This window comes from Mus caroli, unplaced genomic scaffold (assembly GCF_978045245.1).
Source record: "Mus caroli unplaced genomic scaffold, Mus_caroli_1 scaffold_5, whole genome shotgun sequence".
Taxonomy (NCBI): domain Eukaryota; kingdom Metazoa; phylum Chordata; class Mammalia; order Rodentia; family Muridae; genus Mus; species Mus caroli.
The window spans coordinates 96,761,295-96,833,383 of record NW_028227260.1 but is presented as its reverse complement, the minus strand read 5'-3'; the positions used below and the strand labels follow the sequence as shown (position 1 = coordinate 96,833,383).

General features: G+C 42.1%; 1 protein-coding gene across 1 annotated transcript; it reads left to right on the top strand.

The window, feature by feature from the left end:
* The first annotated feature begins 20,805 nt into the window (after window positions 1-20,805).
* On the top strand, window positions 20,806-38,248 carry Cnga2 (cyclic nucleotide gated channel subunit alpha 2). The gene is made up of 7 exons (XM_021153913.2): window positions 20,806-21,154; window positions 31,901-32,036; window positions 32,605-32,700; window positions 33,539-33,709; window positions 34,775-34,882; window positions 36,397-36,503; window positions 36,781-38,248. Exons 2-7 carry the CDS (start codon window positions 31,924-31,926, stop codon window positions 38,178-38,180), a joined length of 1,995 nt encoding a protein of 664 aa, XP_021009572.1. The 5' UTR covers window positions 20,806-21,154; window positions 31,901-31,923; the 3' UTR covers window positions 38,181-38,248.
* The last annotated feature ends 33,841 nt before the right edge of the window (window positions 38,249-72,089 follow it).

The following is a 72,089-nucleotide window of genomic DNA, read 5'->3' as shown; positions in this document are numbered from 1 at the left end:
CTCTCCAGATCCCAGACAGAGTTGACAGATCTTTTGACAAGCAAATGGCATCCCATGAGAAAACCAAGAAAAAAATCCAATATTGCCACTAGATTGTCTTTTAATAGTGGGAGGAAGATGGCAGAGAGAGGCTGAGTTGCCAGGACAGTGTCTTTGGAACAGAGTGTGTGCTCTGACTGTGTGTCTGCTCAGTCAATCCTGAGCTGCTGGGTCGGGCTGCTTTTCAGCCTGACAATGCTGAAGCTCCATTCATGGGCGTCACCGATCTTCCCCACTGAAATCTCCTAATACTAATCAGTATAATTAGCTAATTTTAGACTGCTGCAATGAAATTGCTTCCAAGTACAGTAAAAGCCCATTAATTTGAGCACACTAATTCAGAACTTAGAGGAAATCCAAATCGAGATAATTCACAGTAACTGTTATTCTTGCTATATAAAAATATTTGAAAGCGTCTTCCCTTCATTCAGTCTTCATCTGTATAAAAGGAATTCTGTTTAAAATGGGTACCCTTTTCAAAGGAAATGCTCAAGGTACCAAGGATCCCTTCATTGTGCCTTCAGCTTGGAGTTTAGCAGTTCTTTCTGTGCAGGGTGATCCCTTGTTCTCTCTCCATTGTGGGGATGTTAGATATTGCAGCCTTTCACTCCATGTCTGTATTTATCCTGTGATTAAATTAGTTTGTGATCTTGACTGCAATTTAAATACAAGTATGTGTCTTTGTAAGTGTTCTGTAAAGCAGACGTTGCACTAACAGACCGCCTGCTCTCATTTACCCTCAAGTCTTCAAACTTTAGAGTGTCTCCTTTCCCAGGCTGTGGAAGGAGAATCTCTCTCTAGCAAGAATTTCTGTGACAAAGATCTCCAAATAGCACACGCCCTCAGCTCCATGCCTCAACCGTTGTTTCACTGTACTGCTATCTGACTGCTGAGCGTGCCTGCCCTTCTCCAGCCCCCAGCGATCATAAAGACTGATATCTAGGATTGGGACCAACCCTCCAGCTGCTTTTTGCCACCCAACCTGTCTTGCCTTTCTGATGCCATTTTCCCAGACCTGAATCCACCTGCTGTTTTACTCTGTCATTGTGAATTTGTGACAATGGCAACCCCGAGCTTCTAGAAATGATTACTGTGAAATGGATTAATTTTGGTACCATTTGAAATTGTGCTCATATTCATGTCTTGACTGATGTCAGCTGGAGCGTCTGTACATTTAGTCATATGTTGGGATTTCAAATGGGGCCTAGGGGCAACAAATCAACTTGCTTCTGATCTTTCTCACGCACGCTTTCTGGCTCCCTTTTTACAATTGTTGAGTTTAGCTGTTAACTTTTGTCTCTTTCTGTATAAGAAAATAATGATTAAAAATAAAGATCATATGGCATCCACTTGTACCTTGTCCTGGTTGATCATAGATCCTAGAAGACTACCCATATTTTGCAGAGTGTGGAAGTCTGGTGGTCAAACTTGTGGCATCAAAAGTCAGATTGAATAGATAAGGAAACAGCCCAAACCAGTTTAGGAGCCAGTTGGAAGCAGAGATAGTGTGGATCCTGAAGTTTGTGCTTACAGTGTGTAATATGACCTTCTGACCCAGTCTCCTGTGGGATGAGGTTAATAAGATCTGTCACATATCTTGATTAGCAACTTCCTAGTCATCAGATCCCTGTTAAGTGAGCACTGGGCTCACAGTTTGAAGCTCTAGGTACTTTCTCTAAAGACAAGTACCTTAGGGCTGCAGGCTAGCACCTGCAAGCTAACTAATACACCAAGAGGCCCTGGACTTCTCAAGTGTCCATAGTGAGGAGGATGCATCGGCTGTTTCTAAACTATCACAGCCAGAAATGATTGAATACCTAATTTGTGATACGCCCTGTACCTGTGTGAACTGAACTAGTCCTCCCAAGACATGGGCTTTATAATCGATTCTAATTTCATCCCCAAAGAAAGCATAGCCTGATTGGGCATGTCATTTGACCAAGAGCTTATGGGAAGTAGGTGCTAGGCTCATCTCATGATTGTAGATTCTTCCTCAATTATCTTATCTCATGCTATTCCAATGGCACTGTAGGGCCTCCCTCAGAGAAAGGACTGAGTTTGGCTTTCATGTTGATTGTCCATTCCTTCTCCTGCCTTTCCTGTTCTACTATTAACCTCAGAAGTGCAGTAACCATGCAAAACATCTTTTCCATTTCTTCCCTAGAGCACAGCATGGTACTTGGCTTACAGTAAGCATTCAATTAAAAGCAAATGTGTTAACTAGTTATGCTCTTTAATTAAAGTCTCAGTGCCATGCCTTAGTTTTCTACGGCTAGAGTCTGGTGGTTTATACAAGAACTTATTTCCTCTCAGTTCTGGAGATTAGAAGGCAAGATGATCATCCCTGCAAAGTTTGATTCTTCTAAGGCCTATCTCCTTGAGTTATATATAGCTCCCTTCTCCCTGTGTCTCCGCATGGTCTTTTTTTCTGTGCTTATCTGTATTCTAATCTCTTTAGTAAGACCAGTCACGCAGGCTCAGGAGCACCTAAAAGAGTTAATTTTATCAAATTTATCACTTGCAAGATCTTAACTTCTAATATTGTAACCCAACATATGAATTGCGGGTACTGTTCAGTTCAGAACACCCCACCCATGACAAAGGGAGTCTTTGTGCTTCCCCCTCCCCCAAACTTGAGCATACCACACACACTGCAAAAAGCAGTAGGGCGAATATCACGGCTTCTCTTTGATATTATCAAAGATGTGTCTACCTGGCTACTTTCAAATCAGACTCTGGGACTATTGCTTTCCTGATACTGGTGGACACACTCAGGACAACTATCAAAGGCTAGTAATGCTGGAAAAGGAAGAGAGCTTCAGAATGATTTATTTCCCTTGGGCCCCTCCTGGGATGTAATGTGAGAGCCTAACACCTAAAGAAAAGAAAAAAGGGCCCCCTATGAGTTTTCTAGATGACAAATACTTTTCAAGAAATCGTAAGTGTAGGAATTCCAATAATAAGAGTGACTTCCTGCAATCTTCCCAAAGACTTCAATCTATGGGATTATTCAGTGCAACTATTATGTGTGTTGATATTAAAAACAAGATACCATGGGAGTAGAGAGATGGTTCAGAAGTTAAGAACACTGGTTGCTCTTCCAAAGCATCCTGGTCCAGGTCCCAGCACCCACATGGTGGCTCACAACCATCTGTACCTCCAGTTCCAGAGGATCTGACGCTCTCATCCTTTTCTGGCTTCTGCTGGTACTGTACACATGTGGCACATATACACGCATGCAGGCAAAACATTCATACGTATGAAATAAAGTAAAATAAAGCAAGAAACAGGAGAGTGCGTTCTACTACGTGAGTGGTACTGTATCCCAGGAACACAATGGGCATGGCAATCAGTGATGATACTTTCAAGCTGAGATCACATAAACGTTAGGTGCTGGTAGAACATCAAAAAGCTAGGCTCCAAATTTCCAGAAGGTGTATAGTGCAGCATGCCAGATCCCAGCCACCATCCTCACTGAATACTGCTGGAAGTGGGACATAAAAATCCACAATTAGAATATACATTGAACTTGGAATGTAGAGAAGACCATCAGGGCTGGCTATGGAGGCTCTATGAGAAAGTCTTCTTGAGGACATCATGACCAGCTCAAGTAATTATTAGACATCACTGAGACAGAGAACATGGGAGTGAAGTCAATGGCAAAAGGATAACATATGAAAAAAATCCAGGGTTTATCAAGCCCATACTGTTGTTAAAGAAATGGGATGCCAGGGTTGCATGAGGGAAAGTCCTGTACAAGATGAGGTGCAAAGCCATTTAGGCCATGTTCAGAATGGTTCTGCCGTAGTAATTATGGGAGGGTGTAGAGAGGTGCTTTAAAGAGCAAGAAGACCTGTCCAGGTGTACTCTTATCTGCTATATGAAGAATGGGCTGGAGAAGATTTAAACAAACAAACAAACAAACAAACAAAACCCCAAATGGCCATCCTGACAAGAGACAGCAGTTAGAGGGGACAGAGAGAAATATAGTAATGATAAGGTTTTGTTATGGCCACATAGCATTTAAAATGAACACTGGGAAGGTTTTGAAACCTCAGGAGGGTTTTAGGACCATGAGTTTGTTACCCAAATGAGCCCAATTGATTCTTTGTTAGAATCTTTGATTCATCCTGGAAGAAATGTATCATACTATAATTATGAGGCAGAATCCTGAAAGGGAACTGACAATTGGAAGGGGGAGAATGCATTCAGATTTAGAGGTTGTGGCCATTCACTGTGAACAGGTTTACTGGATGACCAACAGATTGGAAGAAACACAGATTAGAGATTCATTCTGGCATAAGTCATGGGTATGATGTGGAAGATTTGGAGCTGAGGAAGGCATCCTGGCTTGGGACAGGAGAGATCAGTGTTGCTCAAGTTACCAGAAAGATAGGCAGAGAAGGCTTGAGGAGAGAAGCTATAGAAGTGAGGGAGTACTGAAGTTTGGTGTTTTAGAAACCAAAACAGGAGACTGTTTCTAGAAGGAAAGATTGGAGAATGATGTGAAATGCTTCCAAGAAGTGAGGAAAGGTAATGCCTACAGATTCAATGGAGGTATCAGAATGACTCTAGCAAGGGTTGCTTTCAGATGTATGGCAAAGCAAGCAGGATTACAATGAGCAGTGTGGTGACTTGGAGATGAAAGAATAGAGATAGTGTGCATGGTGGAGACTTCACATTTGGAGGCCAAGAAAGCAATGGAATGAAAGTCATTCTTACAACATAGGCAACAGGTCATCCTTTGAAAGCACTAGGAAGGTCTCATGCACTATGTAAAACTTATTAGTAATTCACACGTCTTAAGTGTTAGGAAAACTATTGGTTCAGGACCCCCCACATCAAGACCAACTCCTCTGCAAAAAGGAGATTTATTTGCCTCAGAGGGACAGAGGGCAGGGAATGAGAGATAAAAACAGAAGGTAGAGGATGAGAGAGAAGGGAAAGGTAGAGGAGTATTTGTCCCAAGTGGACAAAGGAGTGCCCCTGGACATAGAGCAGACAGACTTGGCCCATAGGCAAATGGCAGTACATGAAGGTAAAATGGGAAACCCCATGTTAGGATAAGGTGTTTAATTTTGATTGGGCATGTTATTTAGGTGAGCCAAAGGGGGCTTTAAAAATTATGATTCTTTATTTTTACATCTTGTGAAAGCCCCACTTTTTAAACTTATCTTTTTATTCACTTTACACCCCATTCACTGCCCCCTCCAAGTCACCTCCTCCCACAACCCTTCTTCCACTTCCCCTCTGTAATGTTCATTTTTTTTCTAACCCTATTTTTAATGATGGTTCTTATACACTTTTTTCTCCCTTGGAGCTCACCACCCACCAGAGGTGGACCTGTTTAAAAAGGTTCTTTAGAGCAACTCCCATCTGTCTTGTCTGGAAATTGGCAGTTCAGTTTACAGGTCAACAGGCGGCAGCAGCCTGATCTCACAAACACCTTCCCGATACACCTGTACACTTCAGTAGAGTCTAGCACACTTCAGTAGAGTCTAGCAACAGCTGTGGCATGACCTAGCAGAGACAGCCAGACATTAGCCTTGGCTCGAGTCAGCAGGAGGGAACAGGAAGAACACCAGGAGAAATTCTCAGCTGTACCTCTCTCAGGGAAGTGAAGATCAATGAAGATGTGGGACCCACAAGTATTACACAACTAGCTTTATAAGCAAGCCTAGCTTAGCCTCCATCACTGTCCATCAGGTCTTATTTATACCCTCCAAACATCACGATTCCTCCTCAGGTTTTGCCTCAGCACAGGTCTTGCTTCAGCATGTGCATCCAGTCAGCCTGAGTCTATGGAGTCCCACCAAATGGAGCTCAACTATGCAATGTAAGGCAGACCAATACATGTGTGTTGTAAGCAAAGAATCCTTCACCATGTGTCCTTTCATGTGCTTGCTTTAGCAGAACATCCTCTCACCTGTGTCTGCTTCAGTAAAATGTTTTGTCTTAGTATTTCACCTGTGTCCAATTCAGGAAAACACACTTCATGTGCTTGCCCTAAAAAAAAAAAAAACCATCCAACACAACTGATTCTACAAAAAACCCTTAAAGTTTCCCCTATGTCCCTTCCCCTTCTCCTCTGAGTGGGTGGGGACCTCTGGGTATCCCCCCACCCTGACACTTAAAGTCTCTGAGAGGCTAGGCACTTCCTCTCCCACTAAGGTCAGACAAGGCAGCTCAGGTAGAAGAATATATCTCCCATACAGGCAACAGCTTTTGGGATAGCTCCTGCTCCAGTTGTTGCACATGAAGACCAAGCTGCACATCTGATACATATGTGCAGGGAGACCTAGTTCCTGCCACTGTATGCTTTTTGGTTGCTGGTTCAGTCTCTGAGAGCCCCAAGGGTCCAGGTTGACTCTCTTGGTCTTCCTATGGAGTTCCTATTCCCTTCAGGGCCTGCAATCCTTCCTCCTATTCTTGCATAAGAGTCTCCAGGCTCCACCCACTGTTTGGCTGTGGGTGTCTGTATCTGAGTCAGCTGCTGGGTGGAGCTTCTCAGAGGACATGTTCCTGTCTGCATGCATAACAGAGTATCATTAATAGTGTTAGGGATTGGTGCTTGACCAAGGGATAGGCCTCAAGTTGAGTCAGTTATTGGTTGTCCATTAGTTCAGGGTCTGCTCCATCCCCCCCCCCCCCCATGCCTGCATTTCTTGTAGGCAGGATAAATTTTGGGCTGAAAGTTTTGTGGGTGGGTTGGTGTCTCTATGGCTCCACTAAGGTACCTGCCTGGCTACAGGAGGTGGCCTCTTTAGGTTCCATATCCCCAATGCTGTGACTCACAGCTAATGACACCTTCATTGATTCGTGGGTGCCTTCCTTATCCCAGGTCTTGTCCTAGAGATGCCCCCACCTCCTCACCCCCATCTGGTGAAGATTTCAATTCATTTTCAGGGCTTTGTAGCCTTCTCTCTGTCCTTTCCCATACTTGAAAGATCCCGAATCCCTCATTCCACTCCCCATTCCCCTCCCTCCCAGATCCCTCACCCTATCTGCCTCTTACGACTATTTTATTTCCCCCTCTAAGTGAGATTCAGGCTTCCCATCCCGGGCCTTCTTTCTTGTTTAGCTTCTTTGGGTCTGTGGAGTGTAGTGTGGTTCCTGTATTTTATGGCTAATATCCACTTATAAGTGAGAACATACCATGCATGTCTTTGGGGACTAGATTAACCCCACTCAGGATGATATTCTGAAGTGTCATTCATTTGCCTGCAAAATTCATGATGCTTTTGTTTTTAATAGCTGAATAGTGTTCCATTGTGTAGATTGACATTTTCTTTATTCACTCTTCAGTTGAGGGGCATCTAGATTGTTTCCAGTTTCTGGCTATTATTAATAAAGCTGATATGAACATAGTTGAGCAAGTGTCTTTGTGGGAATGTTGGAGCATCTTTTGGGAATATGCCCAGAAGTGGGATAGCTGGGTTGTGAGGTAGAACTATTCTCATTTTTTTCCCTAGAAACTGTCAAATTAATTTCCAAAGTGGTTGTTCAAGTTTGCATTCCCACCAGCAATGGAGAAATGTTCTCCTTGCTCCACAAGCTTGCTTCAAGCTGTCACCTGAGTTTTTGATCTTAGCTATTCTGATGTGTGTAAGGTGGAATCCCAGAGTTGTTTTGATTTGCATTTCCTTGATGACTAAGGATGTTGAACATCTCTTTAAGTGCTTCTTGGGCATTCAAGATTCCTCTGTTGAGAATAGATACAGAAAATAGGTACATTTACAAAATGGAGTAATACTCAGCTATTAAAAACAATGAATTCATGAAATTCACAGGCAAATGGATGGAACTAGAAAATACCATCCTGAGTGAGGTAACCCAGTCACAAAAGAACACATATAGTATGTACTCACTGATAAGTGACTATTAGGGGAAAAGCTCTGAATACCCACAATATAACTCACAGACCATATGACGCTCAAGAAGGAGGAAGACCAAAGTGTGGATGATTCAGTCATACTTAGAAGGGGGAACAAAATGATCATGGGAGGTAGAGAGGGAGGGAGGGACCTGGGATGGAGGGAATAGAGGGAGGGGGAAAGGGGGCAGGATCAGGTGTGAGAGGAGACTAGGGAGATGTACAGAGGATCAGGAAATTGAACAGAGGTGTGTAGCAATGGGAGATGGGGAACTGAGGTTAGCCACCAGAAAGTCCCAGATGCCAGGAAAGCAAGAGGCTCCCAGGACCAAACAGGAATGTCATTAGCTGAAATATCCAACAAAGGGGAGGGAGAACCTGTCAAGACTATATCCAGAAGTTAGGCATGGCCCCAGGTTGAGGGATGGGGCCATCCACTCATCTCAAAAATATTAACCCAGAATTACTCCTATCTAGAGGAAATGTAGGGACAAAGAGTGGAACAGAGACTGAAGGAAAGGCCATCCAGAGACCAATCCACCTGGGGATCCATCCCACATGCAGACACCAAACCCAGACACTATGACTGTTGTCAAGAAGTACTTGCTGACAGGAGCCTGGTATGGCTGTCCTTTAAGAGGCTCTGGCAGAACCTGACCAATACAGATGCAGATGCTCACAGCCAACCACAAGACTGAGCATGAGGACCCCAATGAAGGAGTTAAAAAAAGGACTGAAGGGGCTTAGGGGGTTTGCAACCCCATAGGAAAAACAACAATATCAACCAACCAGACTCTCCAGAGCTCCCAGGGACTAAACTACCAACCAAAGAGGGACCCATGGCTCCATATGCATATGTAGCAGAGGATGGCCTTATCTGGCATCAGTGAAAGGGGAGCCTCTTGGGTCTGTGGAGACTCCTTGACCCAGTGTAGAGGAATGCTAGGGTGGTAAGGTAGGAGGGAGTGGGTGGATGGGAGCACCATCATAGAAGCAGGGAGATGGGGAGGGGATGGGGATTTGTGGAGGTGAAACTGGGAAGGGGAAAACATTTGAAATGTAAATAAATAAAATAACCAATAAAAATTAATCACACAAAAAAACCAAGATTTCTCTGTTGAGAAGTCTATTTAGCTCTGTGCCTTGTTTTTAATTGGGTTATTTGGGTTGCTGGTATCTAACTTCTTGAGTTTGTTGTAAATTTTGGATATTATCCCTCTGTCAGATGTAGGGTTGGTAACGATCCTTCCCCAATCTGTAGGCTGCCAATTTGTCCCTTTGACAGTATCCAAAAGGAGCTGTTGATTGCTGGACTTCAATACTTTGACGGCTGGACTTTGGTAATCAGTAGCAAGAGGAGGAAGTGGCCAAATAAGGAAATAGACCTTCGAGGCTAGCTTCAGGAATGTAACCTAAGGGTTTTTCAGCAAGGCAGAGGGAAAAGGGAAGAAGGACAAGGCCTGCCAGAGTCATACTTGGCATGCTCAGGACAGCTAGAGTCCCTTCACTAAACATGACTTCTGTGCTAGGAACAGAATGTGTTATGTTACATGGCTCTTTATCTATTGTTTGAGAGCTGCACTCAGCAGATAGGCTAAAACAGTTATAGTTTGAAGCTGCTAGGGTTGGGAAAACTGGGAGAAGGGAGTGTTTAAGCACAGTGTTGGGGGACTGAGGGAGGAACAGTTGGGAGAAACATTTGAAGGAGTCTGGGATGGAAACTGGGAGGAGGGCTTGCAGGGAGGAGGGCTGGCAGGGAGTAAAGAGAACTGGTTATAGTTTGTAAGGAAAGGAGATTTTAAAAGTGAAAAAATCCACATGTTAATGTGTGTGTGTTTCACATATGAGAGAGAAAACTTCATTTTTGTTTTCCAAGTCTGATGTATTTCTTTCAGCAGAGTAACACGTTGTGAAACCAGCTCACAAATATCAGTAGCTTTTTTTTTTTATAACTCAGTAACAAATACACTGAGAAATAATAGATTGCCATTCCTAGTAGCCTCAAAATTACTGTACAGGTAATTTGACAAGAGAGGCAGAAGCACCTTTATCATAAAAATTTAAAATCCTGGAGAGACTGACACTACAAGTCGAAAGACCTCTTATGCTCGTAGATCAATAGAATCATTATTATGAAAAGGACTGTGACAGGTTTTATTTCCCTCCCTCTGCTCCCAAGGACCTTTCTTCTCTAGGCCAACTTCAGTTCTTTGCAGCTTGACCCTGAGTTCTTTTGTTTGTACATCCTGTCTCTTGTAAGGCTTCCCTGGGCCCCCTCTCCTTCCTGTCTAGTGGCGGTAGCAAACTGGGCCTTGAAGTATGACATCAGTACCAGCTGAAGAATTGTTTACTGGTCTATAAACTGCATTAGCTTCCAGGATGGTATGATCTGCTAGATTCCTTTGCTTAAGCTTGGTGATGTAGCTGTCTAAGATGGGCTGAGGGTAGGCCTTGGAGGCAGGATGTTATTTCATTACATGGCATTTGGGATTTCTCTCAAGACCTTTGTCTGAATTCTTACATGGTATGATGGTTAATATTGTCAGCTTGAAATAGTCTAGAATCACCTGGGAAGATGGTCTCAGTGAAGGACTGTTTGCATTGGGTTGGCCTGTGTGGATGGTGTCTGTGGTTAATCGTCTAAATTAAAGTAGTTAATGTAAGAATGCAATAATTGAGCTGAGCATGCAAGTATGCATGCATGCATTTCTCTCTGCCTTTGGCTATTGATATGATGCAATTAGCTGTTTGAAGTTCCTGCGTTTAATTCCCCCCAATAATGGATTCTAATTGTGAGCCAAATAACCATCCCTTTCTGCCATAAGCTGCCTTTTTGTCAGGTTATTTTATTTCATGGACAGAAATGAAACGAGAACACATAGAAACTCCAAAGAAGAAAGTGTTAAGATCACAGTGCTCCTCTAACCAGAACCCCGGAGCTCTTGTCTCTAGCTGCATATGTATCGAAAGATGGCCTAGTCGGCCATCAATGGAAAGAGAGGCCCATTGGACTTGCAAACTTTATATGCCCCAATATAGGGGAATGCCAGGGCCAAAAGAATGGGAATGGGTGGGTAGGGAAGTGGGGGGCGCTATGGGGGACTTTTGGGATAGCATTGGAAATGTAATTGAGGAAAATATGTAATAAAAATATTAAAAATCAAAAAAAAAAGATCACAGTGCTCTGTGAGGAGAGAGAGTAAGGTCTGCTATGAAGCCCTGTTTTCTTCCAGTGTACATCTGTGAAACTACAACACACAGTTTGAAATTCTGGTTTGGCTCAATCTTCCACATGAAGATGGGAAGCTGAGATTTAGAGGATAAAAAGAAGCAGCTTATCCAACATGCCCCATTAAAAGGCTAAGAGTCACTTTCTGGTAACTGACTCCAGGCCTGGGTTTCTGGGTTTCTGCCATCTCTCACCACTGCTGCCAAAGCAGGTGGAAACAGGAATCTGAGTAGAGAACTCAGCTTGTTTAACAGCTGGAAGAGGCGAATGACTAAGAGGCATTGTTGGAAGCAGGTGATGTGACAGCCAACACAGGCAGACAGATAGACACACACACACACACACACACACACACACACACACACACACACACAGAGAGAGAGAGAGAGAGAGAGAGAGAGAGAGAGAGAGAGAGAGAGAGAGAAGAAGCTTGTGTGGTTAGATACCTTCTCTCTGTAGGGGCTGAATACCTTTCAGGGTTCAGCCTGAAACTTGCATGTAATTAACTGGATGTGTTTGATCCCAGCAGAGTAACACCTTAAGGAAAAAGATGATATGTTTCCTGTGAAGAAGCTTGGCTTGAAGGGAGAGCGTTTTCACCCCATGAGTCCCTTTGTGGTAATAACATAGCTTGTATTTTAATAAAGATTCAATCCCTCAAGCAGACAGTTCATAGGGAAGAAATGCAGATCAATAAACAAATGAAAATGGCTCAGGTTTATTCATAATTAAAGCATTATAAATTAAAGGAACAATGAGATAGATATAATTTTCACCCATTATAATGATGCTTGTTTAAAAAGTCCCATAATATCTTTTTTTCATTCTGGTGTAAAATTTAAAAAAAGGCCTTTTATTTCCCTTGGTGGGTCCCACTTTGTGCAGCCTCCTTGGATGCACACTGAAAGTATTGGCATACAAGTCAAAGTCATTAACACACATGCCCTTGAACCCCACAGTGTCACTTCCTGTTGTATCACTGCATGACTGTGAAGAAGAATGCCCAGAAACACCCAGGCTCGCTGCTTTGTAGAAGCATACAGCTCTGGACACTCATAGTGTTCACAGGTGAGGAGAAAAAGGTAGTGGGCTGAGTTGGAAAGAAATTTGATACTTTTGTTCTGACACTTGCTGGGGAGCTCAGAGCATACTGTTCTCTTACAAACTAAGTTGGCTAATAGCACACTTCTCAGATAAATGATTTCATTTGAGTGAAGTCTTTGTAACACTGCTAACTTCACCACTAAGCAAGAAGTGCTGCAGTCTCTTCCTTCCCATTCCCAGGGACATCTGTCTAACTTCCATGTGAGAACTCCTTAGCTTCTTCTCTGGGAGCCTACCATTGAAGCACTGGATTTCTGCAGTCCACTTTGCACAGTGGCCATGGCCAGCTTTCCAGACCTGGGTATGATGGAAGACTTGGAAGAACTATAGACCTTTGACATTTCAATATTAACACAATAGATCATGGAAGACTTTCACAGTATTTGAATTACAAATTTAGGGACATTTCAGATGGAAATTATGATATAGCTAAAGTTACATAAAGGTGTTAGACATGTTCTATGTAACAAATTTAAGGTCATGCAGAGGACTGTGTCTTATCTCCCAGCCATTTTGGTATCCAATGCAAGAGAAGAAGGTACTGAAGAAGGTAGAGTGTTTGTGTTTGTGGGTGACCTTGGGGGCCCAGGAATGGCAAAGGAAGTCTCTCCACTTTTGCTTTGATTCAAGTATTGGGTTGCTATGCCACCAGGGGGCAGTGACTCCAAATTCAAGCAGACCATTGTCTCTGTTCCCAGGAAGCCCGGAGTTGGCAGCCAGAGGTATGGAGCCAGGGCAAGGAGCCTTAGCTCAACGCCATGAGGCAAGTCAGTGCAGCTGACTTCTGAGCTCTTCTTTCAATCTATCCACCATGTAGGGAGAGAATCTGTTAACCCCATTGTCTATCACACAGACTGGGAACAAACAATAGCCTGGTTCAACCAATACTGAGATCTTGAGGAGGAAGGGCAGGACATGGTTGTCAAATAAAATACAGGATATCAATTTGCACTTGGATCATGAATTAACATGAGTAATTTTAGTGTAAGTAGATTTCAAATGTTGGATGGAGCACAATACTAGTATTAATAATGACTTTTTCTTATCTAAAGTTCAAATTTATTGGTTAGTGTAGTTTTATTTGCTCAGTCTGGCAACTGTGGTTGCACAAAAAATCTAGGGTCAGCTTCTAGAGTTCCTGGGTTCTACTGAAGAAAATCAAGACCCACTTATATTAGTTTTGAGCTGAGCAAGTAAGCTAGTGGGGGTAGGGGTTGCCAAGCCACAGTCTCTCTATTAGTCTTATTTCCTCCTCTTCCTTCCTCCTTTCTCCCCCCACATCCCCCTGCCTTTGTCTTCTCTCTTCCTCTTTCTAGCTGGGCTCAGCTGTGATTGATTCCTTTGACACATAACCTCTTCTTCCTTCAGTGGCTCTGGGATTTAAAAGCCAGGGTTTAACCATTAATAATGATATCAGCCTAAGGCGCTACAGAGGAACATAGCAGACAGGATGTACGTGCAGATTTGTAAGTATATAGGAATTCATTTAAACAATTGGCTCCTGGAACTTAAGGAAAGGTGGCTTAAGGGAAGGCAAACATTGTTGCTGCAATCCTGGAGCTGAGGTTTGTCTTCCTCCTGGAAGCCTTAATGTTTGCACTGGATTCTTTCAGCAGATTGGTTATTAGTACCTGAGTGGCACTCCCTTCATTTAAAGTCCACTAGGGATAATAATCACAATTACAATATACCTTTACAGACATATTGAGAGCTGAGTGTCTGGTGGACTCACTGGGGATCAGGACCTGACTAAATCACACATTCAGCTGGTCTAATTAGTAGGAAAACTGAGGCAGGGCTGACATTTACATCAGTGTACACAAGTCCACCATGTCTCTCTTACCCTTCCTGGCGGCATCCTGCCCAGGATTAAGATCAGAGAAGGTCATTTGTTTTGCCTGGTGACTCTGCATTGGAAGAGGCAGTATGTTCTGTACAGAGAATCTCCTCTGATAGAGTGTTGTACCTTAGATTATTAGGCAGTGCTGGGCTTGTGGGAACCATGATAAGCCTGAGACCTGACACTGATTTGGGCACTTATGGATGCTTGGGCCCTATTCCAGCCCTTGTCTCTTCCTAGACCATGATGGAGGATGGGACCAACCTACCCACGAGTAGCAAAATCAAGGGGTGGTGAATCATGACAGTTCCCACAGGCATTAAGTTCCCACAGTAGCTCTATCTCTTCTCCTAAGTTGCTTATATAGCAGCAGAAAAGAAGGCCACAAGCTCCACCAACAAGATACAGTGGGATCACAAGGTGCCAATCCAAGGCCTGAGCAAAGAGCGGGAGACCTCTTTGAGACTCTTCTGACAGTATAAGTCCTTTGCATTTCTATCCCTGGAAGAGGAGCATTTCCTAGTGTCTTCTCTGTGCCTTCCACCCTGAGCACAGTTATAAATGAATACCTGGTGGTGATGGGGTGGGTAGGGGAGCAGGGTGGGGGGAGGGTACAGGGGATTTTCGGGATAGCATTTGAAATGTAAATAAAGAAAATATCTAATGAAAAAAATTAAAAAAAGAAGTTCCTCCTTTGTCAAAGAAGAGTTAGAAATGTCCACTTCTGGAGATCTAGGGACTAGAAATATTGAACAAAGCCAAGAACAGCTGGTGATGCCAGGTGAGAATCCCCTAAAAGGCTCCTTGGCTATAGTTAATCATGTGGATCTACTTGTGCTTCTTCTACAACATCCCACAGCTGTTGTGTATGCTGTTTGCTTAGTCTGGAAGGCTGTTTGTCTTTTTTAGGATGTTCAGTGTTGATTCCTGCTTTTCACCTGCCATGTTAGCCTATTTGCATTTTTAATCATCCATGGATCATTTGCTTATCTGAATCCACCCTGATAAATTCTTTTCTTATTTGTATTGCCTATTCTCCCTTATACAGAGATGGTTGATGGTCGAGATTTCATCTGTTGATCAGTGGTCACTCTATAGAGTCCTAGGCCCAGTGTCAGATCTTCAGGAAATACATACTGAATTGTTAAACAGATGGATAGGCTGGAGTAAGAAGTGAGTGGGTACTGAATGATTTCTAGACCTTTGGGGTATTCTTCCTGCAGTCTGCAGTATTTAGGAAGTCCAGGTACAATGTTTAACAGTATTCACAGAAGTCTTTGTTCTTCTTCCTAGAAGTGACAAGACTGTGGACCCCAGTCTTTGAGGGGGAATCCAAAGATGTCCAAGAGTGGATTGGGGATCAGGGGGATGGGAGAGGGGATATGGGATATTTGGAGGGGAAATTAGGAAAGGGGATAACATTTGAAATGTAAATAAAGAAAATATCTAATAAAAAATTCAAAAAATAAACTTTCTGGATCTGGTTCAGGCCAGTCATTTTGGAATTTCACTTGACCTTGTCCAAAGAAAGGAGTATTGACATATGGTAGCTAGGATAGGGTGGGGAGTACTTATTTATTTATTTATTTATTTATTTTTGATTCCTGTCTGCCCATGGTAGATATAGCTAGAGGTTGACTATTGGGAAGATGAAGCTTCTGCATGCTAAGAAAGCAAATGAGAGGAGAATAGTCCATTGAAAGGTCAGGGCTGTCCTGTGTAATGCCAGGGCTTCAATGCTGGAAATCTGTATACCAACAAACATGTTTACTGGAGAATACATCTATAGTTGGCTCTCTGCATTCATAGGTCTTGCATCCATTGAGTTAACCAACCATCGGTGGACACTATCTTGGGGTAAGGGTGGGCAATCACATCTGTAGAGAACATGTACAGGTTTTTTTTTCTTGCCATGGTTCTCTGCAAAATATAGTACAAGATAGCATTTACATTTCATTAGACATTATAACTAATGTAAAATTATTTCAATTATATAAGAAGGTATGCTTGTGCTATGATATGACATTTTTCATAAGGGACCTGAGAATCTGCTGATTTGGATAACTATAGGGCCGGGGTCTAAAAACAGTCCTCATGAATACCAACAGATGACTGTACAATTCTTTATAAGTCTCCACGGTGAGAAATGCATTTTCCTTTAAAATCCCTCAAATAAGTTGCAGGTTTACATTCTTCTTCGGTAGGTAGCTTGGCCTTTCAAAGGATGTCTGTCTGTAAAAGTTCTACCAGATGACAGAAAAGTCAATCACTGTGCTACCCTTGCCTCAGCATGCAAGGCTAGAAGCTACCAATAGGCATAGTGTGAATGGGTAGGAAGATGATGTGACATCTTGGGACTCCTATGGGGTGCACTGTTGATTAAGGGACAATTTTGGGACTGAGCAGGTGACTTGGAATGTTTCTTTCTTTCTCTTTCTTTCTTTCTTTCTTTCTTTCTTTCTTTCTTTCTTTCTTTCTTTCTTTCTTTCTTTCTTTCTCTGTAGGGACATCAGGTGCAGATGCCCTGGGTGCCAAGAGAGCAGAGCCATGATGATGCCCATATCCAGGAGTTTTCTCAAAACTTCCCAGCGGGGAGAATCCCTTATGAGTGGTAATGGATGAATTGCCTACCTGGGGAGGAACAAGCAGGGGGCAGGGTCATAGGGACTGGTGAGCATCCAGGTCAAGAAGCAGTTGTATATACCTGAAGGGGCACTGTTGTCTCTTGGCCATTTGGGATCTTCCTATGCTCTGGCAGACCCTCACACTTCTTTACCACCCAAGGGAAAGACTGGAGTATTTATCCAAAAAGCTATCAGGCTTACCTGATTGCTCTGTAACTTGCCTATGACCACCAGTACCTCTGACCCTTGTATTATTTTCTTTCACCAGTCTGGAGGCAGATATAATGGCAAAGTTTGGCCTGGAAGAGCTCAATGATCTGGAGATGGAAGTCATGAGAAAGAAGGCAGGTAAGCATCTGCTGTACAGGTGAAGGAAACTTCATAGTGCATTGGCAGCTGTGAACAAAGCCAACCCCTGAATTTTCATAGCCTTTTTTCATAATTATATCCTGTAACAAATGAGGTCAGGTCAGACTCTTTTCTCTTCTCAGGCCTCATGGCTTGAACCCTTATTGAACCCTTATTGACGTCGTTATTGAACCCAGTCTTTTCTGGACTTGCTGGATGGGAACTGGGGAAGAGGAAAGGAGATGGAAGGGGGAACAAAGGTAACACATTTTATTTTGTTTTATAGTCATATTCCTCCCCTACCCTTATGCATTACTTTTCCCATAAGAGTGATTTCTGTTCACTAGCCCTGTGTTTGGTCCCTCCACAGATGCAAATGACTTCTGGGCAGCTGCATATCCTTGAGGACCAGGATGCCATCTGGTGCCATAAGGAGGCTGTACAATTTACTCTGTTGGTATCAGTCTGCATAGCCAACCTGTGGCTTTGGGTGCACTGGTGAAGTTTCACAGGCATCAAAACCCTGATGGAGCTATCCCCTCCTCCCTCTTTCCTTTGCTTCCAGGGATATCCTTGCCTACCCCTTTCTATCTCCCAGCAGCCCTCAGGTAGCAGTTGATTTATTTTACACCTCTGCTTAGGCCTCCTGTCTGGAGATGAGCCATGCAGTTGTGAGATTTTTAGCTGCTGGAAGGCTAGGTAATCACTGGGTAGTATCACACAGGTGTGTCTGGATTGGGACGTTACTCCTCTGAATGAATAGGAGGATGGTACCAGCCATGACAGAAACACCAGCATTAGGTATTACTACCTGCCTCTGTCACTCAGAATTTCTTCTCTTCCATCTTCTGTGAGCAGGGTTTAGCTTTGTATCCCTCCCTTGATTGTTTCCATACCACTCAAGCCTTTTCTCGAAGAACATGCTCAATAAATGTTTCATGACTGCAGCAAAACCTGGCACCAGGAGTTCTTCATATAAAACTTGATTTTGGCAGTGTTAGGAAGGTATAGGATGGGCTAGCCCTCTGGTCCCAACCTGAGACTGGGATGCTGCTATTGCCACAAGGTTCCTGGTGTTCACCACTGCCTACCTTTCCCCACACTCACTGTCTCTACCCCAAGCAAGGTTTCACACAATCCTTCCAATTGATGCCCTGTCAATGAAGGATTGTAGGAGATATCAGAGAAAAATACTAAGAAAAGGACCAGAAATCTTTCCATTTTCCTAGGAAAAAATAAGTTCCTGAGAGGACAAACATGTCTCTGGGGTTTTCTAGCAAGACAGAGAAAGTTGTGTGTCTAGTCAAGGTTCTCTTGAGTCCTAGGCTGCAGAGTGCCCTGCTTCCTATTGAGTGTTTGAGGAATGAGGTCTTGAAAGAGTTCTAGATGTTACAGCCCTGTCCTTTGCATCTATAGCCCTAGAAATCACCTCTCAGATAGTCTAGCCACTGGACAGGCTTGCCTGTCTGCCACTCTTTTACTGGGAGCAAGTGGTTGGCAAACATTTGAGAGCTTTAAGGTTCATTGTCAACTGGCTTGGAGTTAGCAGGTACACTATCAGAGTCCAGTTCTGTGTGCCTGTGTGTTGTTTCCAGGATGCTTAGCTCATGAAGGTTCTGATATAATGAATGTGAGAGGAGCTCAGTGACTCAAAGGTAACCAAGACAAATCTTTCTGGGTGTGGGAACCTAGAGCTTTTACATCACCTTTGCAACTAAGTGGAATTTCCACATACAGCCATATCTATCAATACTTCTCTATCTAAAGGAGAATTATGTTACCAAATATGGAGAGAACTGAGTATAGGAGCTAGGATGCACAATGCAGAGAGAGGATGCTTAAGGAAAATAGGTAGCTGGAGAGATCTATCTGTTCACACAAGCGCAGCACATGGCACTCCCTGCCATCACCACAATGCCCCCATTACCTTTGGTGGTTCAGAAGGCCATCCCAGGGGAGAGATGGGCTAATGAACTAGATACCTAGAGGTCTTCCCACACATGCCTATTCTAAAGGTCCCTTTTTTTTATTCTATCCCATCTGGGCTCCATAGGGAAACTCCAAGGAAGGGAGGGGTGCAACCAGGCCGGGCAAAGTCTGCCCTTTGGGACCTGGGTGCTCCTGTGCCTGCGCAGACAAGACAAGTTTGCAGAAAAAGTCTGGTTGAAAATATGTTGTGAAACAAAGACTCCCTCCTGGGAGCAATTTAGCTGAGTTGAAAACAAACAGCCTGGTGACCCCTGGAGGAACACCTCCTGAGCTAGGTGAGCTCAGGTGGAGTTCTTGCATGTGCTCTGACTGCCTTTCTGTCTGCCCTGCAGAATGGCTGCTTGGTTGCTTCTGACAGGACTAGGAGCAGATTTCTTCTAACTGCCTGCCCCACCTAGAGTCTCCTAGATCAGATCTCGACTGCAGCCAAAGTTTTTCTGGTTGGCCTCTGTGACAGGCTGAGAGCTCAGCACTGAACCACTCTGTAGGTTTCTTTAAGAACCACAGGGACAGGATCCCTTTTGACATGCTCTGCTTGTACCTTAGGCTAATAATCCATCCCCTGCTTATATTCTCCTCGACCCTAAACTGTGACTTTCTCCAAGGACAATCAGTGTGTCCAGTGTCCAGTGGGAAGAAACTCATTTACACCTGGCAACAGGGGAGGGACTCTTCTACAGCATGCTGCTAATCCCCACAAAAGTCTTTCATACTACCTAGACCTTGGATTAGAGGAATATAGCAGCATCTTACTGCCTGGTAGCTTGTGGGGGTTTAGGGCCTAGTTTTCACTGTCTTCTGCATCACAGATGCCCAGCAGATGGAAAGTGCTGGTAGAAGGTCCATTAGTGTCCCCAGAGAACAATTTTGTCCAAGGTTATAGGTTATACATTTGGTCTTTAAGGAGCAATTTCTATGCAAAAGCCTCCACTAAAGAACGTTCATTCTAACTACAAGTGTTCTGTGCATACTTCACTATGTGACATCCATGTGCATTTTCAAAATATTCAATTGTAAATGCCATGCATGAATATAGTCTCCTGAATAAAGGTAGACATTAGCCCTTAACTCCTCCTGCCAAGCTCTTCCACTTGGCTTCAAGTTTGTCCTGCAAACTCTCCATGATGTTCCATGCAGAGTTTATGTGTGTCTGTGTTTGCATTAGGCTTTAATATCTGGAAATCAGTTAGAGATTTCATGGTCGCCCAATTTGAAAGAGCCTAGTCATCCAAAAACCACCTGGGCAGGTCTGGAAACTGAAGGCTCCCAGCAGGGCCCTCCTTACTAGTCTGATTCCCAGTCACAGCCAGCCTTGAACAAAAGCTGAAACTCTATATTGCAACATTTCTTTCCCAGGTTGGCCTCTTAGCAGCTGGGGGAAGAAGGGGAAAAATAGAATGGGTTGTGGGGAGTGGAAGGCATAGGGTGGGGACCTAGCACACCTAGGAACATCTTAGACTCCTGATCTCTTGAAAAGGAGTCAAAGGTTTACTTGCTAACTCCATTGAATTTCCCCTCTCTGGCTGGTTTCTCTTTTTCTCTCTCAGATTTTTCCCTGATTTAGCCTCCCGTAAGGTGGGCAGCTTGGAACACTGTCAGCACTTTAAGGCAGTGGTTAGGTGGCCATGAGCTTGCAGTGCTCAGTCTCTAGATAGAAAGCTTTGTACCTGCTCTGTGCAAGGGAGAGTCCCTTGGGGAGCTTGGGAGGGGCCAGACAAGCAGCTTCCACAGACAGGCAGCCTAGTATCTAGTCCACAGTTGTTGATAGCCACCGTGTGCACAGACTACATTGAAGACAGCTTCTCTAAGGGACAGGGGCACCCTGTACTAGGCTCTCAAGCTCACTTAGCTGTGGTTATGTGCTCCATTGGTCCTCTGTTGGCTCCCTGGGCTGGTATCAGACAACGTAGGGTAAATCTCTGATTGGGAGGCTGCTGCTGTTTGTTCAGGTCTCAGAGAACCTTCCCTGGCTGGGCAACAGAAGAAGCAAGAACTCTCCACAGGTTTCAGCGCTCATGAGCTCCCAAGACCTTCTATTTGATTGGAGCTGTTGTGGACAGAACAACAGATGCTGACTTTGGCCCCAGGACTCTGAAACCATCTGACTGGTGAGCGAAGTGGGTGTGTGTGGGGGGGAGCAACTTTTCTGTGCCCATGGATTGGGGGCTTCTATGGAAGTCAGGGCTGGAACTCATGAAGATAAAACCTGCAGACCTTAAAAGTGTGATTGACAAGGGCACTCTTGTGTGTGGCTCCACAAGAGGGCAGAGGTAACTGGCTACTCAGGGAAAAATTTGACCCCTATCAAAGCAGCCAGGTGAAATATTTGGTCCCCTAGGAGGGTGGTGGCAAGATATGTCACACCAGACTTTCCCTGAGACACAAACTTAGTTATCTAACAGGAAGACAATGAAGAGGATGACAGAAAGCTTTGCTAGGCATGGTCTTTACAGGAGAGTATGGAGCCTATATATCTTCCTACAATACATTTCTCATCTGTCTGTCTAGCCTATAGCATTTCTAGGCTTCCAAGCTTTAGAACATGGGGAATGTAAAGCTTGGAGCTCTGTTGCTGTTTGTGCCATGGTAAGGGGAGGGGTCACATGATGCAGTAATACTGCTGGGATTTCAGCCTTTACTTTGGCTCGTGGAGGGTCACTCAGGCCTGCCTAATAAATCCTTAGATTAAAGCACAAATCTCAGGCTCCCCAGACTTGGGTACAAGACTCTCTGTCAGTTGGACCATGCATCTGCTGGACCTTCTGATTCAAGGAAGGTTCTTGAGTCAAGCCATAGGCCTAGGGCAGGAACAGACTTTGAAGGCTGCTGCATGCTCAGTCTCTTTGTTTTGGCCTTCTACCTGAGTCCAGGAAAGGATGTGTAGGTCCCATCTGCATTAGACTGAAGCAATAAGAGAATGCTTTTATTCCTAGACTTCCAGTCAACAGGACCCCTAGACCCTTTCTTCTACTTGTTAGTGGCTGCCTCCTTCAGGGAGCTTTCATGGCACATTTCTGTAAGTTCAAGTTGAGGTTCAACTGTGGTAGATCAAAAGCAAGTACATCTTAGGTCATGATTAGGAGATATTAAGTTTATAATATAGATGTGAAGCAAAGTAGGCATGAGACAAGATGTGGAATTAGAAAAGTGCAGATCAAGTTTAGGGAATTCATTCAGTCATTCTTTAACCCATTCACTCTTTCATTCATCTACTATATATCAGGTTTCTATTGTGTGATTGTAACTGAAATAAGTTTAAGTGAAATAGGCTAAATGGAACAGAAATGTCCCCAATTTTAAAGGCTTCTTTTTAGGGTGAAGTTTTTCTGCATGGCTTTCAAACTGAGGGTAATAGTTGAGCCCAGGTGTGCACATACCAACTCACCTGTCAGAACAGGTGGAGAAAGGGAAAATCTTGGGATCTGAATGCCTAAATGTAGAGAAACAAGGAGAAAAATTCTATGCCAAGGGTGCAGATAAACCCCCTGAGGTAGCAAGTAGTCAGGATGGGTGGGGAAGAGGAGAGAGATTCCAGCAGTAGAATAAGCAAGATTTAGGAGTTTTGCAGGAGGTATCAAAGATAATGGGTAAGTTTCTGGATTGGTGGCTTGTGAGGAAACATGAGCTTTTTCTCAGCTGAGACAGCAGAGAGGTAAGACAGGAACTTGATCTCAGAAATACAGGGTCATATCAGGTATGGATATACATTGTTCAGGGGCCCATTGTCTATTCTCAGGAGACATATACAGCCTGTAAGTACCTGTGGATATGAGGATAAGGTTTTCAGAAAAAAATCCAATTGCTGGGGTCCCCTTTGGGAAGGACTGTGCATAGCTGGTGCTAGGTGTCTCATTTTTTACTTTAAATGTACGATGTATGTCTTGAAAAAGGCAGACCAGACACACATTTCTGATACCAAAGAATCCTACGATAGAAGTACCAGCTGCTTGTTAAAGGAATAAGCTACAACTGCATTTGCTCAGTTGAACTCTTTGACAAAGCCTATGTGCTGTGCTGAGGGTTTTATTCTCTGTAAACAGTCAGGCAGTGTCAGTTTCATAGAGGGATTGTCTCGAGTCTGGCCTCAGAACAGCTAATGGAAATGAAGGCGGGCTCAACATCATGGGCCGCCTGTCCAGTGGGCCGGCATAGTGAATACCTCACTTACCCTCCTCCTCCTCTCAGCTCTCCTGGCTCTCCTCACAGGTGAGCCCCAGACAACTGTTCTTCCTGGGTGGCAGCAACTTTAGGTCCACCCTCAAAAGTTAACCTCAAGAGCCTTCTACCTTTGTAAAGTTCTGGCCCTAGCTTTCCCCTTGCTACTAAACAACTCCCTGGCATTATGTACTTTCCAAGTTAGCCCTGTGACTGAATGTGCTTTCAGAGCCAGATTGTCTAGCTGTGAATCTGTATAGTGGGTAGTATAACACCAGTATAGTGAGATTGTCTTTAGGATTACATAAATTGATTTAAGTCAATGGCTTAGGACAAGGTAAATGCACAGCAAGTGTGATCTTGATCCTGAATTGCTTCTTCTTGGTCTTCTTGCTTTGTGCTTGCCAACTTGTCCTGATGCCCCCACTGCTTTACAGTGTAAATCATCACTTGATACTGTCTGTTGCTCACCACTCAGGACGTTTCCATTACAGTGACTGGAGTTGGGGGCTAATTTCTAGCTAAGACTTAGAGTTGACCTCTTTACAGAAGAGATCACAAACATTGTGGGAAATCTTTGGCTAGACTCAGTATGAACTTGAACTATAAATAATGGTGTGCTGGACTGTGAGAGAATCTGGGATATCTTGTCACCTAATGGTTCTTTTGAAATCTTCCAGAAGACACATTATGACTACTTTCCCTTATCCCATGGTTCATGATCAGCATTTCCATTCTCTAAAATCTGTCTTCTGAGAGTCCACAGAACCTCATCAAGTTCTAGTCTCTATGCCTCACTCTCTCTATCCTTCCCTATCTTCCTGCCACACTTCCTGAGTTCTCCCTTCCTTTTACCAGTGTGCATGACTGTTTTGCAGGAGGCAGTTCTAGCGCTGGGTAAAGCTGTTTGCCTCCAGACAGTACATGAAGGGTACTTAGCCTATGTGTAGTTTTCAATGGTCTTGATGTGGCCTTCACTATTGGACCTGGGAAACTCGGTAGAAAATTGGGGATATAGAGGAAGAGATTGGGCATCGTTTTACAGAGAAGGCTGCATGTCAAGCCATCCTGAAGATGGCAGTTAAAAATCTTGAAGTCCTGACTACTCATAAATGTCTGCTTATCAAAGAGCTGAGGGGTGTGACCAAATTCACTGTGACTTGGGACGAGATGGATTATACCTTTGGGGTTCCATGTCACACTCTGTCACCTCCCAGCCTGGCCCTGCCACCTCTCTGGTCTCATCTCCACTTCTCAACCTGAGTACCAAGTGCTTCTAAGGCTGTACGTGCTTAGTCAGTCAACCAGATAAAAATTGTTGATTGAAAGTTGGAAGGGAAGCCTGAAGCTTAGCAGAGAAGCTCTTTTTGGACACACATGATGTTATTTTTATGCTTGTTAGGCAGTTTTTAATATACCTTATTTCACAAATTATCTTTTAAAAATTTCCCATTATTGAGGAGAAGCTCTTGGTCCTATGAAGGCTCTATGCCCCAGTATAGGGGAATGCCAGGGCCAGGAAGCAGGAGTGGGCAGGTTGGGGAGCAGAAGGAGGGGAGGAGATAGGGGATTTTTGGAGGGGAAATTAGGAAAGGGGATAGCATTTGAAATGTAAATAAAGAAAATGTCTAATAAAACATTTGCCATTATCAATGAATTTGGACAATTTAATTATACCTTGCCTAGGTGTAGTTTTCGTTATGGTGTGTGTGAATGCATGTGTGTATGCTCACACATACAGTACACACACATGCCATTGAGCTTCTATCTGTACATTTATAGCTCCATCAAGTTTGAAAAAAACTTGGAAACTATTTTTCAAATTGTTCCTTTAACTTCTTACCCTCTGAGAACTCTATGGACACCTACAGCAGGCCACTGAGCTTGCCTCACAGCTTTATTAATATTTATTTGCTCTTTTCGTGGATTCTTGCAGCACTGGCATTGCATGACTTTTTATAAAGCATCTAGAAACAGTTTAAAGAATATGGAAGGGGCAGGACAAATGGCTTAGCAACTAAGATCACTTGTTGCTCTTGTAGAGGATCTTGCTTCAATACCCAGAAGTATTTCACAACCATCTGTAATTCCACTTTCTGGGGCTGGAACACTTTCTTCTGACCTCTGTGGTCACCAGGCATGTATAGCATGGTGCATATACATACATGCAGGCAAAGCATCCATATACATAAAATAAAATAAAATAAAATAAAATAGAATAATTACTCTAAAAATGTTTAAAGAATATGAGAGAACCTGCATGGTTTATATTCAACTACAGTGCTAGACCTTTCCTGCAAAGCATTATCATATTAATGTCAATAGGGCTTTGGATCCAAACACCCATGAGCATTGAAATCCCACTGTGGTGTTTTTTATTCCATAATTTGTATTTTAAATCTCTAAGAGTCCAACAAGTATTTTTAAACATATATTCCATATTAGAACATATTTTTTTGAATACAGATAATACAATTGCAACTGCAACAACTTTCAATGTGTTATCTGTTAATTCACCAGTTCTTATGCCAATTAATAACTTGTTTACTTCTTTGTATGGGGAAATTATTGACATATGTTGTCATTTTAAAGTGGATACAATACATTGTGAATTTTTATCTTACTGAATGTTGGAATATATATGTATATATACACATGCACACACATATTGAAAATAGATCCTTCTGTCATATAGTACATCTCTCACACAGTTTCCCCTCCAATTCCCTTCTCCTTCAGATCCACTACCACTCTTCGTCCTCTTCAGAAAAGAGCAGGCCTCGAAGAGACAGTTAGGACAAAACAAGACACAATAAGATGAAGCAACTCCACCATATCAAGGCTTGATAAGGCAAAAATAATCAGCAAAATTATTCTTAGTAATATTGTGCTATACTTATTGATTGATGCCTTATCCAGTCATCATCAAAGAGGCTTCCTCTGATAGCAGATGAGAGCAGGTGCAGAAATACATAGCCAGATACTATGTGGAGAGAGTCTAAATCTGAAGTCTCCAGAGTTGGAGAAACTCCATTGAAGAGGGGGAGGGAAGATTGCAGGAGTGAGAGGAACATGGAGAACATGCCCCTACAAATCAACTAAGCAGAGCTCACATTGGCTGACAGAAGCTGAAGCAGCAAGCACAGGGTGTGCATTGGTCTTCATCGGGTCCTCTGCCTAAATGCTATGGCTGTTAGCTTGGTGTTTTCCTGGGAATCCTAACAGTGGGAGCAGGTGTGTCCCTGACTCTTCTAGCTATTGTTATAATATTTGGGGGCTTTTTATAAAAATGCATTTTAGTTGCTTGGGAAGAATGTAGTGCATTTGGGTTTTACTTTTAAGAGTTTTCAATAGTATCACATTACTCGATGGTAGGGACTACACATTCCTTACTGCTGATCAAGGATCTTCTGGGTATTCTAACCAAGACTCCACAAACAATTAGGTTTTCCAATCTGACAGGTGACATCACTCCCCATCTGAAGACTGAGACCTGTAATATTTGGATTTAGGAGAATGGTACATGTACTAAGCTGGGACTCTATTACATATTCAGCTAATTTACAACCTTCCCTCTATGTCTCTCTGTTTATGTCTCTCTATATGCGTTTCTCTGTGTCTGTCTGTCTGTCTGTCTGTCTTTTCTTCCAACATGCTGCTCTGCAGATCCTAGCTATTATGGTCTCTTTGGAGTCTGCTCTCCCCTCAACCCAGGGAAATCCATTAAGGTCTACTTTCATTTCTCCCTCTATGTTATGGCCCAAAAAGATCATAAGGAAAATGAGTGTTGAGTACAAGGCTTGTTTTATTTCTTTCCTTCCTCCTAAGAATTACTGCTATTTGTTGCCTGCTGTTTAAAGTTGTGCAAAATGTTGTTATATATCTTTTCTTTTCTAAGTATGGTTATTGCATCCTGGAGGATATACTCAAGCTCTGTTATTCCATCTTACCCAAGACAAATGCTATATATTCTTTTAAAATATCTATCTAATGTAAAAAAAAAAGCATAAGGTGAATAAATAAGAGAGAAAGTGAAGGCATGAAGGAACAATTAATCAACCAACTACCTAAAACTCATTAATTTATTGTCTACAATGCCAAGCACTAAGAAAAGTTGGTAGTTTGGATTAAATTAATCATGATAGAGATAGTGAGCTGGTGATGCTTAGAATATGGAGCCTGTATGCTTTGAATGTGTAGTGGAACAAATGTAAAAGGAATGGTCAAAACACAAATGGTTTGGATCCATGTTACTAGAAGAATGGCTTTGCCTTTTCTGAGATGCAGGTTTCTGTGGGAAGATAGTGTTTGGAGGGAAAGATCAAGAGCTTGATTCTAGACATATTAACCATGAGATACCTTTCCATCAAACTGAAGTTCAGAAAAGATATTGAGCTGGTAGTAGAGGTTTTCAAGTTGTTGCCATTCAGATATATTAAAAGCCACCTCACAACAACTGAAGCTTTAGTGTTGAGAAGAGGGGAGCAACTCTTCAAAGAACAGGGGAAACAGAGGGTAGGGAAGAAGGAGGCAAGGAGAGCTTATTATTTCAAGGAGAGAGAATAATTACTGATCTTTTATTCAGAAATAGAATAGAACATGAACAGAGAATGACTTATAAGATGGATCATGTTCCTTTGTTGTCTCCATAGTTCATCTGGGAGCAACCCTGATGTTCCTGTAGACTCTGTTAGACTACCATCTCTCACTTTAGCATCCAGCTCAGTGACTGTCTCCCAGTGGGTGACTGGTGTGTGATAGATAAGTGAATAAGAAAATTGAACAGCAGTTCGTATTTTACTGAGCTATGTACCAGAACATTTAGCCTTGGTTTACGTTGGATTTGGACTCTGCCTTTCTGGCTTTCACATCCCTATGCACACTCTGAAGAAACTCTGGAAATACTTTCAGCCAAAGTTCAAGAAATTTCTTTTGCCAGGTTTGTTATCTATATAATCCTGGTTACTCAGCTACCAAACTAGTAGATGAAAAGAGGCCCAGAAGGAGTTCATGTTTGAAATTGGGCTTTTTTGAAAATGGCATTAATGTGCCTTATTCTAGGTTTAGAAAGCACTTTTCTTGGGGTTCCCACTTTTCACCAAGATCCCCTGTCCAGCTATTTTCTCTGCAGCAACTAGGTGGCCTGTTGTATTTCTTGCCAAGCTTCATTTTGTCTTTAAAGTCCTTTGAATTCTCTTACTAATTTCTATTGCAAATCTTGCCTCCTCCAAAGTTTGTAGTCAAGGCAACCTGGTACCACTGGAGGTGGAGTCCTCTCCCTCTTAACTTACAATGCTGGAGTCTGCAGAAGTGAATTTCTTCTCACTACACTCCACTTCCACCTAAGTCAGCCAGGACTTTATTTCTTTACTGTCCTTTGGTAGCCTTTCCTGATGAACTTGCTAGATTTAATCTAATTTCTTCTGGCACCTGACCCCACCTAACACACCCACTGTCATGGGCTCTACTTCTAGTGGAACTGGTCTCAAACACAAAAATCAATTTCGTACTGAATCCTTTCTCAAAACTGCTAAGCTTGCTTTGTTAACTCCTTGATGTAAAAAAAAACAACAAAAATGGCAACACAAAAGTAAATTTTAACAATAGCAGCACAAAGAGAACCTTTTTCAACCCCATTCTTACTGTGTTTCTGTCCTTTCTCAGCCAAGATTGCAGACTTGCAATTATAGTCACAGTTCTATCTCTTGTCCCTCACCCCCTACTCATCACCTCCTGAAACACAATTTCTTGATGCTCTTCTGATTGTTTTCCAACAAAGGACTTATCTTTTTTCCCAGCTTTTCTTACATCTCTCATCTCAGGGGCCAGAAGCATGGAATCTCTGTGAAGTCCACTGGGCACTGGTCTTGAGACATCGTCTTCCCTAGGAACTCTCTTCTCATGCTTTTTTGAGCCTTCTATCTGTACTTATCCTTGTCTTTCTCTTGGTCAGCTACTTGGAATATTTGCATAGCTGTAGCCATTTTGATCTCTGCCTCTATTCTCCATTCTTGTCCATTCATGATATGAGAATGGGTTTGTATAAGAGTAACTTTCTTGCTAGGCAAACTTTGACAGTGTCCAGGCCAGACCCCAGGGAGTGCTGACCTGTAAGAGCTTATTGCAACCAAATTTGGGAGTCATGGTGAAAGCAGCATTGGCAGATTATGAACCGATGCTTGATACTTTGAAGGAGCATCTCTTGAGAGATGCTGCTTGGATGTCATCAAGGAAGCAAATAATTATGGTGAAATACAGATTTTTGACTTCAGTGACTTGGTAGAAAGAAAGCCCTGTTAGGATACTGTCAAACTGAAAAAGTGGCTAACTTATAAGCACATGTGGGAAATGTGGTTTTGGTTATATGGGCTTTGAGGGTCAGATGTCCCTCAGAGGAACTGGTTAGCAGGCAACTAAAGATATGGGTATAGAAGGTGATTAGAGGCCTGTTGGTAACAAATGCCTTGGGAGTAGATGATGTTTTTTGCAGAGTGTGCCATTGAGAACCTGTCTAACTGTGTGAGCTGAGACAATGTTTAGCTGGCTGTTCTGATTCCCCTAAATAGACAGTTCTGATGAAAGGCCATATGTGGTTGGGTGATGTTACAAGGGAGTCAGAAAAATAGGAGGGCCTGTTTCTGTTAGAGAAACTGTAGGGAGTCACAGAGGAGGAATATTTTTTAATGTCAAAAGCATAGAGGGAAAATATGTGTTATAGTGTCCTCTGATCTGCAAGCTTGCACTTCAACACAACCAGTCCTGAAATTGATCAGTGTGTGTGACCCTGGATTTGTTTCCATTGCCTGGGACATCTTTGTCTCCATGGTCTGCTGCCTCCAGGGTCCAAGCAAGTACTTGTGGATGCTGGTTTCTTTCCCTCAGGTATCCTCATTAGCATCCTGATGCCATAGTCCCACAGAGAGCACCAGGAAAGCATCTCTGAGGCTGCTTGACGTGACTGCCGTCACCATGGTGACTGCTTCAGATGCTGGAAGAAGTGAAAGAGGCTGGAAAGAGGTCATAGTTGAGGGCAAGTGCTGGGGTTCAGGCATGACCTAGAGAGCATCCTGTGAGGATGGATGTCCTCACAAGATCTCCTGGGTAACAAAAGGAAGATCTTCACGGGGAAAATAGAGGTTGTGTTAAGTCAGGCCAGGCCAGCACAAAGATTGCTCTACACATACTGATTTCTTTTTTCCCCATTGGTTATTCTATTTATTTACATTTCAAATGTTATTCCCTTTTCCAGTTTCCCTCAGCAGCCCCCTATCACCCCCCGCTTCTATGAGGGTGCTCCTCCACCCACCCACTCCTGCCTCATTGACCCTACCATTCCCTTATGCTGGGGCATCAAGCCACCACAGGACCAAGGGCCTCCCCTCCCATTGATGTCAGGTAAAGCCATCCTCTGCTACATATGCTGCTGGAGCTATGGATCCCTCCATATATACTCTTTGGTTGGTGGTTTAGTTTCTGGGAGCTCTGGGTGGTCCAGTTAGTTGATATTGTTCTCTGTATGGAGTTGCAATCCCCTTCAGCTCCTTCAGTCCTTCTCCTAACTCCTCCATTGGGGACTCCATGCTCAGTTCAATGGTTGGCTATGAGCATCTGCCTCTGTGTTTGTCAGGCTCTGGCAGAGCCTCTCAGGGGATAGATATATCAGGTTCCTGTCAGCAAGTACTTCTTGGCATCCACAATAGTGTCTGGGATTGGTGTCTGCAGATGGATAGATCCCCAGGTGGAACAGTCTCTGTATAGCCTTTCCTTCAATCTCTGTTCCACTCTTTGTCCATGCATTTCCTTTAGACAGGAGCAATTCTGGGCAACAGGGATGACACTAGCTGAAATACCCAACAAAGGGGAGAAAGAACCTTTAGAGACCATATCCAGAGGTTAGACATGGCCCTCGGTTGATGGATGGGGCTGCCCACTCATCCTGATTTCTATGTGGAGCTTCAGCTGTATGATGACAATGTTAGGATTCTATACTGTGAAGGATATTCCACCTTCCCTGGTATTTCCTTCATATCCAAGTATGAAGGCAAGCCTTCCCCTGCCCACTCCCAGATTTCATTATGGGAATCTTGACTTACTCAACTCTCTAGGGTCTGAGAATTGCAGCAATGTAAAGTCAAAGGTAGTGAGTCCAGCAGTAGAAGCCATGAGAAATCTGGGAGCACGTTGACCATATCTGTCCACATCTAGTGGACAACCGATATATCAACCTCAAAATAGGAAATCTACTCTGAGGGGGCCCTTGGACCCCATTCTTCCTGACTGTGGCAAGAGACACTGTAGTACATAATCTTCTTTCTAACTTGTGGCTGGCTCTTTCCTCAGCCTCTGTTGTGGACATGCCTTCTATTCTGTGGATATGTCAACTCTCCCATGTTTTAACAAACCTCATAATCTCCTGAATAATGATTTCTATACCAATATGAAACCATGGAACTCAGCATTGCTTCAAGTTGTAAGGGCCAAGGAAATGATTAGACTTACTCTGGTGTGGTATTTAAAATCTAAACCGTGCTAAACTATATAATGTAGTTTTCTTTACTGTATTCACTTCACCTTAGTGAATTTTTTGACATGGGAACTACTAAGGCCAGTGGACTGGTTCTATGCTATTCTCACTTTGTCCACCTCTAGCTCCCCTGCTCTCTATGGGTACTAGAGTCCACTGGTTATTGCTTTGTCAGGTGAGAGCCCTGGATGTACATGGATGATGACGGAAAAATCCAATGGTGTGAAGAGCTCTCCAGCTAATAACCATAACCATCCTCCTCCTCCTTCTATCAAGGCCAATGGCAAAGATGACCACAGGGCAGGGAGCAGGTGAGTCCACAGAATTTGGGTGAGTTTTGTTTTCTTTCTTTCTTTCTTTCTTTCTTTCTTTCTTTCTTTCTTTCTTTCTTTCTTTCTTTCTCTCTCTCTCTCTCTCTCTCTCTCTCTCTCTCTCTCTCTCTCTCTCTCTCTCTCTCTCTCTCTCTCTCCCTCCCTCCCTCCCTCCCTCCCTCCCTCCCTCCCTCCCTCCCTTCCTTCCTTCCTTCCTTCCTTCCTTCCTTCCTTCCTTCCTTCCTTCCTTCCTTTTCCCTTCTTCCTACTTCCTATCCCACTCTCCTTCTCTCTTTCTTTTGCCAGACATAAGATGGTACCTCAGGGTCTTGTATTTAATAGAAAATCACTCTACTCCTGAGCTGCATTCTCAGCTCATATTTGGTGAGTCCATCAATATCACATAGTCTATACTACCTCCTTGGAGCTCTGACTTACAGTGCCAAAGCAAGCTACATTTGGCCGTAGTGTATCTTCAAAAGGGACTATGAGATGTTTAGGCATGTTCTAAGAGGAAAGACAACTCATACTGATAGAACTTGTGTCAACTCTGTGCCTTTTTCTGCAGACCACAGTCTGTGGCAGCTGACGATGACACTTCCTCAGAACTGCAAAGGTTGGCAGAGGAGGATACTCCACGCAGGGGAAGGGGTGGCTTCCGAAGGTAAGTCATCCACTTAAGCTGACCTGTTACCTCTTCTGTTCTTGGGACCTGTCAAATGGATACTAGGCCCTCCTCTTAGCTGCACTAGACTTTTTAAAAAGACTCTAGACTAGTGGTTCTCAATTTTCAGGTCAAAACCTCTTGGGGTGGGTTGAAAGACCCTTTCACAGGGCTTACATATCAGATACCCTGCATATCAGATATTTACATTACAATTCATAACAGTAGCAAAATCACAGTTATGAAGGAGCAATGAAAATAATTGGGGTTCACCACAACATGAAGAACTGTATTAAAGGATCTCAGTATTAGGAAGGTTCAAACCCACTGATCTAGATGCTCTTCAAAGGCAAGCTGAGAGTAGGAAGGAGAGGCCTCCCTTCATATTTGGCTGCCTCAGCACTAGGAAGAGGGTATGCTTTACAGCAAAAAGACATATATGTAGGGTCTCAAAGTAGTAGGCCTTGTAAGGAAATCAGGAAGCCTGGGATAGGCTTTGTATTGGCCTGTTCTGATTCTTTACAATCTCTTTCTTGCCTTGAAGATCTTCTGTTTGTGCTTCACAGTGAACTGAAAAGTCACATGACACAGGAAATCTTTGGAAGACCATCCTCCCCCACAGGATGTACTTGAGATCATGCTTAAATCCTAATACTTGCCCACAATGCTGGCCTCTTTCCAGACCTTACCATACAGGAAATAGTGGCCTGGTCTATTTCCCTCTTTTCTCCTCTCCCTCAACAGGCAGTGAGCACTCTTAGGTCTTGTTTAAACAGCACAGTTGTTTGTTTGTTTGTTTGTTTGTTTGTTTTGGCACAGACTCCTTTCTTCCCTCTAGGATTGTCCGCCTGGTGGGGATCATCAGAGACTGGGCCAACAAGAATTTCCGTGAGGAGGAACCAAGACCTGACTCCTTCCTAGAGCGTTTCCGTGGGCCTGAGCTCCAGACTGTGACAACCCATCAGGGGGATGGCAAAGGCGACAAGGACGGCGAGGGAAAGGGCACCAAGTATATCTAGCTAGCCTTCGGGGGTCGGGGGGTGTCCAAAGGCTTCCACACCTGCTGTGGGAGATTCTAACCATTATCAGGGGCAGTACAGGGCTGTGCCAAGCTCTGTGATAGTAGATAAAGAACTGGGGAAAGATGACCTCCTGTTTCTTTTTACTCTGAATATTTCTATTGTCCTCATCCAAGGCCTCCACAACAGCAGTGATCTCCTTACTGTGGGAAACTGGAATATATTTTCTCACCATACTTATTCCCTTGTTAGATATTCTTTTGCTGCCTATGAAGTGAATTTGGGCAGAAGAGGTGCTCAGCCAGGGGCATACTACCTCAGCCCTAGCTTCAGAAGTCAGTACATGATGATCAAGCAGGGAGGCATAGTCACAAAGTACTATTGAAGCCATGCTCATTTCAGCTCCACCATGGTCACAAAAGCAGGTTTTTGAACAGACTTATGTGGGAGCCAGGGGCATGAAACTCAGGTGATTAAGATGAAGATGGCAGTGGGAGATGGGGAAGTAAAATGTAGAATTGGAGGGTCTGATGTTTGAAGAATAAATAGATGATAATGGATGTCTGGACAACATTCACCATCTCTGGTTAGTAGAGGGAAAATGTTCTTGCCAAGTTAAGATGAAGCATCTGGGAAAGTGATTTGGAGGCGGAAAGCCAGAAAACAGAAAGGGAGGATGGGAGGGAAGTGCATACAGATCACTAGCCCAGAATTTCTCTCTTTTTTCCAAAGGGACTCTGTGAACAGGCTTAAAGCTCTTTTACCATCCTGAGCTACATACTCCTCAGACCCCTGAAAGCCTATCTGTGCTAAAAGTTCTGCCCTTGATATGTTTTCTGGGCAAGGTCCTTTCAGAGGACAGGGGAGGCAATGAAACTTCCAATGATCAGAATGGTTCAGAGCCTGGTATTTGGCTATGGGTTGCTATAAAAGGAAACCTTAAGACAACATACTCCTCAATACACACATCATCTTAATACATTGATGTTTTGGAGAATTTTGGCTTCTGAAACTTTGAGTTCTAGTAACCTAGTGACCTCTATTTGTCTCTTCAGAAAGAAATTTGAACTGTTTGTTTTGGACCCAGCTGGAGACTGGTATTACCGTTGGTTGTTTGTCATTGCCATGCCTGTTCTTTACAACTGGTGCCTGTTGGTGGCCAGGTGAGCATGGAGGGACCTGGGTGGGAGTGATCACAGAAACACAGTCCATAGGAAGTGGGATTAACATCACAGCAATCTCACCTCTAGACAGGGAGTATGCAATAACCCAGTGCTTTTTCTAAAGTTTCTGATTCTTGATGAATTCTCTTATCTATTCTGTTACCCCAGTGCTCCCCATTAGTCACTAAGCCATTAAGTCTGCATGTTGCTCCTCTACCTGGTACTTTAGTATAATCTTCAGCTACTTTTTCATGCACGGCAGTATAGTACTTGGCAAAGCTATCCTCCTCTAACCTCTGGAAAAGCTACAGTAGTCTTGCTTCTATGCCTTGCAGGTACACTTAACTCTTACAGTACATCTGCCATACTTGCAACAAGCAGGATCCTGCTATACTACTCTTTGTTCTAAAACCATTTACTAGCTCCCAATTGTTCACATGATAGAGCTCTAAGGTTAATCTTCAAGGCTGACTGAACTTGGACTGAACAGCAGTCCATATAACACTGTATGCTATGGCAGTCCTTGACTGGGCAAGGGTTGCCTGCATACTTAGTATGTTTTGTGCTCTGTGCTGGGTGTATATGAAAAGCAGGACAGGCATAATTTCTGCATTTTCAATGTTCTCAGCTAGACTGTATGTAAACATGCAACAAAAGAAATGAGCAACCAGGGACTCAGGTAGTAAGTTAGTAGAGAATTAACCATCATAATGGGTCTATCAGAGACTTTAGCTGAGAGCTTGGTGGGAAGTAGTAATCTGTCCAAATATGTGAAGTTGGCAGAAAGAGCATTCTGGGCAAAAGGAACAACAGGAGAGAGGCCCCTATCTCTCAGTGGCCCAGTATGGCTGAAGGTTGTGGTCCAGTTTGTTCTGCACATTGTGTGGGGGTTTGGTTCTAAATGTGACCATTCTCCCTTTGGACTAGTACATAATCAAATCTCTCTCTTCCTCTTTCCCCTCCCTAGGCCCTTCCCTAGATTCTACCCACTCATTGACCGGTTTTGCCAGTTCTTCATACAAGGCTCCTGTAGCCACTAAACCTTTTCTAGTCTCACCACCTCTAGCTTAAACCCCACTCCTGTCTATAGTCTCATCCCGCCAGGTTTCGATAATGTGTTCAGTAGGAATCTATTGAAGGAATGAATAAAGAAGCCAGTCGGCTGTTCTTCTAATGCCTGGTTCTGTTATTTAACTTATACCACTGATGACTTTCATTCTGGGTCCTTGAACCAGGCATGTGGCATATAGTCATGACTAAGATGTGTTCTGTTTCTGGAGCTCAGTCAAGAGCACACAAATGATGAGCAATGGTCACTGATAATATACATGTAGTGATGTCTACTTAGTAATAAGAGTTGAGGTAGAAGTCACTAGTCATTGTCACTAAGCTAACTGTGGCTCACTCATGTCCCTGCCTCATGAAGTTCTCCCTACGGACATGGGTATACCGTTTAGGACCACTAGGGGATCTTACCAGGGTCTGTTAATGAAGCCAGTCCTGTCCTCCTACAGAGCCTGCTTCAGTGATCTACAAAGAAACTATTTTGTGGTATGGCTGGTGCTGGACTACTTCTCAGACACTGTCTATATTGCAGACCTCATCATTCGGCTGCGCACAGGTGAGTACCTGGGATGTACAGGCAGCATCTGAACTCCCAAGTTCAAAGAACTGAACCGAAGAAGGTAGACCTCTGCTAGGATCCACTTTAAATCTTATAGGTTCACATACTTATGGAGGTTAAATCTGGTAGTGGTTTCTTAGGGTTCTTCTGATTTTTCTTGATTTGTGGTTTTTGGGAAGGAAATCTAAGTGAACAGTTTGTTCCTTGTTGAGAATTATCTTGGGAGACATAGGACTGAGGATAAAAGTGACATGTTGGCTTATATCTCTATCAGGCTTCCTAGAACAAGGGCTCCTGGTCAAAGACCCCAAGAAATTGCGAGACAACTATATCCACACTTTGCAGTTCAAATTGGATGTGGCTTCTATCATCCCCACTGACCTCATTTATTTTGCTGTGGGTATCCACAGCCCTGAGGTGCGCTTTAATCGTCTGTTACACTTTGCCCGTATGTTTGAGTTCTTTGACCGCACTGAGACACGTACCAGCTACCCCAACATCTTCCGAATCAGCAACCTGGTCCTCTACATCTTGGTCATCATCCACTGGAATGCTTGTATTTACTATGCTATCTCTAAGTCCATTGGCTTTGGGGTTGACACCTGGGTTTACCCCAACATTACTGACCCTGAATATGGCTACCTGGCTAGGGAGTACATCTACTGCCTTTACTGGTCCACACTGACCCTCACCACCATTGGAGAGACACCACCCCCTGTAAAGGATGAGGAGTACCTATTTGTAATTTTTGACTTCCTGATTGGTGTCCTCATCTTTGCCACTATTGTCGGAAATGTGGGCTCCATGATCTCCAACATGAATGCCACACGAGCAGAGTTTCAAGCCAAGATCGATGCTGTCAAACACTACATGCAGTTCCGAAAGGTCAGTAAAGACATGGAAGCCAAGGTCATCAAATGGTTTGACTACTTGTGGACCAATAAGAAGACAGTAGATGAACGAGAAGTCCTAAAGAACCTGCCTGCAAAGCTTAGGGCAGAGATAGCCATTAATGTTCATTTGTCTACTCTGAAGAAAGTGCGCATATTCCAGGATTGTGAAGCTGGCCTGCTGGTGGAACTGGTACTGAAACTTCGTCCTCAGGTCTTTAGTCCTGGAGATTATATTTGCCGTAAGGGGGACATTGGCAAGGAAATGTACATCATCAAGGAGGGCAAATTGGCAGTGGTAGCTGATGATGGTGTAACTCAGTATGCCTTGCTGTCAGCTGGGAGCTGCTTTGGTGAGATTAGTATCCTTAACATTAAGGGTAGCAAAATGGGCAATCGGCGCACTGCCAATATCCGTAGTCTGGGCTACTCAGATCTCTTCTGCTTGTCCAAGGATGATCTTATGGAAGCTGTGACTGAGTATCCTGATGCCAAGAAAGTCCTGGAAGAACGTGGTAGGGAGATCCTGATGAAGGAAGGTCTACTGGATGAGAATGAAGTGGCAGCTAGTATGGAGGTAGATGTTCAGGAGAAGCTGGAGCAGCTGGAGACAAACATGGAGACTTTGTACACTCGTTTTGCCCGCCTGCTGGCTGAGTACACTGGAGCCCAGCAGAAGCTCAAACAGCGCATCACAGTGCTGGAGACCAAGATGAAACAGAACCATGAGGATGATTACCTATCAGATGGGATAAACACCCCTGAGCCAGCTGTTGCTGAATAGCCATAGGTGCCTATCCAGCCTTGCTTTGACCCCAGGAGTTAGAAGTGCTGTATAGAACTTTACATTTACACACATTATGCTCATGACCCTCCGAACTCCCAAAGCCTTGATGAAGCTTAAGGTTTTGGCTACATCTTGGAGTACCCCTCCAAGTCCAGCTAACAGCCAAGCTTGTGGATAATGGAGATCATGTGGGTTGAATTTCTAAGAACGTGACCTCCTAAGTCTGACAAGGAATCAGAGAATAGCTAAATTGTCCTTCCTGGGGCTTTTCTGGGACTAGATAACTAGACAGTGTTCTCTGAAGAGCACTGCACCACAATGCCTGACTCCATTTAGCTTCTTTATATTGAGTCACTCCCTACTGCATTCTGCCCCAAATACCTTTTTTAATGTGTTCTCTGAACAGCCTTTTTCCATGCACTTGTACACATTTAAGAATTGGCTGCAGACACTGGGCCCCCTACCCTGCCTCCCAAGGCATGCAAGGTCTGTGAGGGGAGTGGTAGGGTGGGTTTGAGTGTTGGTGCTCAGGTTCATACTTCCTTGTCAGACAATGTCACTCTGAGAAGGAGGTGGCTGGCAGCTTTGGCCATCACACCTTATGCACACAAGTTCTGAAGAGTTTGTGAAGGCTACTGCTGCATGAGATACTGTGAATTAGAGGCACTTAAAAGTTAATAAATTCCTTTCAGCTACTCGTGGTTATTGCTCAACTCTCTTTCCTCACATTTCCTTCCCCTCACCCAAGAGTTTCCCCGCTGGCATGTATTTAGGCATCTTTCTCTGCCCACCTGAGCCTCACTGCTCTTTTAGGACTCATGCCTGAATCCAGATCTTTGTAGAAAATCCTTTTACCTACACCCACTCCCCCATTAGATAGCTTCACATTCTATAAGTTCCCACAATTCTCAGAGTACCCCCTTTCCTGGTTCTTATATTGTGTGTCCAGTTTTGATAGACTTGGTTCCCCTTCCAGACTGTGAGCTTTACAAAGGTAAGGAGCTGTAGCTTTGGTGACATGTCTTCCACAGAGGAGGCATTCAATGTTTATTTGTTTAGAGAGTAAGGGAATGCTCAAGTGAATGAATATGGGAAAGAAGGAATACAAGTGACGTAAAATCATATGCTTCCACCTGCAAGCAGTCACATTCACAGAAAAATACTGACCCGCTTCCTGTTCAGGCATGCTATTACTCACTCATCCACTTCCCATAGGAAAATCATATGTGAAATTTATCATCTGAAACATTGTATAAAATCAATCATCAAACCTTTCTCATATTGAGAAACCCAGTATCTATGAAATAACTCCCTATTCCACCCACCCAGTTCATGACAATGGGAATTGGATTGTCTACAAATGTGGCTGCCATAGGAATATCATATAAATGGGATCTGGTAGCATTCATTCTGTGTCAGCTTACTTCACACAGTATCATTAAAATGCATCCATGTTGCATCACATGTTATGTTTCCTTTCCTTTTTAAAGCCCAAACAATATTTCAGTGTATGGATATGACACACTTTACTCATTCAGCCAGCAACTGAGGAGTATTCAGTTTCTGCCTATGATTTGGCTATTGAAATACTGCTATAAACATGGATATGCAAATATCCTGGGATTCTGTTTTTAGTTCTTTGGGAGACACACATTTCTTGAAGTGGAATTGTTGGGTCTTATGGTTTCTTTTATTTTTAGGAACTGCCACACTGTTTTGTTCAATTTTAATTTTTCCATATCCTTGCCAACATTTACTTTCAGGTTTTGGATATGAGCCCTCCTCTTGGGTGTGAGACAGTTATTTATTTTGGTTTTGACTTGCCTTTCTCTTATGAGTTATGAATCTGTGCATTTTCACGTTTGTTGGCCATTTGTATGTCTTCTTTGGAAAAATATCTTTTCAAATTCTTTGACCACTTTCAAGTCATCAGATTGTAAGTGCTATTTATGTATTATAAATATCTTTACCACATTTGCAAATATATTTCCTGTCTCTCAACTTGCCTTTTCACTCCCTTGACTGTATCTTTCAATGCATGGTTTTTAAATTCTTTTAACTGTGCTTCTTTTAAATTCAATGCAGTTTCTTTTCTCACCCCCTGGCTTACAGTAAAAAACCTTGGCGAGAGGAAGTTTCACCTAGAGGGATTTGTAACATTACACAGACTCAAGTCTTGGGCTTAAGGTGGTAACAGTAGGGAGTTAGCACTGGTGACGGGTCACTGCTTTGTATGTGCTTGGCTTCTCGGTTGTGCTATTATGCTGGAAACAAGACTGTAAGCTCTTCAGCTTAAGAGAGGCCCAGCCAACAGGGAGAGAAGCCCCTGTATCCGAAGCCCTGGGCAGCTGCTTGCCATGATGCTTGTTGCTAAGGCTGCACTAAATTAATGTTTTTACAAACACTGGAACCGGCACAAGACATTATTCTTGCATGCTTAGAAGAACACTAGTGCCAGAAACAGGTGGCTGGTTATATTGAAAATGCTTATCTTCCTATCAGCAAGAAAGTGGTAGTTTCTCTATGGAGTCTGGTTTACCTGCAGCCAAGCCTCAGAGCTGCTTGCTTGCTTTGACCAAGCAGGGCTCTCTAGGTTTAAAAACACAGACTTTAATGCTCAGCTTCCCTTTTCCCAGACATCCTTGTATTTCATCTTCCACAACATTTTTCTGTGCATTAAACATCTATGTTCCCTTAATCTTAAGTGTGAGGTGTGTGTGTCTGTGTGTGTGTGCGTGTGTGTTTGTGTCTTGTTTTTGTGAATCTGTTAGGGACATGGCACAGACATCCGGTGAGCCTTTGGACGTCAGCCTAGTCAGACAGTGTCTATTTCTGACCAAGCCCCATCCACCCCCTTTCCTCTGTTCTCTCAGCAAGATCGTGACTCTCTGCTGCTTGTTGCTGGCCGCCACCCCCGCCTCTTTCTGTAACTGGCTGTAGTGAAAGAGCTGAAATACATTTTCCATTGTGTGCTATGTTTATTCAGCACAACATGATGTTCTCTGCTCTTAGTTTACAAATGTTTAAATTGGAATGGTTTTATTTTTTTCTGAAAATATCCACCGAAGATAATTTGCCCCACTTGTGCATGACCATCAATTTTCTTTTGTATTGGTGACCTATAGAAAACAAAAGCCCCTGCTGTTCCTCACTTCTTCTTCCCTTTCTGTCTGACCCTTGTTGGTCACTGCTTCTCTTACAGACTGCCACTCCCACCCTGGATCAGGCAGAACTCCAGCCTCAGCAGCATTAGTCTATCTGTTTCATAGCTTGAAGCTGAAAGATGGGACACTTGTCACATCCTTTTTTGGAGGGAGATCAATGTAGAGGGATCTCCGCACTGTTTTGTCCAGTAACAAGGAAGTCCTCAGGGCACAGAAAAGGAACCCAACCACCAGAGGGCGAACTGACATCAGGAAAATAGGATGGGTTATTGTGTTTTACAGCCCCTTTAGAGCACACACACATACAGATACCCCCTTTACAGCACACACACAGAGACACAAACAGAGACACACACACCACACATAGGCTCATACCACACACCAACCAGGCCTACTTCAGCAGTTAGGTGACACCTTTAGGGCTTCACATGGCTGTTGGCTAAGTCTCTTTTCCAGGACCTCTACAACTTCTACTCCACTTGTCCTAGCCTAAGCTACTATCAGGTCTCTGCTGGATAGCTTCAGACATGTCTAAAGAGATGTGTGGCTTCCAACCTTGTCCTTCACAGTCCATTATTTATAAGAAAATTATATTCTGTCACTTTACTTAAAATATCCCAGTGGGTTTCTATTATTCTGATGATAAAACTCAAACTCATGGCCCCAGCTCCATTATCCTGAAAGATATGGCCCTGCTAGGATCTCTGACCCTGCTGAATCCTTTTTACAACCTACTTATTTCCACCCCAGGCTTCTAGTCTCCTTTTGATTTCTCACACACACCAAGTGTCTTTCTCTTCTATAGCCTCACACTTGATCTGTCTCTGTCTCTGTCTCTGTCTCTCAGTGTGTGTGTGTGTGTCCCAGAGATCTTGTCAAGTCTGGCTCTTTTGTCTTTAGATCTCCTTTGGAGATCAACCCTGAAAAGATTCCATGCTGTTCTGTGTTGCCACCTTATTTGACTTTCATTTTAAGTACTTAGCACAATCTTCATATTAGCACCCCAAGATAGGTATTTTGTTGTTTTCCTACTACATCTGCAGCATCTATAGCAGCCATTGGAATGTTAGTGTTCTCTAAATGGAAATGCTGGTAGTCTTGGCTTCTTTTGCTTTCTCCATTGAGTTAGACCCTACATTCTAAGCCTCATTTCCCTGCCTGTTCTTAGTCTTGGGTATACATTATCCGCACATAACTCATGGACATTCCATGACCTATCCCAGAACTGTTTTATAAGAAATTCGGCTTTCTATTTCTTGCCTCCAATCTTTCCCTGAAATATTCTTCTCTTTCTTTTCTGTCACCTCTTAAAGTCACATTCTCCCTGAAACTTCCTTTTATCTCTTAGAAGTAGATGTAGATTCCTCTTACTAGTGCTCATGGATATTGTTGGTTTTCTTTCCTTTTCTTCTTTAAGGAAAGATTTCCGGAAGTTTCTTTTTCCCCCCATCTTTAATTAGGAATTTTCTTTATTTAGGTTTCCAATGCTATCCCAAAAGTCCCCCATGCCCTCTCCCCCACTCCCCCCCCCTACTTCTTGGCCCTGGCGTTCCCCTGTACTTAGGCATATAAAGTTTGCAAGACAAATGGGCCTCTCTTTCCCCTGATAACTAACTTTTCCCTACTAACTAGGCTATCTTCTAATACATATCCAGCTAGAGTCACGAGCTCCAGAGGGTACTGGTTAGTTAATATTGTTGTTCCACCTATAGGGTTGCAGATCCCTTTAGCTCCTTGGGTACTTTTTCTAGCCCCTCCATTGGGGGCCCCGTGTTATATCCAATAGCTGACTGTGAGCATTCACTTCTGTGTTTGCTAGGCCCCGGCATAGCCTCACAAGAGACAGATATATCAGTGTCCTTTCAGCAAAAGCTTGCTAGTGTATGCAATGGTGTTATCGTTTGGAGGTTCATTATGGGATGGATCCCCGGGTATGGCAGTCTCTAGATGGTTCATCCTTTTGTCTCAGCTCCAAACTTTGTCTCTGTAACTCCTTCCATGGGTGTTTTTTTCCCAATTCTAAGAAGGGGCAAAGTGTCCGCACTTTGGTCTTCGTTCTTCTTGAGTTTCATCTGTTTTACAAATTGTATCTTATATCTTGGGTATTCTAAGTTTCTGGGCTAATATCCACTTATCAGTGAATACATATCATGTGAGTTCTTTTGTAATTGGGTTACCTCACTCAGGATGATGTCCTCCAGGTCCTTCCATTTGCCTAGGAATTTCATAAATTCATTCTTTTTAATAGCTGAGTAGTATTCCATTGTGTAAATGTACCACATTTTCTGTATCCATTCCTCTGTTGAGGGGCATCTGGGTTCTTTCCAACTTCTGGCTATTATAAATAAGGCTGCTATGAATATAGTGTAGCATGTGTCCTTCTTACGGGTTGGAACAACGTCTGGATATATGCCCAGGAGAGGTATTGAGGGATCCTCCCGTAGTACTTTGTCCAATTTTCTGAGGAACCGCCAGACTGACTTCCAGAGTGGTTGTACAAGCTTGCAATCCCACCAACAATGGAGGAGTGTTCCTCTTTCTCCACATCCTCGCCAGCATCTGCTGTCACCTGAACTTTTGATCTTAGCCATTCTGACTGGTGTGAGGTGGAATCTCAGGGTTGTTTTGATTTGCATTTCCCTGATGATTAAGGATGTTGAATATTTTTTCAGTGCTTCTCAGCCATTCAATATTCCTCAGGTGAGAATTCTTTGTTTAGCTCTGAGCCCCATTTTTAATGGGTTTATTTGATTTTCTGGAGTCCACCTTCTTGAGTTCTTTGTATATATTGGATATTAGTCCCCTATCTGATTTAGGATAGGTAAAGATACTTTCCCAATCTGTTGGTGGCCTTTTTATCTTATTGATGGTGTCTTTTGCCTTACAGAAGCTTTGCAATTTTATGAAGTCCCATTTGTTGATTCTCAATCTTACAGCACAAGCCATTGGTGTTCTGTTCAGGAAACTTTCCCCTGTGCCCATATCTTCGAGGCTTTTCCCCACTTTCTCCCCTATAAGTTTCACTGTCTCTGGTTTTATGTGGATTTCCTTGATCCACTTAGATTTGACCTTAGTACAAGGAGATAGGAATGGATCAATTTCCATTCTTCTATATGATAACCGCCAGTTGTGCTAGCACCATTTGTTGAAAATGCTGTCTTTTTTTCCACTACATAGTTTTAGCTCCCTTGTCAAAGATCAAATGACTATAGGTGTGTGGGTCCATTTCTGAGTCTTCAATTCTATTCCATTGGTCTACTTGTCTGTCACTATACCAGTATCATGCAGTTTTTTTTATCACAATTGCTTTGTAGTACAGCTTTAGGTCAGACATGGTGATTCCACCAGAGGTTCTTTTATCATTGAGAAGAGTTTTTGCTATCCTAGGTTTTTTGTTATTCCAGATGTATTTGCAGATTGCTCTTTCTAATTCGTTGAAAAATTGAGTTGGAATTTTGATGAGGATTGCATAGAATCTGTAGATTGCTTTTGGCAAGATAGACATTTTTACTATATTGATCCTGCCAATCCATGAGCATGGGAGATCATTCCATCTTCTGAGATCTTCTTTAATTTCTTTCTTCTGAGACTTGAGGTTCTTATCATATAGATCTTTCACTTCCTTAGTTAGAGTCACACCAAGGTATTTTATAGTATTTGTGACTATTGAGAAGGGTGTTGTTTCCCTAATTTCTTTCTCAGCCTGTTTATCCTTTGTGTAGAGAAAAGCCATTGACTTATTGGAGTGAATTTTATATCCAGCTACTTCATTGAAGCTGTTTATCAGGTTTAGGAGTTCTCTAGTGGAATTTTTAGGGTCACTTATATATACTATCATATCATCTGCAAAAAGTGATATTTTGACTTGTTGCTTTCCAATTTGTATCCTCTTGATCTCCTTTTGTTGTCGAATTACTCTGGCTAGGACTTCAAGTACAATGTTGAATAGGTAGAGAGAAAGTGGGCAGCCTTGTCTAGTCCCTGATTTTAGTGGGATTGCTTCCAGCTTCTCACCATTTCCTTTGATGTTGGCTACTGGTTTGCTGTAGATTGCTTTTATCATGTTTATGTATAGGCCTTGAATTCCTGATCTTTTCAAGACTTTTATCATGAATGGGTGTTGGATTTTGTCAAATGCTTTCTCAGCATCTAACGAGATGATCATGTGGTTTTTGTATTTGAGTTTGTTTATATAGTGGATTACATTGATGGATTTCCGTATATTAAACCATCCCGGCATCCCTGGAATGAACCCTACTTGGTCAGGATGGATGATTGTTTTGATGTGTTCTTGGATTCGGTTAGCAAGGATTTTATTGAGTATTTTTGAATCGATATTCATAAGGGAAATTGGTCTGAAGTCCTCTATCTTTGTTGGGTCTTTCTGTGGTTTAGGTATCAGAGTAATTATGGCTTCATAGAATGAGTTGGGTAGAGTACCTTCTGCTTCTATTTTGTGGAATAGTTTGTGAAGAACTGGAATTAGATCTTCTTTGAAGGTCTGATAGAACTCTGCACTAAACCCATCTGGTCCTGGGCTTTTTTTGGTTGGGAGACTATTAATGACTGCTCCTACTTCTTTAGGGGATATAGGACTGTTTAGATCATTAGCCTGATCCTGATTTAACTTTGAAACCTGGTATCTGTCTAGAAATTTGTCCATTTCATCCAGGTTTTCCAGTTTTGTTGAGTATAGTCTTTTGTTGAAGGATCTGATGGTATTTTGGATTTCTTCAGGATCTGTTGTTTTGTCTCCCTTTTCATTTCTGATTTTTTAAATTAGGATGCTGACCCTGTGCCCTCTACTGAGTTTGGCTAAGGGTTTATCTATATTGCTGATTTTCTCAAGGAACCAGCTCCTCGTTTGGTTGATTCTTTGAATTGATCTTGTTTCCACTTGGTTGATTTCGCCCCTGAGTTTGATTGTTTCCTGCAGTCTACTCCTCTTGGGTGAATTTGCTTCCTTTTGTTCTAGAGCTTGTAGGTGTGTTGTCAAGCTGCTAGTGTGTGCTCTCTCTAGTTTCTTTTTGGAGGCACTCAGAGCTATGAGTTTCCCTCTTAGAAATGCTTTCATTGTGTCCCATAAGTTTGGGTATGTTGTGGCTTCATTTTCATTAAACTCTAAAAAGTCTTTAATTTCTTTATTCCTTCCTTGACCAAGGTATCATTGAGAAGAGTGTTGTTCAGTTTCCACGTGAATGTTGGCTTTCTATTATTTATGTTGTTATTCAAGATCAGCCTTAGTCCATGGTGATCTGATAGGATTCATGGCACATTTTCAATATTTTTGTATCTGTTGAGGCCTGTTTTGTGACCAATTATATGGTCAATTTTGGAGAAGGTACCATGAGATGCTGAGAAGAAGGTATATTCTTTTGTTTTAGGATAAAATGTTCTGTAGATATTTTCTAAATCCATTTGTTTCATAACTTCTGTTAGTTTCACTGTGTCCATGTTTATGTTTTTTCCATGATCTGTCCATTGATGAAAATGGTGTGTTGAAGACTCCCACTATAATTGTGTGAGGTACAATGTGTGCTTTGAGTTTTACTAATGTTTCTTTACTGAATGTGGCTGCCCTTACATTTGAAGCATAGGTATTCAGAATTGTGAGTTTTCTTGAAAGACTTTACCTTTGATGTATATGAAGTGTCCCTCCTTGTCTTTTTTGATAACTTTGGGTTGGAAATCGATTTTATTAGATATTAGAATGGCTACCCCAGCTTGTTTCTTTAGACTATTTGCTTGGAAAATTGTTTTCCAGCCTTTCATTTTGAGGTAGTGTCTGTCTTTTTCCCTCATATGGGTTTCCTGTAAGCAGCAAAATGTTGGGTCCTGTTTGTGTAGCCAGTCTGTTAGTCTATATCTTTTTATTGGGGAATTAAGTCCATTGATATTAAGAGATATTAAGGAAAAGTAATTGTTGCTTCCTATTATTTTTGTTGTTAGAGTTTGCATTCTGTTCTTGTGGCTGTCTTCTCTTAGGTTTGTTGAAGAATTACTGTCTTGCTTTTTCTAGGACGTGGTTTCTGTCCTTGTATTGGTTTTTTTCTGTTATTATCCTTTGAAGGGCTAGATTCGTGGAGAGATAATGTGTGAATTTGGTTTTGTCGTGGAATACTTTGGTTTCTCCATCTATGGTAATTGAAAGTTTGGCTGTTTATAGTAGCCTGGGCTGGTATTTGTGTTCTCTTAGTGTCTGTATAACATCTGTCCAGGATCTTCTGGCTTTCATAGTCTGGTTTAATTCTGATAGGCCTGCCTTTATATGTTACTTGACCCTTTTCCCTTGCTCCTTTTAATATTCTATCTTTATTTAGTGCATTTGTTGTTCTGATTATTATGTGTCGGGAAGAATTTCTTTTCTGGTCCAGTCTATTTGGAGTTCTGTAGATTTCTTGTATGTTCATGGGCATCTCTTTCTTTAGGTTTGGGATGCTTTCTTCTATAATTTTGTTGAAGATATTTGCTAGCCCTTTAAGTGGAAAATCTTCACTCCCTTCTACTCCAATTATCAGTAGGTTTGGTCTTCTCATTGTGTCCTGGATTTCCTGGATGTTTGAGTTAGGATCTTTTTGCATTTTCTGTGATTGTTGTGCTGATGTTTTCTATGGCATCTTCTGCACCTGAGATTCTCTCTTCCATCTCTTGTATTCTGTTGCTGATGATTGCATCTATGGTTCCAAATTTCTTTCCTAGGGTTTCTATCTCCAGAATTTCCCCACTTTGGGTTTTCTTTATTGTGTCTAATTCCCTTCTTAGGTCTAGTATTGTTTTGTTCATTTCCATCACCCGTTTGGATGTGTTTTCCTGTCTTTCTTTAAGGACTTCTACCTGTTTGGTTGTGTTTTCCTGTTTTTTTCTTTAAGAACTTGTAACTCTTTAGTAGTGTTCTCCTGTATTTCTTGAAGTGAGTTACTAAAGTCCTTCTTGATGTCCTCTACCATCATCATGAGATATGCCTTTAAATCCGGGTCTAGCTTTTTGGGTGTGTTGGGGTGCCCAGGACTGGGCGAGGTGGGAGTGCTGCAATCTGATGATGGTGAGTGATCATGGTTTCTGTTAGTAAGATTCTTATGTTTGCCTTTTGCCATCTCATAATCTCTGGAGTTAGTTCTTATAGTCTCTGGTTAGAGCTTGTTTCTCTCGTGATTCTGTTAGCCTCTATTAGCAGACATGGGAGACTAGCTCTCTCCTCTGAGTTACAGTGGTCAGAGCACTCTCTGCGGGCAACCTCTCCTCTTACAGGGAAGGTGCACAGATATCTGGGTTCGGACCTGCCTCCTGGCAGCAGATGAAGGGCCGAAACAGGGCCTGTCCCAGACGCTGTTGGCTTCTGTAGTCCACACTCTCACCTGTGCAGAGTAGTTGCAGAGGGATCCGGGAACCAAGATGGCACCCCAGGTGCTCAGGCTAAGCCTTCCTGGGCAGGACGGACACCTCTCCTCTGGCAGGGAAGGTGCCCAGATGCCTGGATCCGAAATGGGGTCTGCCTCAGAACCTGTCCTTTAGGGACCTTGGGCGTGTCCGCTGACTCTGTGCCCAGGTGACCCTGTGCTAGTGCTGACTGGAAGGGATTTGTGACCCTGGTCAGCCTGGCTTTTCTGCTTCCCTAATGCTGTCTCAGGTCCTGTGCGATTGGATTGGAACAGAAGTTGTGTTCCACTTACAGGTGGTTCTAAGATCGCGTGGAGAATCCTCTAGGGGACCTTGGGGGTGTTCCCGACTTGGCACCCAAGGTGACCTGGTGCTGATGCTGACCAAAAGCCTGGGAGTTTCATACTGCGTGCATATAGTCTATTTTATATGTATAGTCTATTTTATGGTGTGTGTGTGTATTGTATTGTGTATGTATTATATTATGTATGTATTGTGATGTGTGTGTATTGTTGTGTGTGTGTTGTGCTGTGTGTGGTATATGTGTGGTGTGTGTGGTGTTTACTTATTCTCTGGAGGGTTCTGCTAATGGCAGAGTTCTTCAACAAGAACAAGGAGCTGTGATAAGCAGGGTTTGGATGCCATCTGTTCCCAGCAGGAAGAATGGTGTGCCATGCTGTCCATGGGTTCAACTGTAGGTCACTTTTCCTCTGAAAGAGACTGAGCTGCCAGATACTAAGTGATTTTGCTTCTCTCTGAGTTGCCCCTGGAAGGACAATCTAGCCATATTTTTCAGCACTTTCATAGTAGCTCAAGGTAGAGAGTGTTCTAAGAGAGTCTAAGAATGCTACTATTTTGTTCTGTGGACAGAATTACTCGTTTCCAAGAACCTTATACTGGTCTTGAAAGATGCAGTTTGGCAAACCAGACTGAGTGTCAGACCAGTAAGCCAACTGAGCAAAGATATTGGAGCAAAAGGACAAGGGTCCCTGTTTGTGGTGGAGCCCATGGGTGCTGGTGGGAGGGGTAGAGCATGAATTAAATTCTTCTTGGGCTTCACAGATCCAAGAATTATCTTTTGCTTCCCTGGTTGACCTGAACAAATTGATTTGTCTTTTGGACTCAGTTTTTCAGGGCCCTTTACAGCCCTTCTGGAGTCAGGAAGAGAATCTATCTGTCTTCTTTTGTATCCTTGTATCACATTGTTGAAGTGATAACTTCCAGCAAGGCCTTTGGAGTTGCCAGTTTCTGTGGATCAATGTTTTTAATTAGATAGGTTTTCTTGTTTCTCCTTTATTGGATTGAGTAAGCAAATTAAATTGAGCAATTTGTTGTTAGGTCATTTAAATGCCAACTTGATTTCATAACCTGGTCTTGTGCCACATACAAGTCCTTCCAACTTCCCCTGGAATGATGGAACCAGACAGCAGCTAGAGGAATAGGTATCCTGGGGATGTTGAGGATCAAGTCCATAGAACTTGGCCCAGCTCTCCTTTATGGTCTAGGCATATGATTAAGGTGGGTGGTTCCAGGGCTTTAGGGCCAGGCCTGGATGAGAACAGTAGTGAGATGCTACTAATCAGAAGTTTGATTGCCTTTTGCCATGGCCTCTGTTTCCCTGTTTAGTTTGTGAGACTCTGGCATTTGGTATTACTCAGGCTACTGGTTTGTTTGGTACTGAAATGCAGATCTTGAAAGGTCAAGCCATGTGGAATGTGCATGTTGCTTGAGTAGAAAAAACCACCTTGGTCCTGCAACTAGCTGACTACCACACAGTTTACCAGCGGCTCTAAGGTCTAGAAAGCTATCCTCTGTGCTGTTCTGTTTCTGGCCGCAGAGTATAATGGGGGCGCTCTAGCGCCACAAGTAGAGCGTGCCACAGCATTCCAAGCCCTTGCCAGCTCTCCACATCCTGGGAGCCTTTCTGCAGGACCTGGATTTCACTGAGGGGGCTTCACTAAGACCCTTAGTTATCGACACATTTGGAAGAACAGACGCAAGCACAAGGTGTAGCAGGAAGAAATTTTCCAAATGTTGGCTTTGAATCTTCCTATTCCAGTGTCTCCCGTGGTAGAGTTTTGCTCCTCTGTCCCTTCCTCCCCTATCCTCTCACTGCTGGGATCTCTGGCCACATATGCTAGCAGCACAAGGCCATGCTGTAATAATGTTTGTGACAAATCATTCCATTTCTTGTCCTAGAACACAGAGGACTTGTTTAGCTGTGGACATTTCGCCTTTCTGATCTATTCTGGGAAGGGGTACAGTTGGATGTGCTCTGAGAAGGGGTAGGGTTACCGTCTAGTGTTGGAAGAGTAGAATTGGAGACTCCAGTCTATATTCCAGGATCCTGGGATGCAAGAGTGAGCAGGCAGGTCTGCAGACAGGCTGCCAGGACCTGTTGAATTCAGAGAGACAGTGACAAGATGTGACATACATACAGGGACAATGGCTGGAGGGCTCCTGCAAGGGCTGGGGACAGGCATTAGGACCATAGGGCTTGGTAAATAACATTAACAAGGCGAGAACCTAAGCAGGCAAATTGGGAATGCAGACAGAGATCTGTGACTGCACTAGCTGTCTGCCTCTGAGTCACCACTGCAGATCGATTTTAGCTCTGAGCACTAGGATATGCAATGTGCTTCAAAATTGCTGCTGGGTTGGATTTCCTCCTTGAAAAGAGGAACAAGCTCTGAGCACAGCATCAGTGACCCAGGAGTACTGCTTCTTCACTATAGGCCTCAGTTAGGGCTCATGGCTTTTCACCTTTACCCTCTTGAATAAACTTGGTTACCATTTTCTGGAGATTCCTCTGAATTCTACTTGATCAAGCTGCCTATTGTCTGTATCTGTTCAGTGCTTGGTTAAATTTAGATGCCAACAAAAGCTTGTTGAACAAATGAGGAACCAAACATGTTTCTTGTGTGTCTTTGTGTGTGTGTGTGTGTGTGTGTGTGTGTTGGGGGAGGGCATGCTATACATGTGGAGGATAACTTTTGGAATTTGGTTCTCTCTTTCCATCACATGGTTCTAGGGATTGAACTCAGGTCCTTAGGTAAGAAGCAGGTGCTTGGTACCTCTGAATCATCTCACTGGCCTCTTGATTTCTCGTTGTGTGGACTTGTCTGTTTTCTCTTACATTTATAAAATAAAAACATACTGTTTAGGAAACAAATTGTATTCACACACACGAAAAGAAAATTTAATTTACAACAGGAAATCATTTAGGCAACAGATGAGATCTTGATGATGTGGGCCAGTGGGTAGGTGGGAGCAACAGAGTATGAGAAAGAAGAAGCACAGTTCATTTTGCAGGTTCAGCATTGTCCCTTCTTTTCTGTTATGACTGCAAGTTTTCTTGGGCAAAGGCAAGGTGGGAAAAGCAGCGAGGGTCCAAATGGCTGAGGGCTGACAGGCCATGCTCTAATTGGCTTTATTTCTGCAGTACGTTTTTGAGAAATGAAGAACTTTGGCTGTGTGACCCCAAATTGTTTAGAGTCCCCAGGTGGTATCAGCAGCTTCTCATTTTGAGACCTTGATTTCTGATGAGGTGTTAACCCAGTTGTAGCCACATGGACTAAGCATAAACTGCAGACATTTGAGACTTCTGATTTGAAGCTGGTTTGAACTTGATTTTTGTGTGTTCTCAGATATCATCATGTGTTAGATAATTTTTGCATGCTGTGAAAGTCATATCCATGTGTTAATATGTTTGTTTGTAATTTAAAAATACTCTTATTTTTAAATTATCATATCAAATATCAGGTTTCATTATGGTGTTTTTATACATAATTTGTTTTTGTTAAACTTGAACTAACTTTCAACTTCTCCCATACCACCCCTTGTCTTGGCTCTTTCAGTCCTCCATTCTTTTCTGTTTTCATGTCTCATGTGCACTATTATATCCCTTTTACTTGATATCTCTTTCCCCCTTTTGTGGTCTCTCCCTCTCTCTCTCTTTCTCTCTCTCTCTCTCTCTCTCTCTCTCTCTCTCTCTCTCTCTCTCTCTCTCTCACACACACACACACAGCTGAAATCTGCATACATGGACAGAAATGTGATGTTTGTTTTCTGTTGTTGGATTACCTTAATATAATATTTTCCAGTTCTGCCCATTAACCTGCATATTTCATGCTTTAGTTTTCTTTACAACTGAATAAACTTTTATTGTGTGTATGTATCACATCTTCATTAACCATTCATCAGTTGGTGGATGTCTAGGTTGATTCCATTTCCTAGCTATTATGAACGGAGCAATAATAAACTACGATATTCAAGTACTTCAACAATAGGATATACAGTCCTTGGTAGTATTTCTAGAAGATGGTATAGATGGATCACATGGGAGTTTTATTTTTAAATTTGAGAAACATCTATACTGACTTGGGTCATTTTTTTTTTTCTGTGATTTTTAGACTATATTTTTCATGTTCAAGAGCCATGCTTAGATCTAAGAAGACTTAATTCTTTTGACTACAGGCCCTGGAAAAGAGTCAGAAGTTTGTACACACACACACATACACACACACACACACACACACACACACACACACACACACACACACACACACACACTTGGGTTGTCTCCAATGAAGATTCAGAGTTTGGAGAAAGGGTAAGGTTGTGGTCTATTCTGAGTGAAGTAAGAGAAAAATGGAAGCACAGTAAAACCAAAGAAAAATGTAAGAAACAGAGGGAGGAAGCTAGAAAGCATGGAGCAGGACACATAAGCTTCTATCCTGATGGCTCATAGTCAGAGAATACCAAGATTGACAACCTCTCAAGCAAGGACAACATCTGACAAGCAGAGCTTACAGGAAATGTCTGTTGGGTAGCTACTTGGAGGTAGGCTGTATAGAAGAAAGAGTTCTGGAAGGTCACTCAGCCTGCTGGTTTCACTCCTTTGGGGGAAATATTCAAGTGTTTCATAGGAGATGAGCCAATTGGTTTTAAATTTTAAATTAGATATATTTATTTATAAACTGAATATTTTGTCTTTAAACAATAGTATATAATACTAGATGTTACTGATGTGTAAATATACTTTATTGATGTATAAATATACTTTCTCTAAAATTTTATATAAATTATGTATAAAGTTTTTTTTATTTGTTATAAATGTATTTTATTATTGGTTGTTGTTATTAAGTTCATTTTACAACTAATATGCAAATTAAACATAGCCATAGGTGTGCATATGTGGGAAAACTTAGTGGAACATAGTTCCATGCTATCCTCATATTTTCAGTTTCTTTTTTTTTATTAGGTATTTTCCTCAATTACATTTCCAATGCTATCCAAAAAGTCCCCAATACATTAACCCCCCCCAGTCCCTCACCCACCCACCCCCACCCCTTGGCCTTGGCATTCCCCTGTACTGGGGCATATAAAGTTGGCAAGTCCAATGGGCCTCTCTTTCCAGTGATGGCCGACTAGGCCATCTTTTGATACAAATGCAGCTAGAGTCAAGAGCTCTGGGGTACTGGTTAGTTCATAATAATGATCCACCTATGGGGTTGCAGTTCCCTTTAGCTCCTTGGGTACTTTCTCTAGCTCCTCCATTGGGGGCCCTGTGATCCATCCAATAGCTGACTGAGAGCATCCACTTCTTTGTTTGCTAGGCCCCGGCATAGCCTCACAAGAGACAGCTATATCTGGGTCCTTTCAGCAAAATCTTGCTAGTGTATGCAATGGTGTCAGCGTTTGGAAGCTGATTATGGGATGGATCCCTGGATATGGCAGTCTTTAGATGGTCCATCCTTTCTTCACAGCTCCAAACTTTATCTCTGTAACTCTTTCCATGGGTGTTTTGTTCCCAATTCCAAGAAGGGGCACAGTGACCACACTTTGGTCTTCGTTCTTCTTGAGTTCCATGCGTTTAACAAATTGTATCTTATATCTTGGGTATCCTAAGTTTTTGGGCTAATATCCACTTATCAGTGAGTACATATTGTGTGAGTTCCTTTGTGAATATGTTACCTCACTCAGGATGATGCCCTCCAGATCCATCCATTTGCCTAGGAATTTCATAAATTCCTTCCTTTTAATAGCTGAGTAGTATTCCATTGTGTAAATGTACCACATTTTCTGTATCCATTCCTCTGTTGAGGGGCATGTGGGTTCTTTCCAGCTTCTGGCTACCACAAATAAGGCTGCTATGAACATAGTGGAGCATGTGTCCTTCTTACCGGTTGGAACATCTTCTGGATATATGCCCAGGAGAGGTATTGCTGGATCCTCTGGTAGTATTATGTCCAATTTTCTGAGGAACCGCCAAACTGATTTCCAGAGTGGTTGTACCAGCTTGCAATCCCACCAACAATGAAGGAGTGTTCCTCTTTCTCCACATCCTCGCCAGCATCTGCTGTCACCTGAATTTTTGATCTTAGCCATTCTGACTGGTGTGAGGTGGAATCTCAGGGTTGTTTTGATTTGCATTTCCCTGATGATTAAGGATGTTGAATATTTTTTCAGGTGCTTCTCTGCCATTCGGTATTCCTCAGGTGAGAATTCTTTGTTCAGTTCTGAGCCCCATTTTTTAACGGGGTTATTTGATTTTCTGGAGTCCCCCTTCTTGAGTTCTTTATATATATTGGATATTAGTCCCCTATCTGATTTAGGATAGGTAAAGATCCTTTCCCAATCTGTTGGTAGTCTTTTTGTCTTATTGACGGTGTCTTTTGCCTTGCAGAAGCTTTGCAACTTTATGAGGTCCCATTTATCGATTCTCAATCTTACAGCACAAGCCTTTGCTGTTCTATTCAGGAATTTCCCCCTGTACCCATATTTTCAAGGCTTTTCCCTACTTTCTCCTCTATAAGTTTCAGTGTCTCTGGTCTTATGTGGAGTTCCTTAATCCATTTAGATTTGACCTTGGTACAAGGAGATAGGAATGGATCAATTCACATTCTTCTACATGATAACCGCCAGATGTGCCAGCACCATTTGTTGAAAATGCTGTCTTTTTTCCACTGGATGGTTTTTGCTCCCTTGTCAAAGATCAAGTACCATAGGTATGTGGGTTTATCTCAGGGTCTTCTATTCTGTTCCATTGGTCTACTTGTCTGTCGTTATACCAGTACAATGCAGTTTTTATCACAATTGCTCTGTAGTACAGCTTTAGGTCAGGCATGGTGATTGCACCAGAGGTTCTTTTATCCTTGAGAAGAGTTTTTGCTATCCTAGGTTTTTTGTTGTTCCAGATGAATTTGCAGATTGCCCTTTCTAATTCGTTGAAGAATTGAGTTGGAATTTTGATGGGGATTGCATTGAACCTGTAGATTGCTTTTGGTAAGATAGCCATTTTTACAATGTTGATCCTGCCAATCCATGAGCATGGGAGGTTTTTCCATCTTCTGAGATCTTCTTCAATTTCTTTCTTCAGGGACTTGAAGTTCTTGTCATACAGATCTTTCACTTCCTTAGTTAGAGTCACGCCAAGGTATTTTATATTGTTTGTGACTATTGAGAAGGGTGTTGTTTCCCTAATTTCCTTCTCTGCCTGTTTATCCTTTGTGTACAGAAAGGCCATTGAGTTGCTTGAGTTAATTTTATATCCAGCTACTTCACCAAAGCTATTTATCAGGCTTAGGAGTTCTCTGGTGGAATTTTTAGGGTCACTTATGTATACTATCATATCATCTGCAAAAAGCAATATTTTGACTTCTTCTTTTCCGATTTGTATCCCCTTGATCTCCTTTTGTTGTCTAATTGCTCTGGTTAGGACTTCAAGTACAATGTTGAATAGGTAGGGAGAGAGGGGGCAGCCTTGTCTAGTCCTTGATTTTAGTGGGATTGCTTCCAGCTTCTCACCATTTACTTTAATGTTGGCTACTGGTTTGCTGTATATTGCTTTTATCATGGTTAGGTATGGGCCTTGAATTCCTGATCTTTCCAAGACTTTTATCATGAATGGGTGTTGGATCTTGTCAAATGCTTTTTCAGCATCTAACGAGATGATCATGTGGTTTTTGTCTTTGAGTTTGTTTATATAATGGATTACATTGATGGATTTTCTTATATTGAACCATCTGGCATCCCTGGGATGAAACCTACTTGGTCATGATGGATGATTGTTTTGATGTGTTCTTGAATTCGGTTAGCGAGAACTTTATTGAGGATTTTTGCATCAATATTCATAAGGGAAATAGGTCTGAAGTTCTCTATTTTTGTTGGTTCTTTATGTGGTTTAGGTATCAGAGTAATTGTGGCTTCATAGAATGAGTTGGGTAGAGTACCTTCTGATTCTATTTTGTGGAATAGTTTGTGAAGATCTGGGATTAGTTCTTCTTTGAAGGTTTGATAGAACTCTGCACTAAACCCATCTGGTCCTGGGCTTTTCTTGGTTGGGAGACTATTAATGACTGCTTCTATTTCTTTAGGGGATATGGGACTGTTTAGATCATTAACCTGATCTTGATTTAACTTTGGTACCTGGTATCTGTCTAGAAACTTGTCCATTTCATCCAGGTTCTCCAGTTTTGTTGAGTATAGCCTTTTGTAGAAGGATCTGATGGTGTTTTGGATTTCTTCAGGGTCTGTTGTTATGTCTCCCTTTTCATTTCTGATTTTGTTAATTAGAATACTTTCCCTATGCCCTCTAGTGTGTCTGGCTAAGGGTTTATCTATCTTGTTGATTTTCTCAAAGAACCAGCTCCTCGATTGGTTGATTCTTTGAATTGTTCTTCTTGTTTCCACTTGGTTGATTTCACCCCTGAGTTGGATTATTTCTTGCAGTCTACTCCTCTTCGGTGAATTTGCTTCCTTTCGTTCTAGAGCTTTTAGGTGTGTTGTCAATCTGCTAATGTGTGCTCTCTCTAGTTTCCTTTTGGAGGCACTCAGAGCTATGAGTTTTCCTCTTAGAAATGCTTTCAATGTGTCCCATAAGTTTGGGTATGTTGTGGCTTCATTTTCATTAAACTCCAGAAAGTCCTTAATTTCTTTCTTTATTCCTTCCGTGACCAAGATATCATTGAGAAGAGTGTTGTTTAGTTTCCACGTGTGTGTTGGCTTTCTATTATTTATTTTGTTATTGAAGATCAGTCTTAGTCCATGGTGATCTGATAGGGTGCATGGGACAATTTCAATATTTTTGTATATGTTGAGGCTTGTTTTGTGACCAATTATGTGGTCAATTTTGGAGAAGGTACCGTGAGGTGCTGAGAAGAAGGTATATCCTTTTGTTTTAGGATAAAATGTTCTGTAGATATCTGTCAGATCCATTTGTTTCATTACCTCTGTTAGTTTCACTGTGTCCCTGTTTTGTTTCTGTTTCCATGACCTGTCCATTGGTGAAAGTGGTGTGTTGACGTCTCCCACTATTATTGTGTGAGGTGCAAAGTGTGCTTTGAGCTTTACTAAAGTATCTTTAATGAATGTGGCTGCCCTTGTACTTGGAGCATAGATATTCAGAATTGATAGTTTCTCTTGGAGGATCTTACCTTTGATGAGAATGAAGTGCCCTTCCTTGTCTTTTTTGATGACTTTGGGTTGGAAGTCAATCTTATCAGATATTATAATGGCTACTCCAGCTTGTTTCTTCCTACCATTTGTTTGGAAAATTGTTTTCCAGCCTTTCATTCTGAGGTAGTGTCTATCTTTTTCTCTGAGATGAGTTTCCTGTAAGCAGCAAAATGTTGGGTCCTTTTTCTGTAGCCAGCCTGTTAGTCTATGTCTTTTTATTTATTTATTTTTTAATTTTTAATATTTTTATTACATATTTTCCTCAATTACATTTCCAATGCTATCCCAAAAGTCCCCCATAGCGCCCCCCACTTCTTTACCCACCCATTCCCATTCTTTTGGCCCTGGCATTCCCCTATATTGGGGCATATAAAGTTTGCAAGTCCAATGGGCCTCTCTTTCCATCGATGGCCGACTAGGTCATTTTTCCATACATATGCAGCTAGAGACAAGAGCTCCAGGGTTCTGGTTAGTACATCATGTTGTTCCAACAATAGGGTTGCAGATCCCTTTAGCTCCTTGGGTACTTTCTCTAGCTTCTCCATTGGGAGCCCTGTGATACATCCAATAGCTGACTGTGAACATCCACTCCTGTGTTTGCTAGGCCCCGGCATCGTCTCACAAGAGACAGCTATATTTGGGTCCTTTCAGCAAAATCTTGCTAGTGTATGCAATGGTGTCAGCGTTTAGAAGCTGCTTATGGGATGGATCCCTGGATATGGCAGTCTCTAAATGGTCCATCCTTTCATCACAGCTACGAACTTTGTCTCTGTAACTCCTTCCCTGGGTGTTTTGTTCCCAATTCTAAGAAGGTGCACAGTGTCCACACTTTGGTCTTCATTCTTCTTGAGTTTCATGCGTTTAGCAAATTGTATGTTATATCTTGTGTATCCTAAGTTTTGGGCTAATATCCACTTATCAGTGAATACATATTGTGTGAGTTCTTTTGTGATTGTGTTACTTCACTCAAGATGATGCCATCCAGGTTCATCCATTTGGCTAGGAATTTCATAAATTCATTCTTTTTAATAGCTGAGTAGTACTCCATTGTGTAAATGTACCATAATTTCTGTATCCATTCCTCTGTTGAGGGACATCTGGGTTATTTCCAGCTTCTGGCTATTATAAATAGGGCTGCTATGAACATAGTGGAGCATGTGTCCTTTTTACTGGTTGGGACATCTTCTGGATATATGCCCAGGAGAGGTATTGCTGGATCCTCCGGTAGTACTATGTCCAATTTTCTGAGGAACCGCCAGACTGATTTCCAGAGTGGTTGTACAAGCTTGCAATCCCACCAACAATGGAGGAGTGTTCCTCTTTCTCCACATCCTCGCCAGCATCTGCTGTCACCTGAATTTTTGATCTTAGCCAGTCTGACTGGTGTGAGGTGGAATCTCAGGGTTGTTTTGATTTGCATTTCCCTGATGATTAAGGATGTTGAACATTTTTTCAGGTGCTTCTCTGCCATTCGGTATTCCTCAGTTGAGAATTCTTTGTTCAGTTCTGAGCCCCATTTTTTAATGGGGTTATTTGACTTTCTGGAGTCCACCTTCTTGAGTTCTTTATATATATTGGATATTAGTCCCTTATCCGATTTAGGATAGGTGAAGATCCTTTCCCAATCTGTTGGTGGTTTTTTTGTCTTATTGATGGTGTCTTTAGCCTTGCAGAAGCTTTGTAGTTTCATGAGGTCCCACTTGTCAATTCTCGATCTTACAGCACAAGCCATTACTGTTCTATTCAGGAATTTTTCCCCTGTGCCCATATCTTCAAGGCTTTTCCCCACTTTCTCCTCTATAAGTTTCAGTGTCTCTGGTTTTATGTGAAGTTCCTTGATCCACTTAGACTTGACCTTAGTACAAGGAGATAGGAATGGATCGATTCGCATTCTTCTACATGTTAACAACCAGTTGTGCCAGCACCATTTGTTGAAAATGCTGTCTTTCTTCCACTGGATGTTTTTAGCTCCCTTGTCGAAGATCAAGTGACCATAGGTGTGTGGGTTCATTTCTGGGTCTTCAATTCTATTCCATTGGTCTATTTGTCTGTCACTATACCAGTACCATGCAGTTTTTATCACAATTGCTCTGTAGTAGAGCTTTAGGTCCGGCATGGTGATTCCACCAGAGGTTCTTTTATCCTTGAGAAGAGTTTTTGCTATCCTAGGTTTTTTGTTATTCCAGATGAATTTGCAGATTGCACTTTCTAATTCGTTGAAGAATTGATTTGGAATTTTGATGGGGATTGCATTGAATCTGTAGATTGCTTTTGGCAAGATAGCCATTTTTACAATGTTGATCCTGCCAATCCATGAGCATGGGAGATCTTTCCATCTTCTGAGATCTTCTATAATTTCTTTCTTCAGAGACTTGAAGTTTTTATTATACAGATCTTTCACTTCCTTAGTTAGAGTCACGCCAAGATATTTTATATTATTTGTGACTATTGAGAAGGGTGTTGTTTCCCTAATTTCTTTCTCAGCCTGTTTATTCTTTGTGTAGAGAAAGGCCATTGATTTGTTTGAGTTAATTTTATATCCAGCTACTTCACCAAAGCTGTTTATCAGGCTTAGGAGTTCTCTGGTGGAATTTTTAGGGTCACTTATATATACTATCATATCATCTGCAAAGAGTGATATTTTGACTTCATCTTTTCCAATTTGTATCCCTTTGATCTCCTTTTGTTGTCAAATTGCTCTGGCTAGGACTTCAAGTACAATGTTGAATAGGTATGGAGAAAGTGGACAGCCTTGTCTAGTCCCTGATTTTAGAGGGATTGCTTCAAGTTACTCACCATTTACTTTGATGTTGGCTACTGGTTTGCTGTAGATTGCTTTTATCATGTTTAGGTATGGGCCTTGAATTCCTGATCTTTCCAAGACTTTTATCATGAATGGGTGTTGGATCTTGTCAAATGCTTTTTCTGCATCTAACGAGATGACCATGTGGTTTTTGTCTTTGAGTTTGTTTATATACTGGATTACGTTGATGGATTTCTGAATATTGAACCATCCCTGCATCCCTGGGATGAAACCTACTTGGTCAGGATGGATGATTGTTTTGATGTGTTCTTGGATTCGGTTAGCAAGAACTTTATTGAGGATTTTTGCATCAATATTCATAAGGGATATTGGTCTGAAGTTTTCTATCTTTGTTGGGTCTTTTTGTGGTTTAGGTATCAGAGTAATGTGGCTTCATAGAATGAGTTGGGTAGAGTACCTTCTGTTTCTATTTTGTGGAATAGTTTGTGAAGAACTGGGATTAGTTCTTCTTTGAAGGTCTGATAGAACTCTGCACTAAACCCATCTGGTCCTGGGCTTTTTGTAGTTGGGAGACTATTAATGACTGCTTCTATTTCTTTGGGGGATATAGGGCTGTTTATATCATTAACCTGATCTTGATTCAACTTTGGTACCTGGTATCTGTCTAGGAACTTCTCCATTTCATCCAGGTTCTCCAGTTTTGTTGAGTATAGCCTTTGGTAGAAGGATCTGATGGTGTTTTGGATGTCTTCAGGCTCTGTTGTTATGTCTCCTTTTTCATTTCTGATTTTGTTAATTAGGATGCTTTCCCTGTGCCCTCTAGTGAGTCTGGCTAAGGGTTTATCTATCTTGTTGATTTTCTCAAAGGACCAGCTCCTTGATTGGTTGATTCTTTGAATAGTTCTTCTTGTTTCCACTTGGTTGTTTTCGCCCCTGAGTTTGATTATTTCCTGCCGTCTACTCCTCTTGGGTGAATTTGCTTCCTTTTGTTCTAGTGCTTTTAGGTATGTTGTCAAGCTGCTAATGTGTGCTCTCTCTAGTTTCCTTTTGGAGGCACTCAGAGCTATGAGTTTTCCTCTTAGAAATGCTTTCATTGCATCCCATAAGTTTGGGTATGTTGTGGCTTCATTTTCATTGAACTCTAAAAAGTCCTTAATTTCTTTCTTTATTCCTTCCTTGACCAAGGTATCATTGAGAAGAGTGTTGTTCAGTTTCCACGTGAAGGTTGGCTTTCTATTATTTATTTTGTTATTGAAGATCAGCCTTAGTCCATGGTGATCTGATAGGATGCATGGGACAATTTCAATATTTTTGTATCTGTTGAGGCCTGTTTTGTGACCAATTATGTGGTCAATTTTGGAGAAGGTACCATGAGGTGCTGAGAAGAAGGTATATCCTTTTGTTTTAGGATAGAATGTTCTGTAGATATCTTCCAGATCCATTTGATTCATAATTTCTCTTAGTTTCTCAGTGTCCCTGTTTTGTTTCTGTTTCCATGATCTGTCCATTGGTGAAAGTGGTGTGTTTGAAGTCTCCCACTATTATTGTATGAGATGCAATGTGTTCTTTGAGATTTACTAAAGTTTCTTTAATGAATGTGGCTGCCTTTGTATTTGGAGCATAGATATTCAGGATTGATAGTTCCTCTTGGAGGATTTTACCTTTGATGAGTATGAAGTGTCCCTCCCTGTCTTTTTTAATGACTTTGGGTTGGAAGTCAATCTTATCAGATATTAGAATGGCTACTCCAGCTTGTTTCTTCATACCATTTGCTTGGAAAATTGTTTTCCAGCCTTTCATTCTGAGGTAGTGTCTATCTTTTTCTCTGAGATGAGTTTCCTGTAAGCAGCAAAATGTTGGGTCTTGTTTGTGTAGCCAGTTTGTTAGTCTATGTCTTTTTATCGGGGAGTTGAGTCCATTGATATTAAGAGATATTAAGGAAAAATAATTGTTGTTTCCTGTTATTTTTGTTGTTAAAGTTGGCATTCTGTTCTTGTGGCTGTCTTCTTTTAGGTTTGTTGAGGGATTACCTTCTTGTTGTTTCTAGGGCGTGGTTCCTGTCCTTGTATTGGTTTTTTTCTGTTATTATCCTTTGAAGGGCTGGATTCGTGGAGAGATAATGTGTGAATTTGATTTTGTCGTGGAATACTTTGGTTTCTCCATCTATGTTAATTGAGAGTTTGGCTGGGTATAGTAGCCTGGGCTGGAATTTGTGTTCTCTTAGTTTCTGTATAACATCTGTCCAGGATCTTCTGGCTTTCATTGTCTCTGGTGAAAAATCTGGTGTAATTCTGATAGGCTTGCTTTTATATGTTACTTGGCCTTTTTCTCTTACTGCTTTTAGTATTCTATCTTTATTTAGAGCATTTGTTGTTCTGATTATTATGTGTCGGGAGGTATTTCTTTTCTGGTCCAGTCTATTTGGAGTTCTGTAGGCTTCTTGTATGTTCATGGGCATCTCTTTCTTTAGATTTGGGAAGTTTTCTTCTATAATTTTGTTGAAGATGTTTGCTGGTCCTTTGAGTTGAAAATCTTCATTCTCATCCACTCCTATTATCCGTAGGTTTGGTCTTCTCATTTTGTCCTGGATTTCTTGGATGTTTTGAGTTAGGATCTTTTTGCATTTTACATTTTCCTTGACTGTTGTGCTGATGTTCTCTATGGAATCTTCTACACCTGAGATTCTCTCTTCCATCTCTTGTATTCTGTTGCTGATGCTGGTATCTATGGTTCCAGATTTCTTTCCTAGGGTTTCTATCTCCAGTGTTGCCTCATTTGGGGTTTTCTTTATTGTGTCTACTTCCCTTTTTAGGTCTAGTATGGTTTTGTTCATTTCCATCATCTGATTGGATGTGTTTTCCTGTTTTTCATTAAGGACTTCTACCTGTTTGATTAGGTTATCCTGTTTTTCTTTAAGGATTTGTAACTCTTTAGCAGTGTTCTCCTGCAATTCTTTAAGGGATTTTTGTGCTTCCTCTTTATTGTCTTCTACCTGCTTACCAGTGTTCCTTTGTATTTCTTTAAGTGTGTTATTAAAGTCCTCCTTTAAGTCCTCTACCATCCTCAGGAGATATGCTTTTAGATCCGTGTCTAGCTTTTCCGGTGTGTTGGGGTGCCCTGGACTGGGCGAAGTGGGAGTGCTGGGTTCTGATGATGGTGAGTGGTCTTGGTTTCTGTTAGTAAGATTATTACGTTTACCTTTCACCATCTGGTAATCTCTGGGGTTAGTTGTTGTTGTTGTCACTGTTTAAAGATTGGAGCAGAGGCTGTGTTCCACTCACCAGCAGTCTCAAAATCCTGTGGCGGGGGTCGTGGGTAGCTGGCAGTACCCCGGTGCTGGTCCAGCCGGAAGAGGCCTGTGGTCCTACTCAGGCCGGTTTTCTGCTTCCCTAACTAATGCAGTCTCAGGTCCCGCACGCAATTGGATTGGAGCAGAAGCTGTGTTCCACTCTCCAGAAGTCTTAAGATCCTGTGGCGGGTGTTGTGGGTAGCTGGCGAGTGTCAGCCGACCCTGCGCCCTTGCTACCCCGGTGCTTTTCTGACCGGAAGAGGCTTGTGGCCCTATGTAGGCCGAATTTCTCCCTCCCCAACCAAAGCAGACTCAGGTCCCGCGTGACTGGACTGGAGCAGAAGCTGTGTTCCACTCACCAGCAGTCTCAAAATCCTGTGGCGGGGGTCGTGGGTAGCTGGCGGGTGTCAGCCGACCCTGCGCTCTAGCTACCCTGGTGCTGATCCAGCCGGATGAGGCCTGTGGCCCTACTCTGGCCGGTTTCTGCTTCCCTAACTCCTATGTCTTTTTATTAGGGAGTTGAGTCCATTGATATTAAGAGATATTAGGGAGAAGTAATTGTTGCTTCCTTTTATTTTTGTTGTTAGAGTTGGTGTTCTGTTTTTGTGGCTGTCTTCTTTTAGGTTTGTTGAGGGATTACCTTCTTGCTTTTTGTATGACGTGGTTTCCATCCTTGTATTGGTTTTTTTCTGTTATTATCCTTTGAAGTGCTGGATTCGTGGAAAGATAATGTGTGAATTTGGTTTTATCGTGGAATACTTTGGTTTCTCCATCTATGGTAATTGAGAGTTTGGCTGGGTATAGTAGCCTGGGCTGGAAATTGTGTTCTCTTAGTTTCTGTATAACATCTGTCCAGGCCCTTCTGACTTTCATAGTCTCTGGTGAAAAATCCGGTGTAATTCTGATAGGCTTGCCTTTATATGTTACTTGACCTTTTTCCCTTACTGCTTTTAGTATTCTATCTTTATTTAGTGCATTTGTTGTTCTGATTACTATGTGTCGGAAGGAATTTATTTTCTGGCCCAGTCTATTTGGAGTTCTGTAAGCTTCTTGTATGTTCATGGGCATCTCTTTCTTTAGGTTTGGAAAGTTTTCTTCTATAATTTTGTTGAAGATATTTGCTGGTCCTTTGAGTTGAAAATCTTCATTCTCATCTACTCCTATTATCCGTAGGTTTGGTCTTCTCATTTTGTCCTGGATTTCCTGGATGTTTTGAGTTAGGATCTTTTTGGATTTTGTATTTTCTTTGATTGTCGTGCCGATGTTCTCTATGGAGTCTTCTGTACCTGAGATTCTCTCTTCCATCTCTTATATTCTGTTGCTGATGCTCGTATCTATGGTTCCAGATTTCTTTCCTAGTGTTTCTATCTCCAGTGTTGCCTCAATTTGGGTTTTCTTCATTGTCTCTACTTCCCTTTCCTTTTCTACTTGGATGGTTTTATTCAATTCCATCACCTGTTTGGTCTGGTTTTCCTGCAATTCTTTAATGGATTTTTGTGCTTCCTCTTTAATGTCTTCTACCTGTTTAGCAGTGTTCTCCTGCAATTCTTTAAGGGATTTTTGTGCTTCCTCTTTAATGTCTTCTACCTGTTTAGCAGTGTTCTCCTGCAATTCTTTAAGGGATTTTTGTGCTTCCTCTTTAATGTCTTCTACCTGTTTAGCAGTGTTCTCCTGTATTTCTTTAAGTTTGTTATTAAAGTCCTTCTTGATGTCCTCTACCATCATCATGAGATATGCTTTTAGATCTGGGTCTAGCTTTTCCGGTGTGTTGGGGTGCCCTGGACTGGGCGAAGTGGGATTGCTGGGTTTTGATGATGGTGAGTGGTCTTGGTTTCTGTTAGTAAGATTATTACCTTTACCTTTAGCCATCTGGTAATCTCTGGGGTTAGTTGTTATTGTTGTCACTGTTTAAAGATTGGAGCAGACTCTGTGTTCCACTCACCAGAAGTCTCAAGATCCTGTGGCGGGTGTCGTGGGTAGCTGGCGGGTGTCAGCTGACCCTGCGCTCTAGCTACCCAGGTGCTGGTCAGACCGGAAGAAGCTTGTGGCCCTACTCAGGCCGGATTTCTGCCTCCCCAACCAAAGCAGTCTCAGGTCCCGCACGATTGGACTGGAGCAGAAGCTATGTTCCATTCACCAGAAGTCTCAAGATCCTGTGGCGGGTGTCGTGGGTAGCTGGGGAGACATGTATAAAGTTTAAAAACGTATAGTCATTCGAGCCAGAAACATAAAATTTCATATGACAGAATTATTACTATGAATATATGAGCAAAAGATACATATATCATTTTTCATAATTTATAAGCATTTAAAATTAAAATTTAAGTGAGTACAAGTAACGGGCTTCATCATATTATCATACACACATATATTCATATATGTAACTGTGTATAATTTATTTTGACCACACAGTTATGTTCTTATTCTCTGTTTCAAATCTGAAACAAATCAGTGGTCTTTCTCTACACAAAGGATAAACAGACTAAGAAAGAAATTAGGGAAACAACACCCTTCACAATAGTCACAAATAATATAAAATACCTTGGTGTGACTCTAACTAAGGAAATGAAAGATCTGTATGATAAGAACTTCAAGTCTCTGAAGAAAGAAATTAAAGAAGATCTCAGAAGATGGAAAGATCTCCCATGCTCATGAACTGGCAGGATTAATATAGTAAAAAATGGCTACCTTGCCAAAAGCAATCTACAGATTCAATGCATACCCCATCAAAATTCCAACTCAATTCTTCAACGAATTAGAAAGGGTAATTTGCAAATTCATCTGGAATAACAAAAAACTTAGGATAGCAAAAACTCTTCTCAATGATAAAAGAACCTCTGGTGGAATCACCATGTCTGACCTAAAGCTGTACTACAGAGCAATTGTGATTAAAAACTGCATGATACTGGTATAGCGACAGACAAGTAGACCAATGGAATAGAATTGAAGACTCAGAAATGAACCCACACACCTATGGTAATTTGATCTTTGACAAGGGAGCTAAAACCCTGTAGTGGAAAAAAAGACAGCATTTTCAACAAATGGTGCTAGCACAACTGGGGGTTATCATATAGAAGAATGGGAATTGATGCATTCCTATCTCCTTGTACTAAGGTCAAATCTAAGTGGATCAAGGAACTCCACATAAAACCAGAGACAGTGAAACTTATAGGGAAGGAAGTGGGGAAAAGCCTCGAAGATATGGGCACAGGGGAAAGTTTCCTGAACAGAACACCAAAGGCTTGTACTGTAAGATCAAGAATCGACAAATGGGACCTCATAAAATTGCAAAGCTTCTGTAAGGCAAAGGACACTGTCACTAAGACCAAAAGGCAACCAACAGATGGGGAAAAGATCTGTACCAATCCTAAATATGATAGGGGGCTAATATCCAATATGTATAAAGAACTCAAGAAGTTGGACTCCAGAAAACCAAATAAAGTCAAATAACCCTATTAAAAGTGGGCACAGAGCTAAACAAAGAATTCTCAACTGAGGAATACTGAATGGCTGAGAAGCATCTGAAAATGTTCAACATCCTTAATAATCAGGAAAATGCAAATTAAAACAACTCTGATACTCCACCTCACACCAGTCAGAATGGCTAAGATCAAAAACTCAGGTGACAGCAGATGCTGGTGAGGATGTGGAGAAAGAAGAACACTCCTTCATTACTGGTGGGACTGCAAGCTGGTACAACCACTCTGAAAATCAGTTTCGTGGTTCCTCAGAAAATTGGACATAGTACTACCAGAAGATCCAGCAATTCCTCTCCTGGTCATATACCTAGAAGATGTTCAAACTGGTAAGAAAGACACATGCTCCACTATGTTCATAGCAGCCTTATTTATAATAGCCAGAAGCTGGAAAGAACCCAGATGTCCCTCAACAGAGGAATGGATACAGAAAATGTGGTACATTTACACAATGGAGTACTACTCCGTTATTAAAAAAAATGAGTTTGATCCTGCCAATCCATGAGCATGGGAGATCTTTCCATCTTCTGAGATCTTCTTTAATTTCTTTCTTCAGGGACTTGAAGTTCTTATCATACAGATCTTTCACTTCCTTAGTTAGAGTCATGCCAAGGTATTTTATATTATTTGTGACTATTGAGAAGGGTGTTGTTTCCCTAATTTCTTTCTCGGCCTGTTTATTCTTTGTGTAGAGAAAGGCCATTGACTTGTTTGAGTTAATTTTATATCCAGCTACTTCACTGAAGCTGTTTATCAGGCTTAGGAGTTCTCTGGTGGAATTTTTAGGGTCACTTATATATACTATCATATCATCTGCAAAAAGTGATGTTTTGACTTCTTCCTTTCCAATTTGTATTCCATTGATCTCCTTTTGTTGTCGAATTGCTCTGGCTAGGAATTGAAGTACAATGTTGAATAGGTAGGGAGAAAGTGGGCAGCCTTGTCTAGTCCCTGATTTTAGTGGGATTGCTTCCAGCTTCTCACCATTTACTTTGATGTTGGCTACTGGTTTGCTGTAGATTGCTTTATCATGTTTAGGTATGGGACTTGAATTTCTGATCTTTTCAAGACTTTTATTATGAATGGGTGTTGGATTTTGTCAAATGCTTTCTCAGCATCTAACGAGATGATCATGTGGTTTTTGTATTTGAGTTTGTTTATATAGTGGATTACATTGATGGATTTCCATATATTAAACCATCCCTGCATCCCTGGAATGAAACCTACTTGGTCAGGATGGATGATTGTTTTGATGTGTTCTTGGATTCAGTTAGCAAGGATTTTATTGAGTATTTTTGAATCGATATTCATAAGGGAAGTTGGTCTGAAGTCCTCTATCTTTGTTGGGTCTTTCTGTGGTTTAGATATCAGAGTAATTGTGGCTTCATAGAATGAGTTGGGTAGAGTACCTTCTGTTTCTATTTTATGGAATAGTTTGTGAAGAACTGGAATTAGATCTTCTTTGAAGGTCTGATAGAACTCTGCACTAAACCCATCTGGTCCTGGTTGGGAGACTATTAATGACTGCTTCTATTTCTTTAGGGAATATGGGACTGTTTAGATCATTGACTTGATCCTGATTTAATTTTGTTACCTGGTATCTGTCTAGAAATTTGTCCATTTCATCCAGGTTTTCCAATTTTGTTGAGTATAGCCTTTTGTAGAAGGATCTGATGGTGTTTTGGATTTCTTCAGGATCTGTTGTTTTGTCTCCCTTTTCATTTGTGATTTTTTTAATTAGGATGTTGACCCTGTGCCCTCTAGTGAGTCTGGCTAAGGGTTTATCTATATTGTTGATTTTCTCAAAGATCCAGTTCCTCGTTTGCTTGATTCTTTGAATAGTTCTTATTTCCACTTGGTTGATTTCGCCCCTGAGTTTGATTATTTTTGTCTACTCCTCTTGGGTGAATTTGCTTCCTTTTGTTCTAGAGCTTTTAGGTGTGTTGTCAGGCTGATAGTGTGTGCTCTCTCTAGTTTCTTTTTGGAGGCACTCAGAACTATGAGTCTCTCTCTTAGAAATGCTTTCATTGTGTCCCATAAGTTTGGGTATGTTGTGGCTTCATTTTCATTAAACTCTATAAAGTCTTTAATTTCTTTCTTTATTCCTTCCTTGACCAAGGTATCATTGAGAAGAGTGTTGTTCAGTTTCCATGTGGAGGTTGGCCCCCAATGGAGGCCCCCAATGGAGGAGCTAGAGAAAGTACCCAAGGAGCTAAAGGGATCTGCTACCCCATAGGTGGAACAACAATATGAACTAACCAGTACCCCCTGGAGCTCGTTTCTCTAGCTGCATATGTATCAAAAGATGGCCTAGTTGGCCATCAGTGGCAAGAGAGGCCCATTGGTCGTGCAAACTTTATATGCCTCATTACAGGGGAATGCCAGGGCCAAGAAGTGTGAATGGATGGGTAGGGGAGTGGGGGGCAGGGTATGGGGGACTTTTGGGATAACATTGGAAATGTAAATGAGGAAAATACCTAATTAAAAAAACAATGAGTTTATGAAATTATTAGACAAATGGATGGGTCTGGAGGATATCATCTTGAGTGAGTTAATGCAACCACAGAAGAACACACATGATATGCACTCACTGATAAGTGGACATTAGCCCAGAAGCTCAGAATCCTTCTTAGAAGGGGGAACAAAATACCCATGGAAGGAGTTACAGAGACAAAGTTTGGAGCAGAGACTGAAGGAATGACCATCCAGAGACTGCCCCACTTGGGGATCCATTCCATAAACAACCACCAAACCCAGACATTATGGCAGAGCCTGATGGGTGACAGGAGCCTGATATAGCTGTCTCCTGAGGGCCTTTGTCAGTGCCTGGCAAATACAGAAGTGGATGCTCACAATCTTCCATAGGACAGAGCTCCTGGTCCCCAATGGAGGAGTTAGAGAAAGTACCCAAGTAGCTGAAGGGGTCTGAAGCCCCATAGGAGGAACATCAATATGAACAAATCAGTACCCTCAGAGCTCCTTGGAACTAAACCACCAATCAAAGAATATACATGGTGGGACTCATGGCTCCAGCTGCATATGTAGAAGAGGATGGACTTGTTGGTCATCAAAGGGAGGAGAGGCCCTAGGTCCTGTGAAGGTTCTATGCCCCAGTATAGGGGAATGCCAGGATTGGGAATGGGAGTGGGTGGGTTGGGGACTAGGGGAAGGGGGAGGGGATAGGGGATTTTTGGAGGGGAGACTAGGGAAGGGGATAGCATTTGAAATGTAAATAAAGAAAATATCTAATAAAAAAAGGTCAATTTGCATTTTTCTACAAGCTGACCACCATTTGAACCAGCAGTAATCACTCATCAACATCAATTTGTGTTATTCATATATTCATGGGTGTGGGACTGTGATCAAACTACAAGGGGTCATCCCTTAAGGAAAACTGACTACCCAGCCATCAGAAGACATCAACTGTCAAGAGCTCATCCATGTTAGACACTGTTACACTGCAATCCTCTCTGACCTCTGGCTCTTAGAACTTGGCAGACAGTAAAGCTGAAAGAAATCTGGACAGTAGAGGCCTGGCTTGTGAGAATTCAGAGGAGAGAATAGGTATTCTATCAGGAACTGAGGTAGGGCCATTCATGCTACCTTTTAGCCAAGAATCTGAGTTCATTCTTCTGCTGTCCTGAGAACTTGAATGAAGTTAAATTTAAAGGCAACGGACTAGTTTATTTCACAGGGGAAATTTCTAGATAGGAGAACATTCCAGTTGTTGCTGAAAAAGCAGATATAATTGTTACAGATAACAGCACTGAAGAGAAATCTTTTTTTTTTTTTTTTTGGTTTTGGTTTTTCGAGACAGGGTTTCTCTGTATAGCCCTGGCTGTCCTGGAACTCACTTTGTAGACCAGGCTGGCCTCGAACTCAGAAATCCGCCTGCCTCTGCCTCCCGAGTGCTGGGATTAAAGGCGTGCGCCACCGGCTTGAAGAGAAATCTTATATGCTGCATGGGGACAACAGAAGTGGTGTTCTAATGGCAAAATTCTATTTGTCAGTAGCTCCATTTCATGTAGATGCATTTTTTTTAAAGGAAGAAAGCCTAAATTGAAGGACTTCTCTGCTCTTCAAAGCAACTCCTTAGGAGAATGTTTCTCTGGGGTAAACACAGCTGATACAGCTGTGACACAAGCACACCAGTCTCTAGTCCAAGCTAGCAGCACAACTTGACAATGGCATATATGTGGTAGTGATTTCAAAGGAGTGAAAGATGGAAAGTTGAGAATATTATGGAAAGTAGTTGGGGCCATGCATATTTAGGCCATAATTCCTGCCTTATTGTGGCTTGAGAAATATCTTTCATGGCCTTATGTATTTGAACCCTTGATGCCTGTTGGTTGTACTGTTTGGTATGGAACACTTAGG

Bases quoted from the DNA above. Each gene is read 5' to 3' on its own strand.
- Cnga2 (XM_021153913.2), top strand. From the start codon at position 31,924: ATGATGACGGAAAAATCCAATGGTGTGAAGAGCTCTCCAGCTAATAAC. The intron at 33,710-34,774 runs GTATATCTAGCT...TTGTCTCTTCAG, and splicing joins GGCGAGGGAAAGGGCACCAA to AAAGAAATTTGAACTGTTTG. The intron at 34,883-36,396 runs GTGAGCATGGAG...GTCCTCCTACAG, and splicing joins TGGTGCCTGTTGGTGGCCAG to AGCCTGCTTCAGTGATCTAC.